Raw genomic sequence first — 72,089 nt, 5'->3', positions numbered from 1 at the left:
ATGTTACCGTCTACTTGAATTAAGCTAATTAATGAGGTGTGAAATTTTGATTTCATTTCTCTTTTTAACTTTATTATTAAAATTCAAGAATATTTGAGATCGAATTATTCAGACTCAGAGCGTATATGTGAATCTTAGTATGTTAGTATAGATTCCCTCAAAAAAAAATACTCCCTCCATCCGACGAACCTTAACACGTATTTCTTTTTGGGCCGTTTCACGAATCTTGACACATTTCCAAATAAGTTAATAATTGGTCCAAAAATAAGGGGTCTTAATTACATTCTCTCTTCTACTTTATCACTTTATTACATTCTCTCTCTTAATTTATCACTTTTATACTTTATTACCTACACACTTAAAACATTAATATATAATTTCTTAATTCTCGTGCTGAAACCAAACATGTCAAGATTCGTTGGGACATGGGAGTATGTTAGTATGGATGTGGATTTAAGTTATTGTCTACTTGAATTTATGTTAATTAATGAGATGTGGAATATTAAATCATTTTTCTCTTTTAATTTTATTATTAAAAATTATAAATATTTTAGATCGAACTATTCCGAGCGTACATGTGAATTTTAGTATATTAGAACATATGTGGATGTCTACTTAAATTAAGTTAATTAATGAGATATGGACTTTTAAATTCATTTCTCTTTTTAACTTTACTATTAAAATTCATGAATATCTTAGTAGTTAGCATACTAAACAAATTCGATAATAAGAATACAATTTTTTTTGTTAGCACACAAAGATCTGATTTCAAAATTTAAAATTTAAAAGAAGTTACTTAAGTGATCATATTCGAATTGCACCAAGTTGTTTTTTTTTTATTTTTAACTTCTTATCTGGGAGTGTAGGTGGGTCTATCTGGGAGTGTAGGTGGGTCTTTCAAAATTAACATAAATTCTTATCGAAGTATGTTCAGATTGTTTCGTCTAAGTTTGAATTAATTTAATGTTTGCATATCGATTTGTTTACTAAGTTTTATCGATTTCTTATCCCATTTTATAGTATTGTAATTTTTCCTGCACCCACCCTCTCAGATATATTGAATGTGTCAAAGGCGGTCCGGACTACAATTTGGTCTATTGACTCTATTCCAATCTTATGGAGTAATATATTCTATTGAGTCTGACATATTACCAAAATTAAATAGTCCATACAATTAGGATTATTAAAACATTTCGCCGGATTCCTACCCAAAGATGTCAAACAAGCGCTTTTAAGTTTTAACCCATGCATTTGGATCCAATATTCATCTTTGGACGGATAAAAACAATATAAATGATTGAACAATATACATAAATTATTAACACGGTGAATGTAGTTTTAAGTATTTGTGAATTAAATTTTAAGTTCAAATATTTGCATCCTAGGTTGAATTTTCATAAAGCTTCATTTGAATTTTTTCGTAAGTTTGGCAATTATTACCAAAAACAAGATTATAAGAGCATCCGCTGGCTAGCAGAGCGAGCGCGCGCCCGACTCGCGCAAGCCCCCTGCCATTGCCAAGTTGGATAGGAGCGAGCTTTGCACGGTTTTGCATGGCCGATGTGCCAGAGGAGAGAGAAAGATGCATATAAAAAAAATTACTATTTTTATAATCAATATTTTTTATAAAAAAAATCATTTAAAACTTAATATTTAATTTTAATTTTAAATAAATGTAGCTTCGCTATTTATAGTGTACTACACATTAAAAAAACCTACACTTTTTAATGTGGGATTCAATACAAAATCAACTTAATGTAGCTTCTCTTTTTATAGTGCACTACACATTGTAGAGAAACCTACACTTTTCAATGTGGGATTCAATACAAAATCAACTTAATGTAACTTTTTTTTATATTGCACTATACACATTGTAGATATTCATACACTTTTCAATGTGTGATTCAATACAAAATCAACATTATGTAGCTTCCAATTTTCAAATAGTTTTAATTCTAATTTTCTATTTAATTTTTAATTATTTTTATTATCATTTGTTGTTAAAATTCAATATTTATTTTAATCTAAAAATGCATTTAAATATAAGGATAAGATAAAAATAAAATTTATTGTAATATTTTTTAATTACATCTTAACTTTCAATTGATGTTGGATTTTTTAATGTAATTTTAGTTTTTAATTAATGTAAGATTGAATTTGAATTTTAAAATGCAATTTAATAAAGAAAATTTTAAAGAATATTTGATAATATGTCCTAAATGGGGGTGAAATGTTAAGTTATTTGTGAATTTAAAATAATTTGAATTTATTAAATATTAACACAACAATTCACAAAAGATGAATCCAGTATTAAATAAAGAAATCTTGAAAGGTTGCGCCACATAAGACTTGAAGTCAAGGCCTTTGGCCTTGGGCATTAATCCTTTACCGTTTGGCCAATACACGCACACACTAAAGTTGTGAACTTGATTTCTAAGAAAGTGAAGTCCTACCTTTAGTCGGTTTGGTTCTTCTGAATAATGAACTTATATTTTATTTATGTACTGTGTATGGTTCTTCTGAATAATAACTTATATTTTATTTATGTATTGAATATGTGTAATGTATGTATTTTTGACATGCCGCTAAACGTGTAGGTATCACCGACGAATGATTTTGAAGTTAGAGAAAGCGAACAAAGTTGGAACTTGGAACATAAGTTCTTAAGGATGCGTTTACTTTGATGGATAAATTTAGGGTTATTAGCATGTAAATACAAGACTTGGATTACGGAATATGCATTTGAATAGAGTAGTTGTATTCATTATTTGATTGGAGAGTGAATGACGTGGTATTACGGCATTCACGTCAACAATAAATTAGAGTTTTTTCTTGCTAGTGTCAAAAATCAGAAAACATGCTAAGGTCGTGTATTTATAGGCAGAAAATAAAAGTCATGTTAAATTTCAAAAAATGCGAAAAATTTGTGTATTTACAGGCTAGTAACCCATAAATTTATCATGAAAAAAAGAAAGAAATGATAACAAAAATTATGCCTTTAAATGTCATCTTTTTTTTCCACAAAAGAAAAATTCATCATTTTTCCTTTCTTATTTTCATTTCAATAGAGATAATTTTATCCCTCTAATTTTGGTGTGATAATATTATTTCTCCTTGAAGTTAAAATAAGGAAGGAAAAATGACGAACTTCTCTTCTGTGTAAAATGTGAGAAAAGAAAGGAGATATTTAAAGGCATAAGCTTTTGTTATCCCTCATTTTCTCATGATAAATTTATCCATCAAAGTAAACGCACCTTAAATGTTTAGCCTAGTTGTCTATAGGTTTTCCTTGCGTTACATTTGAGCCTGAATTAATTCTAACTCTCTTTTTATCAATTAGTAATAAATAATTTTAAATGATATGTGACAGTAAACTCAAATTTTAGATATTTGATCTAAATATTAACCAGTTTATTATTAAATCAACATATGCACACTCAACTTTTTCTATGGATTCATAATCTTATTAAATAAAGAGGCACAGAACAATACATTTGGATATACAATATGATGGTTACAAAATTTTAACTGAATATTACTAATCATGAATCAATACATTTAGGGGCAGATCCAAATTTTATTAATAGGATGAACTGCACTTATTGAGATATGAGATTTGAGGGTATTATTATATGTGGGTATTGGAGCATAACCCCCCAACCAATAATTTTGGGCAGTTCGTACAGTTTGTATTTTTGTGTCTAAATTAAATTTAAATGGACATAGGATTAGAACTCAGTCACTTACTATAATAAATGGTTAAATACCAAATAAAACTCGAAGGTTGTCAACTTTGGGGCACCCACCCTATGGCAATGTTCATCGAGTTTAATACCACAATCTCAATTAGTAGGGCGGCCGCGTTCAAATTAATCTATCTACCAAACGGACGTTAATATGTATATATATATATATGTGTGTGTGTGTGTTAATAGGAAAAAATGCCCTATTCCTTAAGTTGTATGTTAACAATGTCCTACTTTATAAACTTAAGCATTTTATGCCCAAATTATGTGAAGAACCTATTTTACACTTTGATGTTGATAGGTTTGCTTGATTTTTTGTGAAATTCTTACACATTTGACCGATTTGACAGCTATCAGTCAATAGTACATGTAACCGCCCAGGCGGTCAAATTATTTCACCGGGCGGTCACATGATTTTACCGACCGGTCAAATGATCCAGCCGATAAAATTATGTGACCGTCCGGTGATCTGACCGCCTAATCTAGTCACCCATCGGTCACATGTACTCTTGACTAATAACTGTCAAATCGGTCAAATGTATAAGACTTTTAGAAAAAACCAAGCAAACCCATCAACATCAAGGGTATTTAAAGAATATGGCATATGAAGCTTATGTTTATAAAAGAGAACATTTTTCATATATAACTTAAGGAATAGGGCACTTTAAATTTTCACTCGGTCTATATATATATATATATAATCTATAGGGCCATTCCAATGTTTATAAGCGAGATATGCAAATTTTATCTCATTTCTTCATCCTCCCCTTGGCCTGAATATACTCTGATTCGTACCAGAGCGACGATGAGGTGTTGTTGAAGAGGTGGAGTGTCATCCGCGATGCCTCCACATGCTCCACCAACATGTGTAGGTTCTTCTGTAGCTCGTTGATCACCGCCTGCCCCCCGACAATTAGAATGAAGAAGTAGAGGAGCATCTTCGACGCCGAGAGGATCGAGGGGCCGATTATCGTGATGTTTGACTTCAGCGCTTCGCAGGTAACCACCATAAGATCTTTCAATAGGTCTATGTTGACCTTTCCCCAGGGATCCTCTGGCTCGTACACGCACTTGTACGCCTCTAATCGCACCGCCCATACGAAAGAGGCAGTCTAGGATAAGTGTTGTGCGCTCTGAGCCCTTGTAATAATTAGGGATAATAATCTTAGTGTCGATGACAAACGCATTAGAATCCCTGTAGCAAATCCCTAGCTATGTCAATTGAAATCAATCTGGCGTTGCAGCCTGATGAGGAGTAAAATATGCGTAAGGCAAACCTGGCAGCACCGGAGTCATCAGCGCTGGGAATGGAAGGGAGTAAAAGAGCTTGAATAGTATTTTTGGAGGAAAGCGTGAAAGGCAGAAGCTTCAGGGCCATTTCAAGATAATTCTACCACTAAGGGTGTCAGGGCTGACGTGATCAGAGAAAAGGGGGCGGATCGAAGGACAGATCTGAAATAAAGCAGCAAAGAGGTAACCCGCGGATTTGAGCAGGGCTGATGTATCCAGGAAGAAAGCTTCAGTGCTGGAAAAAATTGAAGGTATACCGGTCACTGACAACCTCGAAGATTCCTCCTAACTACCGGGGTCGACATCGTGCGTGAAATTACCATTTTATCCCTATTGTAAACGCCTATAAATAGGAGATATGCTTGCCATTGTAAAGACACACTATTCTAAATACTTAATACAATTCTTTTCTCTTGCTTTAGTAGTGCCCATGCTAGAGAGGTTGTAATTGTATTTGTTAATGATCATGGCAGAGAGAGATGGTGTGAGGGAAAAGAGGGTGCAATTGATTATAAGAATATCGATGTCTTTAAGCTTGATGGCGATTTTGTGCATGAGGGAGTCGATGGTGGAGAAGATAACGATATGAGCCTCGCTGCGGGCGGCGTCCATGATAGGTGTGGGGGAGATGTAGTGGATGGCCAAAAGAAGGCTGGTCTCCTGGCCGAGGCTGGAGCGTTTGAGGATGTGCATTTGGAAGTCGACACTTTTAGGATTATCTTTGAGCCTCCACAAATTTAAGCAAAATAAAATTTATTTTCTGAATGACATTTAACGTATATGTTGGGTAGATAGATTAATTTGCATACTAATCGAGATCCTATGGTATTAAATGCAATGAATATTATCATAGGGTTATTTTTGCTCCAAAGTTGACAACCTTGGGGTTGTATTTGATATTTAACCCTATAATAAATAATTGTAATATTTCTATTAACTAAACGACAAATATATTGAAAGCACATAAAGAGCTATCTCTATGCATTTTTAAAAAAACTATTTAATGTTCTATGAAAAATAAACTAACAAATATTGTTAATAGTTCATAATCTTTACTTTAATTTGAGGATTAACTCAAACTTAATATTGAAAATTAACTAAGAAAGGGAAAGCGAATAAAAATAACTCAAATTTAATAAATTAATATAACAAACCAAAGTAAGTGTTAAACAATAAGCGTGGACAATTATGCTACAATTATTAAAATGATGTATTATGGTATTATTATTCTTATTATTATTATTATTATGAAAAAACTCAAAATTTGGGAGAAGTCCCCTGGATTCGCCAGTGAATACATTATAATCAATCAATTTTCATTTTGAGTTGATGAATAGTGGAATAGAAATTGTATCCCAGCCATTCATTTTTATCGAGACAAATAGTACAATTGAGATATAATATAACGCTCAGATAATCAAGTATAATTAAAGATTATTTAAGTTAATGCACGTAACACCAACAAGTAAGCAATAGTTGATGAATAATTAGCGACAATGGTCGCCCACACGCAAAGTATGAATAGGGACATGCACGTGAGCTCCAAGTACTAATTGCTCCATTAGGAATTGAACATGCGATTAATATCCATGTTAGCTCCAACTACTAATGGCTCCATATCGCCAAAGGTTAATACCTGGAGTTATTTTTTATTACTATTAAATTAAATTTAATGAGATAAAGGTACAATTTTAAGAGGTACTCTTACTAGAAATGCCCAATCAACACAGAATTCTCAGCGGTGCAGTTGGACCTTTTCTTCGTATATTAGTTGGCTGCTTTGTGTCGGTCGACCTTAAAATTTATTTTAATTTTAAAGGACACCTGCACTCGTTACTCAATCGAAATGTGCACTACATAAGTTGGCACTTGTGCAATACTCCATAAATTACGTAACACAATGCGAATCATACTACTAATGCATGCGGTATACTCCCTCTCTCTTCAAATAAGTATTATAGTATAATGTATAATTTTTTTTTCCCTTTTTATATTATGAAAATTTAGAGTAAAATTAAGCTAAACTTTCAATTTTACCAATATTTTAATATTATAATTAAATAAAATTTTGAAGTTAGAAAATATAATTAATGGTATGCATGTAAATTATACTCCTCCTTATTATATGTAATTTTGTGTCATATGACACTTATTTAAAAATGAAGGTAGTATTCCCACTATTTCATTAGTAATGTTTCACTTATTTTATTGGAACGTTTCACTAATTAATAATATTTAATTTTTTTAGCAAAAATTCACTAGCTAATTACTTATTAACAGTGGACTCAACCTACTAATTAAAAACCCTCTGTAGCCCCCTAAATAAGCTACTAATAGATTTATTGTGGCATTTTTGTGTTGGAATTATCGTATTGTATGAGTATAATGAACAATAACATAAATCTACTTTGCGTAAGAATAAATCTGGAGAGTTTTGACTATTTTTGCTCTTGTTTTGGCTGCAAATGGTACGTATGAACCCATTCGTTCCAACAACTGGTGTACAATACTAGTTACAAATTAACCTCATTCGTATTATTCGTGCCAGGGACTATGGCATCAACACTTACGAATGAATCTCATTCGCATATTTGTGCCAAAAAACTATTTCTTTTCACTTAATACAAATAAACCCCGCTTAAATCATTCGTTCCAACAATTAGCTAAACAAATTGAACTAGATTTGAAAACTTAAATAGTTGGTGGAAACTGAAGCTAGCTGTCTGGACAGGCTGCGACAACGATAATAGATGTGGTCAGAGCAACGATTGTAGCGACGTGCCAAAAAGAAGGTTCAAAAAGAATTTTGGTAGGGAGAATTTTCTAAAATGGTATGAACCCCATTCGTTCCAACAACTGGTGCACAATACTAGGTACAAATTAACCTCATTCGTATCATTCGTGCCAAGGACTATGGCATCAACACTTACGAATGAATCTCATTCGCATATTTGTGCCAAAAAACTATTGTGTTTCACTTAGTACAAATAAACCCCGCTTAAATCATGCGTTCCAACAATTAGCTAAACAAATTGAACTAGATTTGAAAACTTAAATAGTTGGTGAAAACTGAAGCTAGTTGTCTGGATAGGCTGCAGCGACAATAATAGATGTGGTCAGAGCAATGATTGTGGCGACGTGCCAAAAAAAAGGTCCAAAAAGAATTTTCTAAAATGCAGCATGGTAAAATTAAAAAATGGTAAATTTCAGTTAATGCGATAATAATGTTAAACAGACCGCATTTACTCTATAGATAGGTTTATCCATTTTGAAAAAAATTAAGTATAAATTATTTAAATTAAATGGGATAGTTACATGTAGATACAACAACTTAGTCAAAATTCATTTTTAACGCGTACTTAGAAAAGTTCAACAAAATATATGAACTTTATTAGTTGTTCAATTTTGACTTCGATTTTATCTTTCCCAAGTTAAAAATGACATGGCATCTACGTAGCTCACCGAAAATGACATGATATCTACGTGGATATATGATGTCCACATGGCATTTATCTGGTTTATCGGAGTCAAAATTGAACAACTAATAAGGTTCATATATTTTATTGAATTTTTCTAAGTAAACATAAAAAATAAATTTTAGCAAAAAATAATGTATTTACGTACAATTAAGTTAATTAGCCCAAATTAAATTGATAAACACTTTTCAATTTCTTTTATTTATGAGATCTATCTCAAACGTTTCCTCAACTAAGTTTGGACTATACTTTAAAATAATCCAAAATAAAAATAATTTATATGAGTAAAACCGTGAAATATAGGCGCATAGTAAATTCCTCCAAGTCGCGTCCCCCACTCGCTTGTGCGTCACGCGCCCCATCCCCAACCACGTGGGATGCACTTTTTCAACTTCTGTTCCGGAAGCTGGTACTGGCTTGTTTATGGGTTGAGATTTTTTTTTTCGAGGTCCGCTTTGAGATATTACTCACATCGTTCATTCGATCTGTTATTAATGTCCGAAATTTTTTAGTACGAAAATTAAAAATAAGATATAAATTAATTAAAAATAATAAGATTCACAACTTTTGAAGGTTAATTACGTTTTATGAAAAAGAGATAATAATAATAACACAACTCAAAATAGTAAGTGAGACAATAATAATAGGACAGGGGTCAGGGGATACTAGTTTAATGCTACATTTATTCATGCGATGTACGACGGATATGGATGAGTCGGACTCATCCGTTATTTTGTGCATGCATGTGCAATGCATGCGCCATTTTTTTTTAAAATCTAATGGATATGAGTCGATTGGATGAGTCTCCCCAATGCAGGACATCGACTAATAAATACTCCCTCCGTCCCAACTTTTAGTATCCAACTTTCCTTTTTTGGCCGTCCCACATTTTAGTATCCATTTCTATTTTTGGTCAAAGTAGGTGGGGCCCTTACTCCACTTTAATTATTTTTACCCTCACATAAAATATGGGACCCTTATTCCACTCACAACACATCAATCACTTTATTAAAACCCGTGCCGTTCTGAACTGAATACCAAAAACCGGGACGGAGGGAGTACAAGTCAATTGGATGAGTCTCTCCAATGCAAGACATTGACTCATAAGTAATCTTATCCATGAATGAGCCAACAACTAACTCAACGGATGTGGATGCTCTAATACTTGGTAAAAAAAGAGAAAAACTCGCCACCAACAGGATTCGAACCTGGGGCAAATTGTTGTTCATGCGGTACTTTGATTTGTTCATCAAATTTATACATTTATTCATTTTTGTTTCACGAATTCTCTATTATCTAAATATTTAGCATTATCTGTTTAACATTTCTCTCTATATATATATAGAGCATGGGATGTCATGCTATTTAGTATGGACCAATTGAGCTAGATTTTCTTTGGATAGAAAATTTTGGTCGAAGGTTTAGGGGTTAATTAGTTCGCTGGGAGCCTGGGACGGTAAATTTAGGAAAACAATATTTTGACGTATGGTGTAAATTGCTTATTGATGCACATAAAAGATGCTCATTTCTTCCTCTCTCTCTCTCTCTAATTATTATAATTAAATAAATAAATTTAAAAATCGAGTTACGATGAACTCAAATTCAAAATATTTAGATTTAATTAATCGATCTACTCCTTGACTAATAACACACACAACAAATCTCTTATTTTTTTTTATAAAAGAACGAATACATAATGAAAGGATTACAAAATAATGTTACTCATTCGTTATTCTTGAAGCCATAATTTCAATTTCATTATTAATCTATATCTATATATATAAAAGCTCAACCACTTGTATAAATAGTAAGTTATGTTTTCCCGCCAAAATCACTTTACTATTTTTAGAAATAATCTTTTTTTTATTTAATTTTAATTTCGTCTACTTCAGATTATATGAAATTTTTTATTGTAATTTTTCATGTTGCCCCAATTAAAGTATTAGTTCATTTTTTATCTTTTAAATATTTTATATTTACGAATAAAATGTAAACAAACAGTTCAATAAATAATTATAATATTATTAAAATATTTATATTGATAAGATTTATGATTAAAACTGTACTTTAAGATATTTATTTATTATTTCTTAAATATTTAATCAACATATGTAAAATATTTAAAATTTAAGATTAATCAAACATTATGATTGTGTATCAATTATAATTTTAAAAAATTAATTATAACATAATCATAGTTCTATAATTTATTGGATTAGTTATTTTTAATCTCTTAAATATGATATAGGTAATAGTTATATTATATATAATTTTTTAAAATGGAATATATAGTACATATTTTTGTATAAAATGGTCATAAAATGGTCACGCATGTTCAGCAAATGTAGGAATTAGAGATGTAACAAGTAGTGGTGATAATGATGATTATGCATCTACCCATCTCCTTGAGGATATATTACTTAAAGCATTTGATGTTCCAATACAAGACATCATTTTAAACACTTACTCGTCCTACTCTAACAACATCAACAATATATAATTTTTATTTGAAAGAACGAGCAATAAATGTTCCTACTCATATATTGTACAACATAAAATTTTTAACATTAATAAAAAATTAAAATTTTAAATCTACATAATACTTTAAAATAATATTTTATTATAAAAAAATAATATTTCTCGCACGGGAGCCAAACTACATATGTATATATTTTAGTACTGTATATATTTCAGTAGAAATTTTGTATAAGTTATTGAGGTGGTCACTTGTACACCCGGGTGGTATGTACACCGGGATGTAAATGACACTAACACTAACATTATTTGTTTTACAAATGGCACTATCATGTTATATGACACTAACACTATATTGAAATGACACTATCATATTATCGAAATGATACTAATACTCTGGGTGTACCGTACACCCGGGTGTACAGGAGATTTTGTGTAAGTTATTTTAATACAATGTGTATATATTATATCATCTTTAATTTTGTCATATATTTTTTAATTTGAACGAAATTATTCAGGGCAAATTTTGAAATGGGCTAAAGTTTATGTATTTATATTACAACTGTATATAGTTGAAAAAATACCAAAATTCACTAATTACATTGTGGATTTACAGTCAATTAATGCCTAAAAAAAACATGTTGTTAAATGCAAATTAGTAAAAAGTAATTAAAAGTTTCAAAAACTCTTTCAAGACTAATAGAAAATTTGAAAGAAAAATATCTAGAAATGTTGATGAAAATTTTAAATAAATAATAATAATCATTAGATAAAAAGTTTTTGTCAAAATCCTCATCATTCATTTGATTAGCCTCCAACTATAAGATGGTTTCATCTTCATTTAATGTTATTATCGTTATTAGAGCTATTTTATAAAATAATACAATAGAATTTTATAATCTAAACATAATATTTTAAAAAAATATTTTTTTTACTATTTTAATTAAGTAGGTATCACCGTGCATCGCACGGAAGTAATACTAGTTTTATTTATAATGTCATTCATCTATGGAAAATTGATAATTTTATATTATAACTGATAATACTCGTGTTTACATAGTTTTTAATGTTGATATGATGTCAATTTTATAGAAAAATAGGTGTGGGATAGTTATTTGTACTTATATTGCTCTATCTTGTGAAATATAATACTTGCTGAACTTTGATGGAATTTATGGAAATATTGAAGTCGAATCTAAAAGAATGATATGAAATAGAAGTTGTAGATCATCTCGATACGAGTTCGTGAATGCAAACGGATCGTATATTGAAATTTGGACGAGGGAGATATGCCGAAACAAGAAAGTCGCGCGCAGCAGCGGAATCGCCGGTGATCGCCGCATGAAGAAGGGATTTTGCACGGCAGCCGGTGACCGCCGGAGAGTCGGCGACGCCAACTGGGTCGCCAGAAAAAGGCTATTTTGCGTGATGAGTGCAGTGGTCGCCGCCGAGCGCCCGAGAAGTTGATTTTTAGGCCTTTTTTTAGTGTTTTACGAGCTCTAAACCGTATTTTTCCCTTGTGCTTGTATATTGGTCCTTTTTTGACCTATTAGACACCTTTCTTCACTTCTTTTCTCCTTATTTTCCTATTTTTTCAGTTTTACATTTAGAATTCTATAGCTTAGATTAATTTTTTTCCTGCAAGATTGAAGACTTCAACATTCAAGTTGTTATTCATATTTCATTCCGGGTTTAATCAATTTTAATCATTTCTATTGCTTTCGTTTTTATTATGCTTTTGATTTCTTTTGTGATGTCTGACTAATTTCTTTATCTGAACCTAAGGTTTGTACATAGTTAATTGAATATGTGTGTTTGATTTATTGATATCAATTTGCCTTCCAGCTTGTGATTCATGATTCATGGTGTTTTATTTCTTGTGAATTACCTGATCAATAATTTGCATGTCTAGTTGTTCAGTTTGAGTCTTGAATGTGATAATTGTTCAGCCGATTCAGGAATGCATGATTAGAGCTGGAGAAATCTACTGAAAATTCGGTATACCGGCCATATCGTACCGAAAAATACTGTAAAATACCAAACTTAAGGTATACCGATTTTGTTTGGTAAGGTATGATACCGTACCAAAGATTTACGATAAGGTAAAGGTATGAATTTTTCTGATACCGAAGTATACCGATACCGCGGTATATACTGAAAAAATCAATAAATACCTTATTAAAGATATATACCGGAATAAGGTATGATACCTTATTCCCGGTATACCGGTATATACTGGATATTACGATATACCAGAGTAAAGTATTATTATTTTTATTATTATAATAATACTAATTATTACTCCCTCCGTCCTTGAAATAAGTTCCTCTTTTTCATTTTTGGGACGTCCCCAAATAAGTTCCTCTTTCTTTCTTTCCATTTTTGGACAACTACCCCACCACTAATAATACTTTATTTATTCTTACTTTTCACTTTTTCACCAATACCAATACTAATTATAACATATTTTTCTTCACTATCAATACACTTTACCACTTTTCCTTAAAACTTGTGCCGTCCTTAAAGAGGAACTTATTTTGGGGACGGATGGAGTATTATTTTCTATACCATAATTTAAGGTATACCGAAGGTAAATGTAAGACATAAGGTATGAAGAATTTATTAAGGTATACCGTACCGTCCCACTTCTATTCATGATATAGTTATGCCTTGAGAATTGAATATGATAGGCGGGCTATAGGAAACTATTATTTGTGTGCTATTGAGAGTTAATTTATTCTCTTGAGACTTGAATGATATGGAGAATTTATTAATCTATTTTCATAGTTGTTCGTTAGAAAAAATTATGAATAGTATAGAGATCTTTCATCAAGGCTGAATTAAAATTGGTAATTGAATCAATGGTTGAATGCATGTGTTTGATTAACGATAATACATTTCTAGGGTCTGAGTCTTTTATTATTTGAGTTATTCTCCTATTTTATTTGCTTTGTTTTGATTTTAATTTTACTTCATTCATCTTATTTGAGTTTTCCAGAATATTGTTAGAGTTTTATTAGGATTACATAGAGTGATTTTGTTTATTAGTCCTCGTAGATATGATACTATGCTTACTATTTATACTACAATTACACTGTGTTAGTTGCAGGTTTTGTTGCTAAGAAAGTAGTGATCAATAACATAATTAGATATTTTTTAAATTAATTTAAGAGAAGATCGAATACAAATAATAAAGAAGAGAAAAATAACAAAAAAGAAAGTGTCAAATTCAACTTCCAAGTATCAAATATTACTATAATGTTTTAGGCTCTAATATTAATATAATGTTATTTTCAAACTTTAATGTTAAAGTGATAAAATATAGTAAAAAGTGATATGCTGATATTATTCTCAAACGTTATATTATTTTCAAATAGTACAAAGTGATAAATTTATTATTCTCATACTTATATATTAAATTATCAAATATATATTTAATGTATAGGTTTCTCTACATAATATATACTAATCATTTATAGGCATCAAAATTGATATTTTCATGAACGATTATAGCGAACGAGAAAATTAATATCCCTTTCCTATAGATGGCTTAAATACTCGCAAATGGGATTGAATTCAAGACTTTTCATAAATGAGAGTTTTTGGGTGCCTTCACTTTACCACTAGAACAAGGCCTCGTTTCGCTACTCTGACCATAATTTTAAACATTTCAACTCCAATACTTGGAACTTGAGAAGTGAGAACGCTTATATGTGATTCATTTACTCTTCTACACCAGACTATAATATATGACTAAATAAATGAGTTAGCTTATTGAGGTATCCAATGACTCGCGTGAGAAGTCTACACATACGATTATTTATAAATTACTTATTTAATTATCAAAAAATATAATATGTAATTCTAAAAAAAAAGTGAGTTAGCTTCCAATGCTTTTACCGTTCACGAATTGGAGTTCTGGACCACTAAACAATTTAATTAACTATTAAATTGTATGCACATGCATGTTGACTGAATAATATAATAATTAGTATTTTGTTGTAATATCAATATCCCCTTGAACAAGCAATTCCAAAGTAAAGAATGGAAGATTCAGAGAGATAAGTGAAGGAGAGGAAGAAGAGAGAAAAACAGATTCTGTATTCTCATTAACTGTCTCTCACCGGTTCCATCACACATATATATATATATATATATATATATATATATATATATGTGAATAAGTAATGTACAATATATAATAAATAATATTATTTACAATACTCCCCCTTGGACATTACTTGATTATGTACATGCCTCTCTTGCTGAAAAAACCCTGTGGGAAAAAACAGTCAAAGAAAAGAGCACATGTGATATATATAACTTTGTGTTGCATTTGTTGCCTCATTAAAAACCTTAACTAAGAAAACCCAATGGGAAAAAACTTAGTAAGGGAAAAAGAGTACAACAAAAATACACCTTCAAGGCATAATGAATTCGCTCCCCCTCAAATTAATAATCTACTAAGCCTACGCATTCCAATATTATGCACATGTTTTTCAAAAGTTGATGTAGGAAGGGATTTTGTGAATAAATCTGCCAGATTATCACAAGAGCGAATTTTATTTATTTTAATTTCGCCGCTCTTCTGGAGCTCATGCGGGTAAAAGAATTTAGGTAATATATGTTTTGTTAAATTTCCTTTAATGTACCCGCTATCCATTTGTGCAACACAAGCAGCATTGTCCTCATATAGGACAGTGGGAGATTTATCATCCGCAATACCACAAGATCCGCGAATGTGTTGTATCAATGATCTTAACCATGCACATTCTTTAGCGGTCTCATGTAAAGCGATAATCTCTGAGTGGTTTGAGGATGTAGTAACTAGAGTCTGTTTAACAGATCTCCAAGAAATAGCTGTACCACCACAGAGGAAAACATAACCGGTCTGAGATTTAGCGTTATGGGGATCAGATAAATAACCAGCATCCGCATAGCCTACCAATGTCATGTCTTGGTTTCTTGGATAGAACAAACCAAGATCTTTTGTACCTTGAAGATAACGAAGTATGTGTTTAACACCATTCCAATGTCTTCGTGTAGGAGAAGCACTGAATCTTGCTAGCAAATTAACCGCAAATGCTATGTCAGGCCTTGTGCAATTTGCGAGATAAAGTAGTGCTCCAATTGCACTCAAATAAGGAACTTCTGGTCCTAAAATATCCTCATCATCTTCTTTAGGTCTGAATGGGTCCTTATCTATTTCTAGTGATCGAACAACCATAGGTGTGCTAAGTGGATGTGATTTATCCATATAGAATTTCTCTAAAATCTTACTCACATAAGTTGACTGGTGTACAAGAATTCCTTCAGGGAGATGTTCGATCTGCAGGCCGAGACAAAACTTAGTTTTACCCAAGTCTTTCATTTCAAACTCCATCTTTAAGCATGAACGAGCTTCTTCGACCTCTTTGCGTGTTCCAATTATATTTATATCATCAACATAAACAGAAACGATACAAAAACCATTTTGTGATCTTTTAATGAACACACAAGGGCATATATCATTATTCACATATTCCTTCTTCAAGAGGAATTCACTAAGTCGGTTATACCACATCTTTCTTGACTGTTTTAAACCGTACAACGATTTTTCTAATTTCACACATACATGTCACGAGTTTCATTTTCCTTCATATGAGGAATTTTGAATCCTTCAGGGATTTTCATATAGATATCAGCGTCTAGTGACCCATATAAATATGCAGTCACGACGTCCATTAACTGCATTTCTAAATTCATTGATGATGCCAGATATATCAAATAGCGGAATGTTATGCCATCTAAAACAGGAGAATATGTTTGATCAAAATCAATTCCAGGTCTCTGCGAAAACCCTTGAGCTACTAATCTCGCTTTATATCTTGCCACCTCATTGTTCTCATCTCTCTTTCGTACAAATACCCATCTATATCCCAATGGTTCAACATTGTCGGGTATAAGTATTATAGTACCAAGAACTTTTCTTTTCTTTAGCGAGTTATACTCTGCCTCAATTGCTTCCTTCCATTTCAACCAATCAGAGCGCTTCCGGCACTGTGCTACTGTTTTTGGTTCTGGATCCAGATTATCATTTGAAATAGTACATGCAATTGTAGAGACAAATACATCATCTATTACAATAACATTTCTGTAAGTTTCTCCCGTATTTATAAAGTTCATAGCAACTTCAATGTTGACATCAACCAGATTTTTATCAATTCCCATTATATTATGATCTGGTTGTTCCGCAATCCCAGTATTAGTTAGTGCACTTTTAGAAGTACTGGGATTATCATCTCCAGGATGATCCTCTTCAAGAGGTTGTTGGAGTGATATCATATTCTTATTTGATTTTCCTTTGCGTAGCACCAATAGGTCTCCCACGCTTCTGGCGTTCGGGATTATCAGTTGATTTATTTTGTCCATATGGAACTTCAATCCTTTGTGGTGCATTCATAGCAGGAATATGAGATTTTGTCACTCCTTTATGATCAGTAAATGCATCTGGCAAATTACTTGCTAAATATTGCAAGTTAATTATCCTTTGAACTTCCAGTTCAGATTCATTAGTACGTGGATCTAAATAGTGAAGATTCTTTTCATTCCATGAAATTTGTCGACATTGTGTTGAAGTTGGGCTTTTGTCTCCCCCTAATGTCGGGAAATGATCTTCATCAAAAATACAGTCAGCGTACCGGGCAGTAAATTGATCCCCAGTCATGGGTTCAAGAAATTTAATTATAGATGGAGATTCATAACCCACGTATATACCTAGCTTACGCTGAGGGCCCATTGTGGTACGTTTTGGTGGCGCTATTGGAGTATAAACTCCACAACCAAATATTCGCAGATGAGAAATGTTTGGTTCTTTACCACGTACTAATTGTATTGGGGAATATTCATGATATGCAGTTGGTCGGATTTGGAGCAAATTTGCAGCATGCAAAATCGCATGACCCCAACAAGTAATAGGTAAGTTTGATTTTTGTAGCAATGGCCTAGCTACTAGTTTTAAACGTTTGATTAAGGATTCAGCTAGACCATTTTGTGTGTGGACATATGGAACAGGATGCTCCACTTTAATACCCAATGACATACAATATTCATCAAAAGATTTTGATGTGAATTCACCAGCGTTGTCCATTCGAATGGACTTTATTGGGTAATCAGGAAATTGAGCTCTTAATTCGATTATTTTGGCAATAAGCTTTGCAAATGCTTTATTGCGAGTAGATAATAAGCATACATAAGTCCATCGAGTAGAAGCATCAATCAGGACCATAAAATATTGGAATGGTCCGGACGCCGGGTGAATTGGTCCACATATATCTCCTTGAATTCGTTCAAGAAAAGAAGGAGATTCTAATTTAATTTTGGTACGAGAAGGTCGTACTATAAGCTTACCTTTTGCACATGCTTCACAAACAAATTCATTTGAATATGATAGATCTTTTGTTTGTATATTGTGCCCAATAGCATTATTAATAATCCGACGTATCATATTATGCCCAGGATGACCCAATCGTTCATGCCATAATATAAAAGATTTTGGGTCTTTAAATTTTATGCTTAACGCAACATGATTGTTAGATTTAATATGAGTATAATACAACCCAGAGGAGAAAGAAGGGAACTTCTCAAGAATTTGTTTCCTACATCCAACATTCTGAGTGATGAGAAGAAATTCACTATTGTTATCGGTTTCAGTTTCAATGTGAAAACCGTTTAGTCGGATGTCTTTAAAACTAAGAAGGGTACGTTTTGATTGTGGATACAAAAGTGCATCATTGATAATTAATTCTGTACCCATAGGGAGTATTAGAGAAGCTCTTCCAGAGCCGACAATAAGGATATTGTCATTTGCAATTGTAGTGACGCTCCCCCTTTTTTCAGTAAGAGTTTGAAAATATTTTCTATCAGTAAGTATAGTATGTGTTGTGGCACTATCCACTAGACACAATGTACTTTCATTCTCCATGGGTTGCAAGTTTGAGTTTGACATTCTAAAAGCAAAGAAGAAGAATATAAATCAAGAAAATAACAAATAAAGATAGCAAATAGGTCACAATAATAATAGAATTTGAAGTATTGCAAACACACAAAAAACAAACTAAATTACTAACAGTTTGCAAATAAAACATGAACCATAAATAAAATCCTAAAATGTCTGAATAGTCCAACAAATCAAATTACTTTTGATCTCCATAATCTTCAAGATCAAGTTGCATTAAATCATCATTATCGGCATTAAACTCCAAATTTGCTTCAGGCAAACTGGTATGATGTATTTCACTTCGAATTTTCTTGCCTTTCTTGTTCTTTTGCAACATTTGGTATGCTTCAACGAGGTGCTTGGCGGTGCGACATGTACGACTCCAATGACCATCGCACCCACACCTGTAACAGGTTTGTTGTATTTCTGGAGTTTGCTGAGATGTACTTGCTTCTTGTGGATGCAATGTCTTATGAAATCCTTTTCCATGACTTTGGAATCTAGCAATATGATTGTATCCACGACCTCGACCTCTACCTCGACCTCCTTTATAGGACCAACCTCGTCCACCACGTTGGGACCAATTCGCTTTTCCTCGGCCTCTCCCTCGACCACCTCTATAAGTGGTAGCATGTGCTTCAGGCACTGCTTGTGAACCAACTGGTCTTGCATTGTGGTTTCTCATCAAAAGCTGATTATGTTTTTCTGCTACAAGTAAAGCAGAAATGAGTTCAGAATGCCTAGTATAATTCTTGGCCCTGTACTGCTGCTGGGAGTACAAGGTTACTGGCATGAAAAGTAGATAGAGTCTTCTCTATCAAATCAATCTCTGTAACTTCTTGCTTACAGAGTTTCAGCTGTGACACAATACGATGTAAGGTAGAATTGTACTCAATCACGGACTTGAAATCCTGAAAGCGTAAATTCAGCCAATCATATTGTGCCTGAGGGAGAATAATGGCCTTTTGTTGATCAAAGCGATCCTTCAGGGATTGCCATAGGACAACAGGATCCTTTTCAGTAAGGTACTCATTTTTTAAGTCCTTATTCAGATGATGACGCAAGAAAATCAAAGCTTTCGCCTTCTGGGCGGAGCTACATGAAGAATCTGGAACTATAGCGTCGCTCAGATCACATGAGGCGAGGTATATTTCAACATCCAAAGCCCAAGTCAAATAGTTACCACCATCAAGAGCAAGCTCAGTGAATTCTCTTTTGTTGATATCAGACATATTCAAACTATAACAAATAATGAAAAGACAATAAATAACAAACTATAAATAGACAATTATTCACAATTATATTTTAATCAATTCATTTAATAAATAACAAATAATAAATACTAGAATTTGGGAGACGATCCTTAAGACGTAATAATTTCTATCCCATAGGGAGAAGATCCTTAAGAAAATTAATACGCCTATCCCAACATATTATATATATTATTAAAACTCAAATAAACAAAATTTACCGAAAAATAGACGTATTTAATAACGCAATATTTAACAATTGCTTAATTCCGCCGAAGCCGAAAACAAAGAAGAAAATATCTATCAAGAATTTTTTTATTCCGATCTGCAGAGTTATCCTGCATTCTAAATCTCCTAATGCTTCAAGGTAATTGTAATTATAGATTTAGTTCTACTCAAATAATTCGTTTCCCCATATTAGATAATTACCAAGATTCCCAGAATGCTTAGAAAATCAATACTTCAATGAAAATTCAAACCATTAATATAAAATACACATCATTAGTTTAAAACGGTCAACCCAGATTCCAATGTATGTTATTTTAATAATTACACACACACAAAATCCCACTCAACATGATTGAACAAAGCCGTGCTAAACAAATGATTTAGCGAAGCATCATGGAAAAAAAAAATTCCAATATCAAATAGATCTGTCAATCAACAATTTGAAACGGGCACGAGGGTTTGCAAATAAGGGGCGATGAAAATCACTTATTTTCCGTAAAAATTATTTTCGAATTCCATTCTAAAATTTATAGAAACATGATGTAAAATTACCTTTCAAGAAAAATACGATTTTTTCTTATGGTCTATCCTCGTGTCCACTCAGTTGGCTAGAGACTGGTGCTGATAACGTGTTGTAATATCAATATCCCCTTGAACAAGCAATTCCAAAGTAAAGAATGGAAGATTCAGAGAGATAAGTGAAGGAGAGGAAGAAGAGAGAAAAACAGATTCTGTATTCTCATTAACTGTCTCTCACCGGTTCCATCACATATATATATATATATATATAGGGAGAGGTTCAAATAAGAACCACTAAATAAAATTAGAACGGAGAACCATTTTAAGCCATTCGATCATCAAGATCTACGGTGGATGCATCATCTTGGTGGATGAATGCAGATCCTGGGTTCGAATCCTGAAGGGAGCAAAATTTTTATTATTTTCGGATGCATTAAATTTAATAGCGAATGCATTAATTTATATAGCAGATGCATTGATTTTAATGGTTCTTATGTTCTCACGATAAGTGTGGTTCTCATTATAACCACACCCTATATATATATATATATATATATATATATATGTGAATAAGTAATGTACAATATATAATAAATAATATTATTTACAATATATTTAAGGTTAAATCTTTTTAAGTTGAAGTCAATGATAATACAATTTATAAAAAGTAAAATTTTACTAAATAAAAAATATCTTAAAATAAGTGAAACTCCTCAAAAAAAAATTAATATAGATGGACGGGGGAAGTAATTTATTAGAAAAAAAACTATCCATTACGACTAGGGCTGATAATTTTCGACACGACACGAAAGCACGATACGAAATCGCACGAAATTAATGGATTAGTGACACGCACGATAAGGTTCGGGTCGACCTGATAAGGACCTGATAATTTCGTGTCGGGTTCGGGTAACCCGATAGAATTAATTTTTTTATTAAATATTTATTGTCAATTTTTTAATCATAATTTCTTTCTACACTTTAGTTTAGCCTTTATTAAATATTTATTGGTATTTATTATTATTATTATTATTATTATTATTATTATTATTATTATTATTATTATTATTATTATTATTATTATTATTATTATTGATGTGAATGAACTTGGGCAAATCAGATCAAGTTGTTATCAGATCAACTCCAAATTCATGTTGTTATCGGGTTCGTGTCAAGTTCGAGTTTAGATAAATCGTGTTGGATTCAGGCATTTCCTTAACCAATCATGTTCGAGTTTAGCCTTATCAGATCAGATTGATATCAAGTCGACCGATAACGATTCAATCCGCACGATTTGTCAGCCCTAATTACGACCGCATAATCTCAATATTATACAGTAACGTAGGGCATGGATTAGGGAGCAATCTCAAGCGGAAGAATGGCTGTAGAAAAATTAGTGGGACACGAAAATAGACAAATTTTAGACATAGAAATTGGTGGCCCCGGATATTGAATGCATGACGAGCCACCGCAATTTATCACGCCTACACAATTAAGTGGGGCCCCGTTTATGGGCTGGCTCCCTTTTTTGTTATCAATCCACCTTATGCCGCGGGCCTTGAGGCTAAGTTCGAGTTTTTTGTTGTATAATTTTTAATTAATTAATTTATTTATATAATTTATTAAAAATCATATACTATATAATAAATAAATCCTCCTCACGCCAAACTCTTTTTTCTTATACTTTTCCCAACGCAAGTTGGAGTTCATATATTAAGTGAATTGCTGATACATACCGATATGTATATTTAAGAGATAATTTTAATGCAAATCCTAAATTTTGGATATTATTGTAAGTTAGATAATATCTATAATCTATAATATATTAAAAAGATAATTTCTAATTTGAAATTAATTAAAAATCAAACAATAATTTTGTATTTATAATAAAATTGAAAGTTTATTTGTAAACTACTCCTATATTTTTTCCTTTAACTTCTTATTTTTTTTTGTTTAATTTCTTTCCATAATTGTAAAATTCGATTAATTATAAATACTTAATATGCATATCAAATTAAAGATCACGATAAAAACTTTAATTTAATACTATATTTTATGTAAATATTTGATTTAAAATGTAAAAACTATATTTGTTTAAATATTAAAATTTAAAAAAAAGTCTATCTCCTCTCTCATCGTTTTTTAATAAATTTATTTTTTTATTATTTTTTTGACTTTTCATTATATCAAATTTTATAATTATGAATTCTTCTTCACTTATGTTTTAATATTCAATTCAAATATATTTAGTTAAAATTATTTTTTTATTATAGTTATAACTTATAAGTATGATAATTGAATTAGTATTAATTTTATATAAATATAAAATTTAAAAATATTTTTCTGTGCATTGTATGGGGGTGCAAATGCTAATTTTATTAAAATATTACAATAATATTACAATTTTATAATTTGTTGCAAATTTGTTCCTTCAACTCTTTTACACAAAGAGACACTCTCTCGTGCAACTGGTTTCTGAATTACACTACTTCAACATACAAATGACACTTGAAGAATGTCATTCGAAAATATTCAAGTGTCATTTCCCTAATGAAGTAGTGTCATTCTGGAAACCAGTTACACGGTGCAATCGGTTGCACACGAGTATCTGTGTTACATAAATTTAAAGTTGAGATTTAGACATTCACTTAATATCGAAATTCAAATTTAATTAAGGGTGTTTGAATCCTATTTTGTGTTGTCCTCCCTTATTGTCAATATCCGCTCTGGACGTATGCCCAGTGAATGATTGAGTCATGAGTTGGCAGTGCTGGATCAAGAGAAATAAGGATATCAAGTGAAGGAAAAAGACAGTATATATAAAATAAATTTAATGAAATATCTTCGACGAACTTGTTTAAACATCTTTTCATGATTTATAACAAATTTATGAAGTGCTATTTGTTGAGATTACAAAAAAAAACAATTTTTTGTCTTTTCTTTAATTTTTCATAACCATTTTCGTATTTTCTATTAGATATAATTTTTTTAATATAATTTAACAAAAAATCCTACAATAAAAGACCACAACTACCCACTAAAACTAAAAACTAAGAATTACTTAATAATAAAATATAAATTAAGAAATATAATGATACTAATTGGCACGAAAGAAATTCAAATAATTGAGTAGGCGGCAACTTATTTCACAATATTAAAATGAGTGCGTTAAAAAAGAATTGAACCATACATACTGACATACACCTTTGAAGAATAGAGATCAATCCTTGCTATTGCACCACTTCAAATTATTATTTGAATAAACAAATAAATAATAGAGTTAATATATAGATATGGCCACTTTCAAATAGTAAAATTAAATTTTGGCCTATGAAATAAAACATTAAAAATTGGCCAGTTTTTGTGTAAAAGTACAAAACTACCCCTCACTTTAAAATTTTAAAAAATAGCCTATCGAGTCTCCTCTCATTCTCACAGTTTTCCTCTCTCTCTCTCTTCCCCTCTTTTTTTTTTTTTGATCAGTAAAGTAAAATTTTTATTGAAAGAAAATGAATCAAAGGCATCAGGAATGCCAATCAGAACAACAAAACAAGTTTGAAGTCTTTGGAACACCAAGAAGTAAAAGGAATTCCTAACTCCAAGATTTTGTAGGCCTCGTTCCAACTCCAAAGTCTCCCCTTAATCTGAAAGACAAGTCTATCAATATCCCAAGCCTTGTCCTGAAAACGACTACCAGTCCTGCTTTCCCAAAGCAACCACACTGTTCCCACCCACAAAGCGTTAAGCAGTCTTCTTTCTCTCTTCTTTTTTCCAGCCGCAATGAAAGAAATGAAGTGTTGAAAGATATCTCTCGGATTTGCCGTTTTGATGTCGAGCCATTGAAAGATCTGATCCCACACCGCCGCTGCTTTCGGGCAGTGGAGGAACAGGTGTTCCGTCGTTTCCTCGCTAGAAACACATGCATTGCACCATCTCTCCTCCACGCTGATCTGGACATTTCTTCTACTCAAATTATCACATGTTGCCAATCTGTTTCTAAGACATCTCCATGCCGTCACCTTGGCTTTATTTGGTGTAGGGGCCTTCCAAACCTTTGCCATCTCCAGAGGTACAACTTGTTGCTCCTCTCTTGTTTTTGCCACAATTTCATATGCCGACTTGATTGTGAAGCATCCATCTGGTGTCACCTTCCAGTTCCATTCGTCTTTTACTTCGACACAAGGAGCAAAATCAGCAATAACCAACCGAAGATCCTCCACAAGCCCTTTCTCCCTCTCCCTTAACTCCCTCCTCCACTCCACCCTCCACACCCACGACCCTTCCTCCCAAAACCCGCTTTCACCAACCAGCGTTTTCTTGTTCAGGCTCAAATTATACAATCTCGGAAACACAAACTTAAGGGGTTTGTCTACCGCCCACACATCCTCCCAGAAGCTGGTCTCAAGCCCATCCCCAATTCTTCGCCTCAAATTATTGATGAACCACCGTTCTCTCCTTCCTCCTCCCTTATCCACAATTTTTTGCCACCACCCTTTCTGTCCACCTCTTCCCGCCACCGAACATTCTCCCCCTTCCCCCCACACTAGCTCCCCATAAAGCGATTTGATCACCCTTACCCACAGAGCTTTCCCCTCCCCCAAAAACCTCCAGAGCCACTTACTTAACAGCACCTGATTAAACCAATCGATATTCCGAAACCCCAGACCTCCTGAATCCTTGTTGAGGCACAAGGCATTCCACTTATACCAGGTGATACCCCCCGTCTGTGTACCTCCTCCCCACAAAAATTTGGAGAACAGTGAATTAAGTTCCTTAATCACCGCTTTAGGTATGAAAGCGAGGGATAATTGATAGATCGGGATGGATTGCAACACAGACTTAACTAGAGTAATTCGTCCTGCCAACGAAAGGTGTCTCTTCTTACAGCTTGCCACTTTGTTTGAGACTTTTTCAACCAAAAACTTCCAATCTCCAACACCATTGCTGCGCCCCCCAACTTTAGTACCCAAGTATTTGCACGGAAAGGATCCGATCTTGCACATGAGGAGCGATGCCCATCTCCTCTCAACTGCATCATCCACTCCCACTGTCATAAGACTACTTTTGTCGAAATTTACAGCTAAACCCGAGACGAACTGGAAGAGAATCAGGAGTTTCTTGACGCTCTCCATATTTCTGTCATCTGCCTCCAACAAGAAGATAGTATCGTCCGCGTACTGTAGATGTGTAATGGGCACTTTATCCTTGCCAATCTTTACCGGAAGCAGGAGCTGCCTCTCCGCTGCTCTTTCAATGAACTCGTTGAGGCCTTCTGCCACAATAAGGAAAAGGAAAGGTGACAATGGGTCACCTTGTCTCAAACCTCTCTCCATTTTGAAGTCTCCCGTCGATGATCCGTTCACCAAAACACTTGCTGTTCCAGATTCCAGACTCCCTTTAATCCACTTCCTCCAAACTCCGTCAAAGTTAAGTTGCTCGAGAAGCAAATCCAAAAAATCCCATTGCACAGAGTCGTATGCTTTTGCGAAGTCAATCTTGAAAAAAATACGGCCCACTCTCTTCTTTTTTGCCTCAAAAATAGCTTCATTCAGGATAACCACCCCATCTAAGATGAATCGACCCTTGACAAACGCACTTTGATTATCGGAAATGATCGACCCCATAACCCTCTTCAATCTCTCAGCCAGGATTTTAGTCACAATTTTATACAAGCTGGTGATGAGAGAAATTGGGCGAAAATCATTGAGCGACCCAGCCCCTTCTTTCTTCGGAATCAGAACAATAAAAGAGGCGTTACCACCTTTCGGTATTTTCCCATTTTCGTGAAATTCCTTCAAAACCTGGAGTAAGTCCTCTTTAACCACGTGCCACGCCGCTCTCCAGAATGTGAAGTTAAATCCATCGGGTCCCGGACTCTTGTCTCCACAACAGCTCAAACTGCTTCTTTTATCTCGTCCAGATCAAAATCCCTGATCAGCCAATGCCTCTCGTCATTTGAAATTTTCCTCCTCATGAAATCCAGGGGGAAATCAGGCATCTGTCGTTCTTTCCTTTTGAAAAAAGCTTCAAAATGATTTCTCACTCTTTGCTTTAACCTCTTCCGGTTTAGATATCCACGAGTTTTCAAAGAGCATTCCTCCAATCTCGTTTTTAACCCGTCTCCCACGAATTGCCCTATGGAAAAAACCTGAATTAGTGTCTCCCTCTTTGAGCCATTTGAGTTTGGCTTTCTGTTGCACAGCATCATCTGTTTATTCTTGAATTGAAGGGAGAGCAAGGCTTGAATTTCATTTCTCCTGATCACCCTCTGATTCATCAAGACCTCTCTGCTCGTCCACCTTATCCTTCTCTTGAAGTTCCTTCTGAAGTTCTTGGATTTTGTAGTCAATCTCACCGAAAGAAGTCTGATTCCACTCCTTCAAGGCCTCTTTGAGTTTCTTCAATTTCTCCTTAACCACAAAAAAGCTCCATCCCCCCCCCACAATAGTCCCCGTCCAAACCTGCTTGACCATCTCCTCGAACTCCGAATGATTCACCCATGCATTGAGGAACCGAAAAGGTCTTGGTCCCAATCCTCCGATCTTGTAGTGAGAATAATCGGACAATGATCCGAAATTGAACGTTGAAGTCCTCGTGCCGACGTCCCTTCCCAAGCAGCCAGCCAATTCTCATTAACGAGGAAGCGATCAATCTTACTCTTGCACTTTCCATTTGGTTTGTACCAAGTAAACTTCCGGCCTTGAGTTTTAATTTCCTCCAGATCATTCTCCTGGATAAATTCTTCAAACTTCTTGCATCAGCCGCTCCAAACGTCTCCCCAGTGCCCACACGTTCATCCCTCCTCCTAACTGAGTTAAAGTCTCCCAAGATACAGACACTCCTATCCGTATTTTGTTCCACAATTGAGCTTAAGGCATCCCATAAGATTCGCTTATCCCCTGAGCCGACTGGTGCGTACACATTGATGATGCAACATAAGATATCACCCTCCTTATACCTACCATTTACCACACCACCGCCCCCGGTAAATCCCACGTACTAGAGGCTTCGAAAACCTCCCTATTCCACAAGCAAACAATTCCTCCAGCCCTTCCCTCTGAATTCCTAATCGCTACGTCTGTATAATTAGACCCCCACCAAGATTTACAGAACAAATCCCTGAACCACCTCCATCTTTGTCTCCTGTAAGCAACAGAAATCTATCTTCTGCCCTTTCACTAAATCAGTAACATCTCTCTGCTTCGCACACTCCCCAAGCCCCGAATATTATAAGATAATAAATTCATAAAACATTCCTCAAAATACTCCCAGCATTTTCGCAAGAAAAGAAATTACCTTGCGCCTCAATCTGTCGAGCAACATCTTCGTCTGGAATTCGACTTGACATCCCGATCTTCTTTCCAAAATCCCAGATCTGCTGACCTGAATTTGCTCCCAACTGTCGTCTCCTGCCCTTCTTCGTTATCCCCCTCTCTTTCTTCCTGCTCTGCACTTCCTCCCCCCTTCCATCAATTGGCTCTAAATCTGAAATGAAGTGTTCCCATTTCTCTTTCTCCCTGGCTGTATTCTTTTTCTTTTCTCTCCCTTTTTTTTCCTTTTGAATTTCGGTCACCACACTTTTTGCTTTGCTTTGAACGGATGAAAATCGGATGCTCGTTCCTTTCGATCCTTTGCCCTTCCTCTTCCCACGCCTTATCCTCCACAACATTTTTGACAAATTCGTCCGGTCAATCCTCTCTCCGCCGTCGATCTCCCTTAGGCATCGCCGCCTCCACAACATTTTTCTCTTCCCCTCTTTCTCTCTCTCACAAATTCGTCCGGTCAATCCTCTCTCCGCCGTCGATCTCCCTTAGGCATCGCCGCCTCTAATTCCGGCGAGTTGTTGTCATCATCCTCTTGGCGGAGCTACAAAAGCAGCAATGGTGTAGGATACCGCTCGAGTTTCTTCCGATTGAGAAGTTGCAGAAGCTATTAGGCGGCGACGCGGCGTCGTACTGCTACGCGTGCTTCTCTGGCGATTATCTTGTGCAGCCGACGAGAAAGGTGAAGAGAGTTGGAGATTTCGTTGATGATGGATTGAGCAGGAGCGTGGATGGCGGTTGGATAAAGGAGATTAGGAAGAGGCCGAAGTGGATGTGGCGAAATTGGAGTGGAAGAATGAGATCTTCACTTTCTGGTGTTGCCTTTGCCTAAGCCTTTATTGATTTGTTTTAGATTTGGACATATTTATGCGAGTCTTGAAAGATTTCACGAGGCTTTTGCTATTGGGAAGGAGATGGAGAGCATAAGGGTTAAGAAGGATTTTCACGTAGAATGTTGGATGGATTTGGAAAACAGGGGATGTATGATAAGGTTAAGGAGCTATTTGCAGAGATGAAACACGAGAATTTGTATCCTAACTTGCTAACATACTCAGCTTGATGAGTGTTTATTGTAAAGAGGGTTTGTACAAAGAGGCAACAGATGCTTACACAGAATTCAAACGACAAGGCATCAAGGCATCTTTGGAAAGTGATTTTTTTTGTATTTATTTTTAATTTATTTGAATTCACAGCCAGATATGTGAATTCACAATTTAATTTTCTTTGAATTCACGATCAGATATATGAATTCACAACTTAACATTCTTAAATTCACAACCAGATTTATGAATTCATAATTTAATATTCTTGAATTCACAACTAGCTCGATGAATTCACAACTTAATATTCTTGAATTTACAACCAAATCTATAAATTCACAATCAAAATAAATTACAGTTTTAATTGTGAATTCAAACTTTAAAAACTCAAATTCACAACTACTTGAATTCACAACCAAAATAAATTCTAGTTGTGAATTAAATTCTGATTGTGAATTTTACTGGTTGTGAATTCCCAACCAACATAAATCTGGTTGTGAATTAAATTTTGATTGTGAATTCGTTTGTTGTGAATTCACAACCAAAAAATTCTAGTTGTGAATTAAATTTTGGTTGTAAATTAAATTTTGATTGTGAATTCGACTGGTTGTGAATTCACAAACAAAAAATTCTGGTTGTGAATTCGACTGGTTGTGAATTCACAATTCACAACCAGTGTGAATTCACAACCAAAAAATTTTGGTTGTGAATTCACACTGGTTGTGAATTGCGGGATTTTTTAAAGGGGTGATGTAAAGTGGACATTTTTTTAATTTTTAATGTGGAAGGGTATTTTGGTAACAGTGGCCATTTTTTAATATTTTTATCCTAGTGGACAATTTTTAATTTTACAATATGAAAGTGGCCATTTTAAAATCCACTCTAAATAATATATATATATATATATATATATATATATATATATATAGGGGAGGGCTATTCAGAAAACTCATCTTAGACTATAAACTATAAACTAATTAAAATGTATGAATTATATGTAGAACACCCATGAATCCGCTGTGTAAATGTATGAATTACGAAAATTAAATTTTTTGCTGCCTATGGGATTCGAACTCAGGACCATGAATTATTCCAACAAGGTGATGAATTAACCGTAGATCTTGATGATCCAAGGGCTGAAAATGGTTCCTATTTTATAGTCTAACTTTGATTTTTATTTTAGCCTTCCCCTATATATATATATATATATATATATATATATAGGGTTAGGTTCAATGAAAAAGACCTAAATAAGAAAGAAGAGAGAAGTAATCTCATCCGTTGATCTTATCTAATCTAACGGACATGATTTATTCACGCCATGTTCAACGAATTTTTTCGTTGAACATTCGTGAACATATACAATATTTTTGGGGGTTCTGGGTTTCGACCCCCCATATGTTCAGCGAAAAAATCCGTTGAACATGGCGTGAATAAATCATGTTCGTTAGATTAGATAAGATCAACGGATTAGATTACTTCTCTTCTTTCTTACATTTAAGCCTTTTTTATTGAACTTTAGCCTATATATATATAATATATATATATATATATATATATATATATATAGGCCTTATTTTCGTAGAGGACCTGAGACGGCCATCTTGACTGCCTCATTGGCTTGCGAGTTGGTGCAGCAGAATTCGAGCATTTCAATAGTTCAAATTACAATTTCGGACGCTTGATGATGAAATTAACAAAAAAAGAAGACAATCCAAATATTTAAAATTAAAAAATATTCAATAAATTTTAAGATTCGACGTCAAATGAACTTCTAAATTTTAGCTATAAATTCGTGCAAAAATATAAAACAGAAATAGAAAAAATGTGATATTATCGAAACTCTTCAAAAGTTAGGTGTAATTTGCAAAAACATTCAAAGTTTGAGATTTAAATTGCAATGATGTTTTTTTAGAATAAAAATAAAAATAAAAATCATTCCGTTCCTAAACTGAAACTGGGAGACTTCTTTCTTATTTTTCTTGGATCTAAATGCACATAATATAGGCGGGTATGAAATACTCCCTCCGTCCCATTTGTATTGGTCCCTTCAGTGAGAGTAAAAGGACCAATACAAATGGGACGGAGGGAGTAATATATTAAAATATTTTTTTAGAATGATGAAATCTGAAAAGTCTGAAATTAGAGAGTGTAAATTAGATGTGTGTGGGCATGAGCTAGCATGGCATATGGGTTGTTTGTATTGACAAGGATAAGTCATACTCCCTCCGTCCGCCAAAAGTGTACCACTTTGGCTGGGCACGGGATTTAATAAAATTGGTGATGATTTTGATGTAGTGGAGAAATGGTCCCACCACTTTATTAGATGTGTGGTTGAGATTGAATTGGGGTGGGTTTTTTTGTAAATAAAGAGTGTTTGTAAGGATAAAGATTAAAGTGGGTGGTGGGACCATTTCCATAAAAGGAAAGTGGTATACTCTTTGCGGACGCCCAATATAGTAAAAATGGTATACTTTTGGCGGACAGAGGGAGTAATAATTTTGTTTGGTTTCATCAATTCTTTGTGGGGTAAATCGAGGTTGCTCACACATGTTCAAAACTCCAAATCGATTCATAGTCTACGCGCCGCCATTTTGGATTTTTGAGTGAATTTTTATTTTTAATTTTATCACTTCCTTCGTGCTATTAATTATATAGGTTGATTTTTATCTTTTTAGATGTCCCAGGTATATAATTTTTTTTTCTATAAAAGATACAATATTTTTTCACTTATTTATTAATATATCTTTATTTAATTTTTTTAATAGACTCTAATTTTAATTTATCATTTATATTAATATAGATATATTATAAAGTTTATTTGTATATTTTTATTTTCAATATTTTTATATTCTTATGTAAATTACAATTAGCATATATAATTGAGGCAAAATGAGTATAACTAATTTAGTTATAAGGTACTGGACTAGTGGACTGTACATTTAAAGTTTGAATTAAACTAATTTAACTAGATGTCCTAGGTACTGGAATAGGAAGATTGTGTGAGTGGCTCGGGATAAAGTCTGCAAATCGAAAGATGAAAGGGGATTAGGAGTTAAAAAAGTCAACTAATTTAATGAAGTACTCTTGGAAAAATGGGGATGACGAAGGATGGAAGCGTTGTGGTACAAAGTACTTAGGTCAAAGTATGGTGAGAGTAAAGGTGATGAGTGTAAAGCCAAGAAAAATGAGATTTGGAAGACGAATAGAGGTTCTATTTGGTGGAGAGACCTATGTAAATGGGCAGGGGATAAAAGTTTGGCAGCGTTGTTCAATAGGCTATTTATGGTTGCAACTGATAAAGATGTTCTCGTCCAAGATAAAGGAGTTTGGGACGGTAATGAATGGGAGTGGGAGTGGAGATGGAGAAAGAGAGCTTTTTGAGTGGAAAAAAGATTTGTTGTCTAGTATGATCCTTCACATTGACAGGTTTAAACCAATTCCGGATAAAAAGGATAAGTGGAGATGGAAGGCAGATAACAATGGAGCATACTCATCAAAATCCGCATACAACAAGTTTATTGAAAAGCAAGCTGACCAAGGAAGCACTGTTGATGAAATGTGTAAATACATTTGGTGCAAATCCGCCCCAAGTAAAGCATCGATGTTCTGTTGGAAATTTTTTCAGAATAAGATCCCGACTCGACACAACCTTTTGAAAAGAGGAGTTTTCAACAACAACAATGATGATAGGTGCCCTCTTTGTTTACTTGATTGTGAATCAACCGAACATCTCTTTTTTTCATGTACGTTTGCTCACAGGATTTGGGTTTTTTGTTATAATTGGTTTGAGCTCCATTGTGTTGGCCATTGCAACCCCAGCTGCCACTTTCAAAATCATATGGGTTTAGTAAAGAAGAAAAGTTCCTCTAAGATGTGGAAGGCTCTTTAAATTTGTGTTGTGTGGAATTTGTGGATCCATAGAAACGGGGTTATTTTCAAGAACTTGTCTGGCAGTAGCGAGGAATTGCTCGAGATTATTAAAGTTAGATTTTGGTTTTGAATTTCTAATCCTTTTCCTAGTATTTCTTGTTATCGTTTGGGCGATTAGATTTGCAATCCTTCTACTTTCCTAGACGTGCTAGGATAGTGTGCTTCCTTTTGTTTGCCTTCTTTTCTTATGTATTGTTGATGAGTTGCACCCCTCGTGCGTGGTTTTATGAATTTTACTTACTAAAAAAAAAACTTTTGAACTTTCTAAGCCTATTTTTTGCATTTATTATTCCACACAAAAAATCACTAATTTACTTGATACAATACTTTTTTATGTAAATAAAATTAATTTAAAAAAACACACGCCGGGATACAATCCAAAAATGAGATATAAAATTTTCTCAAAAAAAAAAAAAAGAGATAAAAAAAAAGACAATGAGATGATTACAGATTTAAACTCCCACACTAAAAGTCAGACTTGCTAGGAGCTAAATTTGAGATCCAATATCAAGACCTTCCTTTAATAATCTCCGTCGAATCTACATCACTTGTCAACAAGTTCTTAAACACCATTCTATTTTTATGATTCCAATTATACCAAACGACAAGAAATCCAAACAATTTTCTAAATCTTAGAAGTTATTTTCTTCTTTGCGAGATTTATGTGTTGTTCAAAGTAATAAATAGAACAATCATGACCAACGTAAATGAGTCCAAATCAATTGTAGCAACTAATCCAAATTCAATCTTCAAACATGCATGAGAAAAATCAATACTCAACGGACAAAAAAAAAATTCCTCCCACACAAATAAGTCCCACCTTCAACTCCATATACACTCCCAAAATCCTCCCAAATTTTGAGTTTTTTTGTTTTTGTTTTTGTATATATATGTTTATATCTATTATAAAAGAACTGTCTTATAAAAGTTGATTTACTTGTTATTTACCCTCATATATATATTTAATTAATGTTAATTATGTTAACTAAAACTATATAATTTATGAAAATGTTATTATTATTATTATTATTATATTATTATTATTATTATTATTATTATTATTATTTTCTTTTAATAAAAAATGCATAAAATATACGGAATGCCCCCAAAAAATTGTACTCCCCTCCGTCCCGGCCAAGACGCTACATTTACTTTTCGACACGGGATTTAAGGAGTTGTAGATTAATGTTTTAAGTGTGTAATAATAAAGTGATAAAGTAATAGAGAGAAAGTAATAAAGTGATAAAGTAAGAAAGAGAATGTAATAAAGTGATAAAGTAGGAGAGAGAAGATAATAAATAAATACTTAATTAGTGTTAGTTAAGTGTTTAAAATTACTTATTTTTGCCAAATATAGAAATGTAGCATCTTCGTTGGGACGGCCCGAAAATGAATATATAGCATCTTGGGTGGGACGGAGGGAGTAATATATTGAAACTATATAATTTATGAAAATATTGTTTGTTATTATTACTATTATAGTTGTCTTTTAATAAAAAAAATGCCTAAAATATACGAAATGCCCAAAAAAAATCAAGGCCTACCGCTCCTGAACCCGTATAAATTCAGCCCCCCTCAACTAAATCCCAAGCTGCCCAAGCCCCCCACCTCCTCATCCAGATAAAGTCTCTTTGAAGTGTAATAATTTTCAGAATCATTCTTGACAACGCCCAGAAGGAGAGGTAGGAATGGCAATTTACCCGTGGGTAACGGATATCCGCGACTACCCAACCCTAATAGGTGCGGATTTGAGAGACATTTGATATCCACGAATAGTTTTGTGGTTACAATCCACTATCCATTTAGTTCGCGGGTATGAGTATGGATAGTCACTTTCCATGCCCGTCGTACCCGATTGTCATCCCTAAGAAGAGATAATAAATGTGTAAATTTGACAACCAGAATAATAATAATTCTCCCACCAATTAAAAAGTAGGTGTTTATTTTTCCAGCGATTCAATCTTCTGCGGATGGTGTCAATAACAAGCAGCTAACAAACTTCTTTCCTCGAGTTTGCACCTATCGAAATATAAAGATACTTCTTTTTTTCAGGTTTCTCAACAAACTTCTTTTCCCGGGCTCATAATCTTTGGTTTACTGGTTTCTTCCTTGCTGATTTTATAAAATAAAAAGCAAGCTTCCTAACAAGTGAGCTGTTGTTTACGTTACATCAGCTGACCATCTTCTTCAACAAGGGATTTTGGTATCTAATTAAAACTTAGGAATTTTCCCAACTGATGAGGATTTTGGTATTTAACTGAAATTTATTAGAAAATTTCCCAATTGATAGAAAAGAGCTCTGGTGTCTAGCGTAATTTGGAAGAAAAAAGAGACGTGGTAGACGAGAGACAGTGTGAGGAGAAGATAGAAGTGGGCTGATATGATTGGAAACTCTAACAAACGGAGTTTTGATGATGGGCTTGCAATGGAGGTGTGTTGGGCCTTTCTAATAAATATAAATTGAATATTTTTATGAATATTTTATTCATAGTCACTATTTTACTTTTTATAGTCTTTATATAAAATAAAAATAATAAATAATTATAAATTTACTATGTTACTTGGGTGGGACAGTACGGTATACCTTACTAAATTCTCCATATCTTATACCTTACCTTTATCTCCGGTATGGAGAAATCGCATACCTTGATCTTACCTTTACCTACGGTATACCTTACGGTATGGAAAAATCTCATACCTTTATCTTACCTTTGTTTTGGTACGTATACCGTACCGTATTTCGGTATATCGTCGTTTCAATATACCGTATCATATTTCAGTATACCGCACTTTCACGGTACACTGTCCGTCTCAAATTCTGTCGAAAAATTACATGGCGACAAGTAGCTTACTTTCCGTCGTAAATGTTGTTATAAGAGATGACCGTTGAGAAATCTGTTGTTAATTTCTTCATAAATTTAAGCTTTTTTGTAGTGTGAATGGAGCGTAGCATAACTTGTTTAAGCCATTCGAAGATCCGTCACAAATGATATGATAAAATCTATTAGTATCATTCGTGCTAAGTGCACGGGCGAATATTTATTGGGTTGTGAAGAAATCAATCTATAGCCTTATAGTTGGATGTTGAAGAAATTGAAGATTTAGATCATACATTTAGTTAGATTTGTGAAATTTCGTGTTATTTGTGAGATAAGTACTTGAATTTGTTCGAAAATGTTGATTTAAATTTTGTTTATGAATTTTACATCAATTTTTTGAAACAAACTATAAGGTTTTGATTTTTTAGGGGGACAAATGGTACGAATAGAACTTTTCGTACCATCATTTTAAGTACTAATGCGACAAATCTTCGAACGAATTGTATGAATATGACATTTGGTATCATTTGTTTCAAATATTGGAGCGACAAATTTTGAAACAAATAGCTCAAGATTAGGGCTGGGAATCGGGTCGGGTTCGGGTACCCTACCCGAAAAAATCGGGTACCCGAACCCGAAAATTGACCAAAACCCACACCCGATCCCGAACCCGATTCTGAAATCGGGTACCCTAATACCCGAGTCGGGTATCCGATTCGGGTATTCGGGTACCCGAAATACCCGATAGTTTTTACAAAAGCAGCAGCAAATTCAGTCGAAAAGCTGACCAAATTCGATGACCAAATTCATACACCAAATCAGACCAAATTCATACACCAAATCGGATATTTCGATGACCAAATTCATACAGAAAAGATGACCAAATTCGATGACCAAATTCATACACAAAATCAGACCAAATTCATACACCAAATCAGACCAAATTCGATGACCAAATTCGATAACACATACAGATCTGTATTTAAAAAAAAAAAAAAAAGAAGAAGAAGAAGAGGAAGAAGAAGAAGACGGGCGGCGAGGGGCGCCGCTGGGTCGGGGCGGGGCGGCGAGGGCTCACGTTATGCTCGTAGTTGGAGAAGGCTCGCGGCGGTCCGGCGGGTAGGTGGAGAAGGCTCGCGGCGACTCCAGAGGGACCGAGGGATTGAAAGAGAGAGAATTGAGAATCTGAATTTGAGTCGGTGGACTCAATCACTCAATACAGATGTTAGAGAATAGAGAGAGAGAGAGAGAGTTGAATAGTCAATTAACTTTAAATAATATAATTGATTAAATAAAATATATATATATAATAATAAAAAATTCGGGTATTCGGGTATACCCGATACCCGATTTTTAGACCACCCTAATACCCGAACCCGACCCGATACCCTAATTTTTCGGGTATCGGGTACCCTATACCCGATTTTTTCGGGTCGGGTAGTCGGGTACCCGATACCCGATACCCTATCTTCCCACCCCTACTCAAGATCGATAGATGTTGGAACGAAAAGTAGTGCATGTGGTCAGCAATTGGCTTCCTCAATTACGAAAATTTCAATCACACATGATCAAAAGTTTTTGAGTATTTGAAGGTCGTCGTTTTCATAACACAGAAAATAAAACACAGATAGACCTGGGCTATGCTTGCAAATAATGAGCATCATGGCATAATCTATACTAATATAAAACGTATATTAGGCACAAAATATAAATTTCCCATTATATCCATATTACATACTTCATTTTCTACAAAATAGAATTTTTGGTGTGATAATATTATCCATTTTCTGTAGTGAAAATGAGGAATTAGTAAGGATCAAATTCTATTTTGTAGGAAATGAGAGAAAAGAAATGAAGGATTTAAAGAATGAAATTTTAATTACCCATCTTTTTTCGTGATAAATTTACAACTAAAGAGAATGCACCATCTTTCTCGCGTCAAAAGATTTTATTCATATATTTAGAGCATCGAGTGAGTATTAACCAAATTCTTGTTGCATCCATACAAACATATTATACTCTTTTGCATCTTAACAAAAAATGTAATCAATTTGGTATTTTCGTCTGTTCATAATAGATATACTTAATTTATTTTTGATTAATTTTTCACTCACAATAAAATGGGATCCTTACTTCATTCACAATATATTCAATCATTTTATTAAAACTCCTATTATTTAAAAGTGGGTACATAAATGAATAAGAAAAGTAGGTACATCAACCAAATCCTTATCTGATATTAAAGTTACGAAAAAAAACAAATGAATAATAAGAACTTTTTTTTTAGGGAATGAATAATAAGAACTTAACATTCTTAGTTTTCCCTCTTCAAAAAAAAAAACATCCTTATTCGTGGCGTTCTATTTGTTGGGGAAAAGACCTCATTGTTGACGGTTTAAAATGGAAGATTGGAGGTGGAAGTTCGGTGAGAGCTCATGTTGATGCCTGGACTCCAGGCTACGGCAGGGGGGAGGCGGCGGAGAACGCTATCATTGACACCACCACCCTCGTGGCGGATCTCATTCTCCCGTCTGGTGGATGGGATGTGCAGCGGATTAGGGCTTTTTTCCTTGATTATGAAAAGGATGCTATCCTTTCTATTGACTTAGCTAATGGTCCTTCTCATGATACTAGGTACTGGAGGTTTGACGAGAAAGGGAGGTATAGCGTGAAGTCAGGATACTTGGCTGGTGCGGGTTTTTATCATCCCGATCCTCATTCGGCGTCGGGGGAGAAGCAACGTCAGTGGAAAGTTGCTTGGAGCAGAAATCTCCCCCCAAATATTAGGATTTTTCATGAATGGATTGCTACTGATTTGAATCTGAGAAGGCATCATATTCCTATATCCGGTGTGTGTTCGTGGTGTCATGCAGATTGGGGTTCATCTCCACATTGCATGATTTTCACCTCTGAGGTTAGACGGTTTTGGAAGTTTTCCCCATGGTGGAAGTGGCTTAAACCGTGCTCTTATTTGTCTATAAGGGAGATTTTTTTTCAGAATTGCTGAGGTGGTGGTGGATGATGATGAGATTGATCTTTTCTGTGTTTGCCTTTGGTGGGTTTGGAGGAGGCTTTGCGATTTGAAGCATGGTAACCCCGTGGGTGGAGAGGTGGATATGGTGGATGCTTGTTCGATTTTCTTGCTTAATTTCCAGGAGTCGCGCCGTAAGTGTGATGCGGTGTCTCATCTTCTTCCCCGGGAAGGAGATCGTAGGCGGACCTTCCTTCGCCTTGATGTTGATGTGGCGCGACGCGAAGGGGGTTGAGTGGCTGGTGTGGGCTGTATGGTTCGAAACTGGAAGGGTGATCCTATTATAGCAGTTGCACAGCAGATTGGGTGCACTTCCTCCGCTCTCATGGGGGAGCTTCAAGCTATGTGAATTGGTATTGGACATTGCCTTCAAAGAGATCTTGGTCCTATTATGGTTTTCTCCGACTCTCTCTTGGCTGTTCACTTCGTCCATGATGAGCGAGTGAGCGCCGACTCCTTATGCGCTGATTTCTGCGAGGCTTTTGGTTTTGCTCGTGAGGCTTGCCTGGTTGATTTCCACCATGTTCGTAGAGAGGCTAATTGTGTAGCCCTTTCTTTAGCGAATTTCGCTATTTCTTGTGCCGATGTAATGATTTGGGAGTCAGCCTTCCCGAGTTGGCTTCTCAACCTGATTCATCGGAATCTTATTTAATATACTCAGTCATCTTTCCCTCAAAAAAAAAAAAAAAACATCCTTAGTATATTTTGTGGCTACCGTTTTTTATCTTACCAAAATCACGTAACAAAGGGTTCATTTTCTTGCCCCTTTGTAATATTTAAATGCTTTTAAAAAGGATTAATTACATATAAATTGCTGAATTTTTGACAAATTCTCTTTTTACAGATGAACTTTAAAATCTTTGAGTTTATTTAATTATTTTTTTTCTTCTCGTTTTGCATATTCGCTCATTTCGTCGTAATAACATGGTATAAATATACTCGCTTGGCATAATTAAATACGCTCGCACTGCATAAATATATCTGTGTGAAAAATAGAACCGACATCGTTAATTGAATAATTTTAATAAATATTTTAAAGTTCGTGTGCAAAATAAGAATATATTGAAAGCTTAGTAATTTATATGCAACTAATATGTCTTCTTTAGTTCACACTGCATATATATGTCTTATTTAGTTTTTTGTTTTACTTTCGAGTTTCGTGCCCTTAATTAGTCTGCGTCTTTGTGCCTTCAAGAGATGCTATTTTTTCTTTATCTTTTATAATAAACCTGAATTTCATTCAGTAATTTATATTCAATTAACCTATTTTTAATATATTACTCCCTCCATAATTTGTTAAGTGTCTCATGCAATCAAAAGATTCAAAACACATATACTGAGAAAATGAATAATTTTTTTCTTTCCGTAATTATTGCATGGATAATTGAAAAGCTTAAGAATTTATCATTAATAGATGAGTAAAATGGAAAGCTATGCATCATTTTATCATAAAATTCTGAAATAAGAGACTCAATTAATTAGAAACAAAATTAATTTCTTAATAGAACATTTACCCAAAACAAAAATAAAAAAACAGGAGGGAGTACTTTATATTAATTCGTGAGTCCTGACCAATTTTGGTCTGCGAGGCATTACTACAAATTGATTCCTAAGGTTCCTGCAAAAACTAAGGAGCGACTACCTAGATTAATTGGTGAGGTTGTTTCTCTGATCGATCAAACTTCATCAAATTCTACAATTTATAATTAGATATAGAGTACTAGATTTTCATGCATGTGAACATAACACAATTTATACTCGCAACATCAACAGCGAAAGCATAAATCGATTCTCATTTTTCTAACATTCTATAGGTCCAAGAATCTCTGCAATTAACCAATCATGCACAAGAAAAAGTAAACCTCATTTCACCTAATATTGATACAACATTATTGGACATGAAGCAGTGAGAAAACATCATCTGTTTATCCTCTGCTTATATGCTCTGCTACGAAGTCTGGTGTTGAGGGAGTTCCTCATGAGTTTTGGTTATATAAATAACTCAAATTTGTGGTCACCAAACTGAAACAAAAGCTGGGAATAAAAAGTTATAATAAAACATGGGGAAAAAATCTCTTGTTTTACTCCCAAACAAGAAAAGAGACATTCGAGTAGTATTTTGGTTTCAACTTGAAGTGATGAAGAAAGAGATAAAACAAGACCTCGCAAGGCATCACCATTTCAATACAGTTTCACTGCTTCTTCAAGAGCAACGGCCCGACATTATCTCCGCTGGCCTTGTTGTGCTTCATATGACTCCCATCACACAAAGGAAACGTCCCAGACCTCCAACACCTGCACCATGTACGTCGCTTATCTGCTTAAACTCGAACCAAAACCATGTTCTTCAGTTAATTAGAACAGGTTGAGTTGAGGTGAAGAAGGAACAGCTTATCCCACTTTAACTACAGACTTGAATAATACAATCCTTAAATTGTGTGGGATGGAAATGGACTGCAATTCTTTTGTCATATAGAGTAACTGGTATCTGCTTACACTACAAAACAACAAGCCCACATTATGAAAAAGGTATACAAGTGCTGCAGCATCTTTGGTCCTAACATTGATGGTGATGGACTTCATTTCTCCCTATTTCAATAGGAAAATAAATGTTTGCAAAGAAAGGAGAAACAATCTCAGCCATTGATCATGATCCATCGAAAGGTCTATAATTAAGATTAAATTTCGCATCCAGATTTTTGATGAACGTATCGGTAATTGTTTTGAATGTATCCAGATTCCAGATTTCGAACCTAAAAAATCTCAAATGTTCAATAAAATTATTGATATGTTCAACTGCATTACTGACATGTTCAATGTTTCTCATTTTCTTGTATAAGCTCATTTTCTTGTAGAACTCAACCCTATATATGATATATATATATATATATATATATATAGGGGTGGGCTACCGTGAGAGCACATCTTAAAATAAGAAATAAGAGCAATTTTTAATGTATGAATTTTATGTGGAACACGTATGAATTCGCAATATAAAGGTAAGAATTGTGAAAAATAAATTTTTGCTACCTTTAACTCAGGACCATAAATCCATCAAACAGAATTACGAATTAACCGTAGATCTTGATGATCTAAGGGCTGAAAATGATTTTTATTTTATATCTTAAGAAATGCTCTTATTATATATATATATATATATATATAAGGGATCGATTCTATGGAGACTAAGAACTATTGAACGTTCATCAAATTATATTGAACATGTCAAAAATTTCGTTGAACGTTCATCAAATTATATTGAATATTTGGGAATTCTGGGTTTCGATCTGGTATATGTTCAACATAAAAATCCGTTGAACATTGCGTGAATAAATGCTGACTGTTAGATTAGATAAGATCAACGGCTGAGATTTGATCTCTATTTTTTGAATATTTAGAGGTCTCCATAGTTTGTCCTGGCATATCAACCTATCCAATGTATTGTTTAATTTTCCTTTTGGAAATGGATATTTATATTAATACTATTTCTTAGCAAGAAAGGTTTATGAGAAGCGCTCATTGCCCCAACAATTTTAATCTTGTGGGATTTTTAATGATTCAGAGTCTGTGGTTCAGTCCACATTGCTCTCCCCTCCCACAACTTACTGAAGGAAAAAAAAAAAAAAAACAAAGACAACTGCCCCCAAAAGTTTGAGCTCGTTTTCATTGATTTATAATCCACTATATATTTCCTTAAAAAAAAAAATCCACTACATATTCTACTAAATCTATAGAAGAAATACCGATTTTGGTTAGAATTATGACCTGAATTCTCTCAAAAAGTCTTAACTATGAAACTCAAATAAAAAAGAAGTTGATCATTACACTATTATTTCGAAGTCCCTTTACATGCTGAATAGAAATTACCAAAATATATACTCCATATAATTTCAGAGCTCAAAACAACCGAAGAAAACTTTATGACAACGCATGCATAGATAATAACGAAATGATAAAATCCAGTATGAAATGAAAATGACTTGACAGAGTATAATTACATTAAATCGATATAATATATATGGTATGGATGATATTAAACCTGCAGTAAGCAGTGACAGGCTTGGCGATTTCGGTGAGAAGCACCGAATCCACCACTTTCTCCTCCGTCTTACGGATGTCCGGGTTGATCGCGTCCGCCCTTACCGCCACCATCCGCCGCCGTGGCTTCGAGGCGGCGGTAGATGGTGCCGGTCCGCCGTAAGAAAGGCTGGCATAAGTGCTAGAGAAGAGAGACGCCATGGATAATGGAAATTGGTTGTGTGTGGTTGTAGGTGATAAACTTGTGGACGACACGCTCCATTTATGAGGGTGGGCCTACCTCCTTTCTCCATCACAAAAACTAAACTACATTTCCCCATTAAATTTTTATTTAAAGATTTTAAATTATATTTAAATGTAAATAGTTTTAGTTGCGTTCATAGTGCTGCAGAATGAACTTTTTCAAATCAAATGTTAAACACTAATCTTAAGGGGTTTTGGCCTATTTCGAATTTACAATTTTAATGTCGTGACATTTGATCAAGTGTTGTAAAACTAAATCATTATTTTAATTTTCAGTAATATATATTGATCATTACTGTTATTTTGAAAATAGAGTATAACCAACATGAAAAAAGTAAATATACAAGTAATAAATGAAAACAGATAAAGGATGGTTTTGGGATGGCGCAGTTATAGTTATTTTCCAAATATTTATCTGAAAAGTTTGTAGTGAGCCGCATGGGCATTACGATATGCAAAGTTTAGTATATCAAACATTGAATCTACACCCAATTACCACCATCATGAATGTTTGCACCACCACCCTTGTATAGAGATTTAGGATCCTTGAAAGCATTATCCATAGATAGCTGCATTGTATTCAGCAGACATCAGCATTATACGTCTCCCACTGGATACGTTACAAAACCACCAACAGTTGCTAGGGCACCAAAGAAACTATCCTGAAATACACAATCCAACTCAAATGCATAATAATAATACTAATAAATATATTTGCATGTTACCAGCATCGTGTCTGTGTGAACAACTGGCTTCAAGGAATCGTACATTCCAAAGTAGAAACCCCAGAAATCCACGATACAGCCATCAGATACCAAAGCCTTCTTCCACGCATCTTGAACTGCCTCTCTCCTCCCTTGTTCACATCCAGTGCCAATCTAGTACGACCATACTCTATTGGGTAAACAATTGAGCGAGACAAAGCACATGCGCAAGAAGCTGCTCCCATGTTCCATATTGGTTCATTTTTACCAAAAAACATGCATGTTGACTTCACATCATAAATTGCAAAATTCATGGCCTGCAAATGATTTTATGCATATTAACACAGGGGGTGGGGGTCTATTCATTTATAACTTGCCTGGAATGGTACATAACGGATCACACCCTCTCCACAAAGAGCCAAATCCTTGACCTAATGGTAAAAACAACACTGTAACTTTCAATATTTTCAGAAAGATGACTATATATATGTTACGAAATTTGAAAATGTGGATTATAACTTTCATTTTTTATAATTACACTCTTATTTAACACATCAAAATAAGGACTATACCTTTCATCACGGCCCGAAATAGGAGTATAAATATAAAAAATGAAAGTTATAGTCCTCATTTTCAAATTCAGTAACATATAGTCCTTATTTTCAAATTTCGTAATATATAGTCCTCTTTCTGAAAATATTGAAAGTTACAGTCCTGTTTTTACCATTAGTTCCAAATCCTTCATCCTTTGTATGTTGAACCCTCGTTTTGCATCAAAAGTTTCACACGATCAATAGGAGCGATAGCGGTTTTACAGTCATATAGCTCAGCCATACTCATTTTTTCTTGCAAATACAAAATTTACCCATAAATAAAAACAGTAAAAATCATTGCATGCAGACTCCACAACCTAAAAACAACAAATTCATGCAATCTTCTTTGTAGATCTGATAGAACAAAGTGGAACACGAAGAATGATAGAACGGAAACGTAGAACAACTCCTCAAACGAGGCCCTCAGCAAAAGCTGCTTAACAATATTTTTCTGTAGAATATATCTTACGTAAAAGACTTTACTTAAATACTGAAATAGACCAAACCCTAATAAAGCCCATGCAAGGGCCCTTATACGAAACTGACCCACTAAAGAATAATAACTAAATAACAACTCTTAAACTAAATAACAACTTATAAAATTAATAATGTTCAGTTCCAATCAACCACAGTTCGTGGTCCTCTCTTATACGTGCGCATGCTAACAATAGCCTCCCCCGGCGAAACCGCCTTGTCCTCAAGGCGGAAATGAGGAAACTGCCCTTTGACATCCGACACATCCATCCAAGTAGCCTCGTCAGTCGACAGTCCTTCCCATTTGAGCAGCACCTGATCAATTAATTGTCCCTCGCGATCAATGGAGCGATGCTGTAAAACCAACTCCGGAAGAAAGGGGGGATCCACGGACAAAAGGTCTTGGGGTAAGGTCGGAGTAGCTTGGAAAGAGCCAATCGCCTTCTTAAGAAGAGAGACATGAAAAACCGGGTGAACTCGAGAGTCCGGTGGTAATTTAAGACGATAGGCCACTGATCCAATCCTTGCTTCGATTTGGAAGGGTCCAAAAAATCTCGGGGCAAGCTTCCGGTTAGCTGCGGAGTATAAAGTGGACTGTCGATAAGGACGGAACTTCAAAAACACAAAATCGCCCACCTCCAACTCTACCGCCCGACAGTGCTTATTTGCTTCCTGAATCATGCGTTGTTGAGCGCGCTGCAAATGAAACGACAGATGAGAGAGCACCTCATCCCGAGCACGTAGGGTCTCCGCCAAGGCCTGAACTCGAATTTCTCCTGGGAGGAACCGGGCGATGGTTGGCGGTGGCCTACCATAAACAACTTCAAATGGAGTCGTGCCAGCCGCAGAGTGGAAACCAGTATTGTAGCAGAACTCTGCCCATGACAACCATTTGCTCCATTGCTTGGGCCTTTCACAAGAAAAACAACGCAGATACGTCTCTAGACAACGGTTAAGGACCTCTGTTTGTCCATCAGATTCAGGGTGATAAGCAGAGCTCATCCGTAAGGTGGTGCCGGTCGTTTTAAACAGTTCACGCCAAAATGAGCTCAAAAAGATTGGGTCTCGATCGGATACGATGGAACCTGGGATGCCGTGGAGACGAACAATCTCTTTAGTGAAAACCTCTGCGACGCTTTTAGCTGTGAAGGGGTGGCGTAAGGGCAAGAAGTGACCATACTTGGAAAAACGGTCAACCACTACCAGTATGCAATCAACGCCTCCTGATCGGGGCAACCCTGTAATGAAATCCAAACTGATATCCTCCCAAACAGCAGTCGGGATCGGCAAGGGGTTGAGAAGGCCTGATGGGGACTTGGTCTCATACTTATTGCGCTGGCAAACCTCGCAAGCGGCGACAAATTGGGTAACACAGCGCATCATACCCGGCCAATAGACATTAGCTGCTAATCGTCGGTAAGTCCGAAAGGCACCAGAATGACCACCCGAAGGTGTGGAATGAAACTCAAGCAATAATTTTGGGATCCAGTCCGAAGTTGGGGCGACCACAAGACGTCCTTTATAAAACAACACCCCACGATTCAGTGTATAGTGTTTAGGGGCCGGCTGCCCGTTTCCCAAATCATTTACAATTTTCGATAGCTTCGGATCCGCTTGGATTTGCTGCTGTAATGTAGACCAATCAATCCACCGAGGGATGGAAATTGCTGACAGCTCACCATTCGCATCCCGACGAGATAGAGCATCAGCAGCACGGTTGAGATTTCCTTCCTTATACACAATAGTAAAATCGAAACCCAATAGCTTTGCTGGGCTGGAGTAGTCAAGGCTTGGGATGATAGATGCCGCAAGCTCCGCTGATCAGTACGCACTATGAAATGTCTCCCGAGGAGGTATGGACGCCAATGTTGTACTGCAAGTACTAGGGCCATCAACTCCTTCTCGTAGGCTGATTTAGATAGCAATTTACCCGACAAACTCTTGCTGAAATAGGCGAGGGGCTGCTTATTCTGCATGAGTACTGCGCCCAACCCACGACCTGATGCATCACATTCAATAACAAATTCTTGGGAAAAATCTGGCATACGCAACACGGGCGCAGATGTGAGAGCTTGCTTAAGCTCGTGAAAAGCAGCGTCAGCCACTTCATGCCATCGGAAATTAGCCTGGATGTCCTTCTTCAGTAGGGTAGTTAATGGAGCGGCAATCTTTCCGTAATCCCGAATAAAACGCCTGTAATATCCAGTGAGTCCTAGGAATCCTCGCAAACCTCTCAAAGAGGAGGGAGTTGGCCACTGTACAACAGCTGATATTTTGGTGGGATCCATACGAACACCATGGCTGGAGACGATATGGCCCAAATATTCGACCTCTGATTTACCCAAGTGGCACTTTTTTGGGTTAATAACCAATGAATGAGAACTAAGAATCTGAAGTACCTGATGTAGATGATTCAAATGGTCAGGCCAAGAACGGCTATAGATGAGGATATCATCAAAGAAGACGAGGACAAACTTCCGAAGGTGGGGCCGAAAAATCTCGTTCATTAAACTCTGGAAGGTAGCTGGGGCGTTGGTAAGGCCGAAAGGCATCACGAGGAACTCGTAGTGGCCCGAGTGGGTTCGAAAAGCGGTTTTAGGAACATCTGCAGATGCAACTCGGATTTGATGATACCCAGCTCGCAGATCCAGCTTGCTGTACCACTGGGCACCATGTAGCTCATCTAACAGCTCCTGAATAACCGGAATGGGGTACTTGTCTGGAACAGTAAGCTTATTGAGTTGGCGATAATCCACACAAAAACGCCACGAGCCATCTTTCTTGCGAACTAAAAGAACGGGGCTGGAATAAGGGCTATGGCTAGGCTGTATAATGCCCGCAGCAAGCATTTCAGCAACAAGGCGTTCCATCTCATCTTTTTGGGCATGGTTATAGCGGTAAGGCCGTACTGACACAGGTTGGGTACCTTCTTGGAGAGTAATGCGGTGATCTGTGTCACGCAATGGAGGAAGTCCCGTGGGAGGCTGACTGATTGTGGGAAAGGCAGCCAATACGGCGGCTAACTCACGTTGTGCCTCCTCTGATAGGTCGGTGGATACCCCAAAATGTGCGATCCCGTCCAGAAGCCACAACACCCAACATTGGTCGTCACATGTCAGACCACGCAGCTCACGGTGGTCACCTTGGCGCCGAGTAAGAGACAAGTCCCCGCGCAAACATATTCGACGGTCCTTGAAGGAGAACTCCATTGTGAGGGCGGCCCAATTAGCCTCAACAGTCCCCAAGGTAGCCAGCCAAGAAATGCCCAAAATCAAATCCACACCAGTGAGAGGAAACACATAACAAGGAACATGGAATAATGTAGCGTCGAGTAAAAGAGGAACAGCCTTACAGATACCGCCAGTGTGAACGCGAGAACCGTCTCCCAATACGACGGATAAACGAGTGGTGGGTACCACCTCCAATTGTAAGGTACGTGCCATCTTATCGGAGATGAAGCAATGGCTTGCGCCACTGTCGACCATGATCAGAAGCCGAGTCTGGTCTACGCGGCCAAAAAATTTCATGGTTTGGGGGCCATCGAACCCACAAGAGGAAAGCTCAGACAGCTGCAGTTGGTGGAGGGTGGAGTCGGTCACAACGTCGGTGTTGGGGACGCAGAGAGGTTGGTCTGATTCCGGTAGACCCGTGTCGATCTCAGTATCCTCTATTTCCTCACAAACGAGTACATTCAGGGTTCGGGGTGGGCACTTGTGAAGGGGTCCGAAAGTCAGACCGCAACGGAAACATGTACCGGCAGCCAAGTGTTTCTGAATCTCAGATTGAGGAAGGTGGCGAAAATTCTTGTTGGTGCGAAAACTAGGTGGATTTGTAGTTGCTTGGGAGCGCGCTGCTGAAGAGACGGTGGAGGCGGCAGGGGCTGTCGCTTGGGAGTATGATGTGCTGCGAGCTGCGTAGGATGGACGCAACGCAGGCACAGTAGAGCTAGTATGGCGCGGTGGGCAACTATCTGGGCGGGCGGAGCGATCAGCACGCCGGGCTGCACGGACCGCAGAATTGTAATCTGTGAAAGAGTTGTCGTTGATTTGGTCACGAATCGAGGGCTTCAATTGGCCGAGAAAAAATCCCATGTACAATTCTTCAGAGAGGTTGGGTAACTGGGCTACTCGACTCTCGAAATCAGCAATAAAATCTTCCAAAGAGCCAGTTTGTCGCGACAGGGCCAAGGCTTCATAGGTGTTCAGCGTAGACGCATCGCCAAAACGCTCCACGAGGGCTTGCGTGAATTGCGGCCAGGCGGGGTTAGGATTACGACGAAGTAGAAGTTGTATCCAGGACATGGCAGCGCCGGACATAGAGATGAGAGCCAGTGGCAGCTTTTGAGCGTCGGGCGTGGTATGAACCAAGAAATATTGGTTGGCTCGAGCGATCCAACCGAGGGGATTAGAGCCATCAAAAGAGGGAAGATCCATCTTCTGGAGGGGCAAAGCAGTCCCGTTGGACTGTTCAACAGTGTGTTTGGGTACTTCACCGGACTGTTTGCTCTGGATAGCGGCTAGAATAGCCTCAAACTTGGCGTCGACGGCGTTGCGATCAGCCGCAACTGCGGTGCGAAATTCTTCAAAGGATTGTTGCATGTCGTGAACCACCTTCTCCAAGGACTCGATGCGGTTCTCTCCCCTCGTCATCCTAACGAGAGCGGCAGTTCGGACCAATTTGATAGAACAAAGTGGAACACGAAGAATGATAGAACGGAAACGTAGAACAACTCCTCAAACGAGGCCCTCAGCAAAAGCTGCTTAACAATATTTTTCTGTAGAATATATCTTACGTAAAAGACTTTACTTAAATACTGAAATAGACCAAACCCTAATAAAGCCCATGCAAGGGCCCTTATACGAAACTGACCCACTAAAGAATAATAACTAAATAACAACTCTTAAACTAAATAACAACTTATAAAATTAATAATGTTCAGTTCCAATCAACCACAGTTCGTGGTCCTCTCTTATACGTGCGCATGCTAACAAGATCTTACTTAACCAAAATTAAGGCTTTCGAAATTACTTTAAAATTAACTAACCGATGCAGCTCATAGTTTCTTTCAAATTTCAATGTTGTGAAAGTTTACTTTAAAATTAACTAGCCGATGCAGCTCATATAGTTTCTTTCAATTTTCAATGTTGTGAAAGTTACTTTAAAATTAACTAGCCGATGCAGCTCATATTAGTTAGTTTCGCTTTCTACTGCGTGTGGAAGATGGAGACAGAAAGAGGCGGAATCGAGAGGAAGGTTTAGGCAGCGCACAATAATTTTGAGAGGATTTTTACTCTCCTAATCAAGTATTCCTAAAGTATCGGGTATTACTGTTTCTCCCATCTTTTCTTCAGTTTATTACGGTAGTGTCTGTGTACTAGTGTTTATACATCAATTTATTTATTTTCAAAATCCATAAGAATTCTAGATAAATTTAACTACACACATATTTTGAAATTATGATTATGCTTATTATATAGAGAGGGATTTTGGAGAATAAAATCAACGAACTATTTTGAAATTTACAATTTTAACGTGATTTTTCAAATGTGACGTATTAATTACCATATTTTCAATTAATATTTGTAATTTCGTCTCTCCAATTTTTTTCGATCACCGAAGTACTGGCTTGGGACTTATATAGATTACATTAGTAAAGAAAACGTCATTTTTGTGAGGTCTAAAATGATGTTTGTTGTCTATTTTATATTGTCTCTGTGTCCCATTCTTGTAGTACTAATTTCCAATATTCAACAATTTATTGCAAACGACGTCGTAACATGAATATTATGCAGTGAACTAATTCACATAAGCTCCAATTCAACAATTCGGGCTTTCAAGGGTGACAAAAACTTAAATGAGCGCCGTGCAATTTGTTCGCTCACCATGCGCGCTCCTTTCACACTATTATAGATTGAAACTTTGATGATATACAAATGAAACTTTGATGTTGTACAAATGAAACTTTAAAATTTCAAATGTAACTTTAAATTTTTGAATGACACTATGACACTTTTGAACATTTTAAATGATACTATAACATTTTAAAATAACACTATAATATTTCGAATGACACTATAACATTTCAAAATGACACTTTAAGATTCCGAATGACACTACATGAAATCTTAAAAATGACACTATAACATTTCGAATGACACTATAACATTTTTAAATGACACTTTAAGATTTCGAATGATACTACATGAAATCTTCCAGTGTCATTTGAAATCTTGTAGTGTCATTTGAAATCTTGTAGTTTCATTTGAAATTTTATAGTGTCGTTTGAAATGTTGTAGTATTATTCGAAATGTTGAAGTGTCATTTGAAATCTTCCAGTATCATTTGAAATCTTGTAGTTTCATTTGATTTTTATAGTGTCTTTTCGAATTGTTGAATTGTGATTAGAAATCTTCCGGTGTCATTTGAAATCTTCTAGTTTCATTTAATTTTTATAGTTTCATTTGTATATCATCAAAGTTTCAAAGATTCATTTTTATAATTTCATTTGAAATCAAAGTTTCATTTGTATAGAGTGCTCACTGTGAGCGCTACTTTTAAGCGGCGCTCACATAAGTGTGCCTCTTCAAGGGTTCCATAGGCTTTTTTATTTTTCTTTCTTAATAAAATTTTTTTATAGTATATGAATTTTGAAAATAAATAAATTGATGTATAACCACTAGTACAGCAGTAGTTACCGTAAGAAACTGAGCAAAATTTAGGAGAAACAGTAAAACCCTATAGTTTAGGAATACTTCATTTAGAGAGTAAAAATCATCTCAAAATTATTGTGCGCTGCCTTCCTCTGTATTCCGTCTCTCTTTATGTCTTTATCTTCCACACGCAATAGAAAGCGATACTACCAAACTTCAGCTGTTTTATCGGTGAGAATCGATCAAAGGTTAGTATACATAATACATGTATGTATTTTAGCATATATATATATATTGTATGTTTTATAGTATGATTTAGTATATATTATTGAGATTCACAACACCAAAACCCATGATTTCCCCTCTCATTTGTGTAAATGAGATTTACAGTCTTCATTTTGTGTGGATCTTGTTGTTTTAGAATATTGTACGTATGTTTTATAGTATGATTTAGGAAATTGAAAAAAACTCAAAACCTTATGGAAATAAAACGAGTTCTCGCACTGTAGCACTCTTTGTTTCTAACGCTGACACCCATCATTCTTTTATCCTTCTTGAGCCTAATTCCCTTTCTCCCTCATCTGCATCTTCAATTCTAGAGTTTGGGGACACACCAGCAGATTCAAGAAAAAGGTATTTATGGAAGATGAGTTCACCTTACATTTCTTTTTTATGGTAAAGATATTGATTGAATTTTGTTGGTGTGATTACTGAAATCCATGTTTATGCGTAAATTGCTGAAATCACGTCTGAAATTTTGAAATTGTTGCCGAAATCACATCGCCTTGCCTTGAGTCGTGCCTCAAGGCGTCCGCCTCCAGAGATTTTCACTCTTTAGGCCGAATTGTGCAAATCTTTTTACTGTTTTTATTTATAGTAATAATAGATGGGTAAATTTTGTATTTGCAGAGAAAAAAATAAGTATGTATGAGCTGCATGACTATCCCATCACAAAACATGTCACAGCATTTGAAAGGAAGGCTGCATTGGCATATCCATCCTTGGTGAAGTCTGGTGTTTTTGTGCAAGCCCCTGCAGAGAAAGGATTTCTGGGCTTGTCTTTTCTCACGGGTATGGCAATCTGTAAAACCGCTATTGCTCCAATTGAACGTGTGAAACTTTTGATGCAAAACGAGGGTGCAATGATAAAGACTGAGCCGTACAAAGGCATCCGTAACTGTTTCTGGAGAACAGTAATGGATGAAGGATTTGGCTCTTTGTGGAGAGGGAGCACTGCTAATGTGATCCGTTACGTACCATACCAGGCAAGTTATAAACGAATAGACCCCCTGTTGTAATATGTTTATGCTGAATAAAATCATTTGCAGGCCATGAATTTTGCAATTCATGATGTGCTCAAGCATCGACTCAACGTAGAAGGATCTGGGTACTGGTGGTGGTCAGCTGGGAATCTTGCAGCAGGGTTTTACGCGGGTGGTTTGTCTCACTTAATTGTTTACCCAGTGGAGTATGCTCGTACTAGATTGGCACTGGATGTGAACAAGGGAGGAGAGAGGCAGTTCAAGGGCGTTGTCGATGTGTGGAAGAAGACTTTGGCATCTCATGGCAATGTTGGACTGAAACATGGATTTATGGCATCGTTGATAGGCGCCTCTGGTTACCGCAGTTTCTACTTTGGAATGTACGATTCCTTGAAGCCGGTTGTTCTCACAGGCACGATGCAGGTAACTTGCAAATATATTTATTATTATGATTATGCATTTGATTTGGCTTGTACATAGGTGGTATGTGTGTTTCAGGATAGTTTCTATGGCAGCTTTGCCCTGGCCTGGGCAGCGGCAACTGTTGCTGGTTTTATAACGTATCCAGTGGATACTATTGGGAGACGTATAATGATGAAATCTGGTGAATACAATAGCATTTACTTGAATGCCTTCAAGGATCCTAGGTCTTTATTCAAGGGCGGTGGAGCAAACATTCTGAGGGCCGCTGCCGGTGCTGCTGTGCTTGCTGCCTATGATAAATTGAAGCCATTCGGTCATTATGGTGCTGTGCATACAAATTTTGATGAATGTAAGGACTCTGATGGTGAGTTGGAGGCAGCGAGTAATCCCGTCTTCAATCCTGAGGTTATATGAACCTGATTTTGAATTGGGTATCAAGAATGATTATGTTGCTAGTAAAAAGCAACAATTTGCATTTTGAGAACATGAGAGAAAATTGGAGATGAATTTGAAATCTACCATAACTAGTTACATTTACTACAGCCAAAATGTAAGAAAACTACATAGGAGGCAGAGATTTTTCTTCAAATTCTAAATCGGATCAGTTTTTGTTTACCGATACTCTTTGTCTTCTCCAGTCAACTCCTCACTTACTGTTTTCCTAAATTTATCACACACACACAGAATCAAGAGAGAGGAGGGACAAACGTTTCTTGGCGGCAATGTCGGAGGAGGCAATGAATCTGGCGACGGCGGAAGACGAGAACGTGGGCTAGGTGGCATGGCCCGAGCGATGCTTCTGGACAGGCGAAGGATTCGACGACGGCGTGTAGGTGGCAATTGGAGGAGTAGTAGAAGAAATCGACAGGGCGCCATTGAGAGCGGTGGCGCGAGGTGGCCGCGCGGCGGAGCTTCGATGCGGTGGCAGGCGGAGAGTCCGACGACGGCGTGTGGGTCCGTGGGAAGTAATGAGGGTTTGTTGGATAATCTATCTATACTATATTAAAATCAATTTCAAATTAAATTGAATGGCAATTTTGTGAATATTGAAAAATATATGGCTAATTGAAAATTTATGTATATTTATTTTTATTTTTTTTAAATTGTTACAACCAAAGAAAGAAAAAAACTCACTCACACTCTAGCTCCTAGGGTGACTCGAACCCCGGACCTATTGGTTGGAGGGGAAGCGTCTTACCAACAGACTGCGCTTCATCGTCAATTTATGTATATTTATAAGAACACGTTTTGACAATTTCTTTTAAATTTTAGTTCAAGATGACGTGGGTCTTCTAATCCACAAATCATGTTAATTTTTTTTTTTTTAAAAAAAAGAACAGATCATGTGCAAAATTGTACTATTAGTTTTAAAAGTATAATTTGTATATTAATTTTAATATAATTTTTTAGATGAATAAAATTAGTTATATATATATAAATAGAATTTCTTATAGAGTAAATATATGAAACTATCCACTTTCATATAGTAAAAATAAATTTTAGCCACTAAAATAAAAACATTAAATTTTATCCACTTTTTGCGCAAAAAGACTAAAATACCCCTCCTTAAATATTTGCAATTTTCCAAAAAAAATTCACAATCTTTCTCCTCTCATTTTTTTCGTACCAGTCTCTCTCTCTCTCTCACCAGAGCTCTCTCTCTCTCTCCCCACCTCTTTCTCTTCTCTCTCACTCCTCTTTTTCTCTCTCTCCGTTAGGAACATCAACTCGCTGATCTCCGCCGGGCTCATCGTTCTCCTGCTCTGGAAAATTTCCTCCACTTGCTTGAATAATTTGTGCTCTTTTACCCCTAAATAATTGCTAGCTAGGTTTTTGAATGAATTGAAATCGCACAATTGGAATTTGGACAATCCGTCCATGAAATTGAGCAAAGCCGATGTGGAAACCTTAGGCGCCGGATTCTCGGAGACGTAGCGGTCGAGATCCTCGACGACGACGAGGGATTTGGAGGAGCTCTGCAGCAATAGGGCGTTGAGGTTGGCGCAGATGAGGAAATTGGCGACGGCGACGATGAAGCTGGATTTCCCGGTGCCGGAGGGGCATAGAGGAGGTAGCTCCGCTTCCAAATGCGCCATAATTTGTGGAGGTACTGTATGGAGCGGGCGAACCAGCCACCACCACCGCGACGCACAGCGAACCACCACCACCGCGACGCACAGCGGCAGCGCCGCACAGCGAACCACCGCCTATTTTTCCTCTCTTCGTGGTCCGGCGACTCTATAGCCAGGAGCCACCGTCGTCGCCCTTCCCTTTACTAGACTCCGGCGACCAGATCTTGGCTGCGAAAACCCTAGATCTGAAGCGGCGTTGTCCTCACTACTTCTTCAGGGCGGCGGCGAGCCACCGTGGCTATAATAGCCACCAGAGCTAGGGTTTTGTCGAATCTCTGTGGGGCTGTGCGGTGGTGATGGTAGTAGCAGTGATGAGAGGCGGCGACGGTGGAGAGGACGATTCATCTCTCGACAGATCTCCCCCAGATTTCTTTGGTTTTGTTCTTCAACTAACTTGAATTTCGTCTTTGATTTTCAGATTACTGAAATAAAGCCTCTTGAACTTCGAGTAAAATTTGGTTCTGGTTTCAACGGAAGAATACATATAACTGAGGTTGGAAATCCTTATTGTTGTCAAGACTAGGATTTGTCCTCTTTATGTGCGATTTTCTATTGGAAAGTCCGGAAATCATGATTTTTTCTATGGATTCTGGCAGGCAACTGATGATAATTCTGCTGATAGTCCCTTTAGTAACTATAGAGTTGGGCAGTCACTGACTGCAAGGATTGTTTCAAAGGGTAATAAGACAGCGAGTAGTAGGGGATATAATGGATGGGAATTATCAATCAAGCCATCCTTGCTTAAAGGTAAGGATTATCAAAGTTGTTCATCTGATTTAATGTTCACATTTAGCATGGTTAGAATAGGAGAATGACAATTACTAGTATCCATCAAAGCTGCAAGGCCTAGTGTCTTTGTTTTTTATGGGAGTGCCTTTACATTTCAGAACGTCTGACTTGCTGTTCATATGCAGACTTGCCTTTCCATTTACTGAGCATTAATGTTTTCTTCATGATGCCTAAAATTATATTACATTTTTTATTTTCTTTTATTGGTAAACACCATCACTCTGTCCAGGTCTACATCTTCTTCCAAGTTCTGATGTCTGCCTTTCCTTCTATGCCATCCATTAAGCTGACAACCTATTATTTGTCAAGTTCGAGCTGTATTTCATCTCTGTTACTGTAATCAATCCATGTTAGATTCTGTAATCTGATCCTCTGTGGAGGCCGTGTTCCTATATCCAAGTGACTTCTGATTCCATGCATAAATTACAGGGAACCGGCAGAAAAACTTCCTAATAATGTCATTAAATGTTTATCTATGGTAGTTCTGTGCCCAAGTTATAACCAGGCTATCTGAATGTCTTTTCTTTTCCTTAGTGGTCAATAAATTCCCAATCTTTACCCTTAGTTCCCTTATTTTTCTAAATCTAATTTGTCATGAATTCTCAGCCAGATTATCTCCATTTGTTATCATTTTTTGCCATCTCATTGCTATTTTTTCCAGGAAAGTTGAGATCACTTGTTTTTGTCCATATTACTCCAAGGCTCTTTGATCTAGTTGCTATACTTATTGAGAGAACTCAGATAGATTAATATAAATAGTATTGAGAGTACTGAGATTGATTATTTTTTTCAATTGAGTAAATTGCATTCTGTATACAGGATATACTGAAACAAGTAAATCATTATCTTCAGAAGACATCAACTATTCTTATGGACAGTGTGTTTCTGGTTTTGTGTATAAGATCGACCCTGAGTGGGCCTGGCTGACTGTTTCTCGAGAGTTTATGGCTCAGCTGTATATTCTTGACTCCTCGTGCGAACCTTGTGAACTTGCGGATTTCCAGAAGAGATTTTATGTGGGCAAAGCTATTTCAGGATTTTCTAGTTTCTCTTCCCTAGAAATTGAAGGCGGCGGCGGCCACCCTTCATCTCCAGCGGCGACGGAAAATAGAGAAGAAGGAGAGGAAGAAGATCCCGTGTGATTGAAGGAGTTTCTAGAGAAATCCGAGCTCAAAGTGAAGGATGAATTCACGTCCAAATGCTTCGAAGTCAATAATAGTTTGTTGTATTTTGATTGTAGATTGAATTGATCCGGATAATATTTTATTGTATTTTGATTGTTGATTTAGAGGAATTGATGTATTTTGATGGTAGATTGAGTTGTTGTATTTTGGTGTTGTACAACAATTTGATTCAGCTGTATAATTATTTTTTTTAATGTTCTTAAATTCACAACCAAATTTATGAATTCACAGCATGTTTTTGAATTCACAACCACATCTATGAATTCACAACTTAATATTCTTAAATTCACAATCAGATCTATTAATTCACAACTAAAACTCGAATTCACAATCAAAATAAATTATAGTTATAGTTGTGAATTCAAACTTTAAAAACTCAAATTCACAACTACTTGAATTCACAACCAAAATAAATTCTAGTTGTGAATTCGACTGATTGTGAATTCACAACCAACATAAATCTGGTTGTGAATTAAATTTTGGTTGTGAATTCGAATTCACAACCAAAAAATTCTAGTTGTGAATTAAATTTTTGTTGTGAATTCAACTGGTTGTGAATTAAATTTTGGCTGTGAATTCAACTAGTTGTGAATTCACAAACAAAAAATTCTGGTTGTGAATTCGACTGGTTGTGAATTCTCAATTCACAACCAGTGTGAATTCACAACCAAAAAATTTTGGTTGTGAATTCACACTGGTTGTGAATTGCGGGATTTTTTAAAGGGGTGATGTAAAGTGGACATTTTTTTAATTTTTAATGTGAAGGGTATTTTGGTAACAGTGGACATTTTTTATGTTTTTTATTTTAGTGGACATTTTTTATCTTTACAATATGAAAGTGGCCATTTTAAAAATTCACTCTTTCTTATATGATTTAAATTTATTTAATTTGTGGTAATGTTTTCGAACTAATACTTTAATTATTTATATAAACATATTTGATATTTATATAGATTAAAAATGAAACTTTAAATATGGTTTACATTTATTTATTTTAAAATTTCAAATTCTTCACTATATATCAAATTTTTTTAATACTATAAAATTGAAATAATTATATGGTATAATAACTATTTTACTTTTAGATACATACAAAATATACCGATTATTGTAAGAGTGGATTTTGAAAGGGTAAATATCATATTAAACCTTAAACTATACCCGCTTTATCAAAAATACCCTGAAACTTTTGAAATGCTCTCTAAACCCTCAAACTATCAGGATTTTATCAAATATATCCCGCATCTCTTTTCCGGCCACCAGAAATGTGACGTGGCTCGCCGGATGCCACAGTGTAATTTAAAACCTATTTTTTTTAATACATGTCATTTTTTTATTCTTTTTTTTTTAGTCAAAATCGGGCCAATCAAGGAAATAAGTCTCCTCACTTCAAATCAGCGTCGCCTCCCTCTTGGAAATCCGGCGATCCGACGCCTCCGTCCCATCGGTGGCTCTTCGCCCCCTCCCTTCTCGCCAGACTCTCGCCCTCTCTTCCTTTCTCTCTCCATCTTCATCTTCTTTATAGATCTCTTATAATTCAGCGGTGCACCAAATCGAGCCCTAGCTTTCCCCTTAAATCACAGGCCGTAGCCGCCCTGAAATTGGCAGGGTAGTGCTCGACGTTCCACCTTAAACGAGCCCTAGCTCTCCGCCGACTCAGGCGGAAATCGCCGATCCTCATCCTCCTTCTCCAGTGGTATAGGCCGCAATCTCTGCAACTTCCCATCAGCTCTGCTCTCTCTCCCTGTGTTCTTCCGGCGGACAACAAGCCTGAGGCTGCCACTTTCTTGCCGTCTTGGTGCCATCGTCGGAGGCTTCTTTGCCTCGAAGACCAGGGCAGACGACGGCGGGGGTTCGCTGCTGCTCGCCGGAAATCGTGGCCACAATTTGGGGCCTAGGGTTTCAGGCGGCGCTGCTGCTTGATATACAAGCGGCGGCGACTGAAATTGTGGGCTCGCCTGCTGCAGTCACCGAGAATTGAGGGCGAGGCGACAGCGGCGGCCAGTCGCTGCTGTCAGCCGGACGTTTGAGAAGGCGGTGGCTGTGCGCGTGTAGGGTGAAAAAGGGAAGATGGAGATAGATAGAGGGTGAGAGGTGAGAGTAGTGGGTGGCCGGAGAGGCGGCAACCTTCACGGGGGAGTGAGGAGGCGCCGCCGCCAGTTTGTGTCGGCAAGTGTGTGTGTATGTTGTTGTGTTTATCGCGTGTGTATGTGGTTGTTTGTGGAAGAAGTATATTACCAAGAACAAGAACAAAGAGAGAGAGACGGTAGAGACTAGTAGATGACATGGATTAAAAAAAATGACATGGATTAAAAAAAAATAGAATTTAAATTACACAGTGTCATCCGGCGAGCCACGTCATATTTCTGGTGACCGGAAAATAGATGCGGGATATATTTGATAAAACCCTGATACTTTGAGGGTTTAGAGAGCATTTCAAAACTTTCAGGGTATTTTTGATAAAGCGAGAATAGTTCAAGGTTTAATATGATATTTACCCATTTTGAAAATAGCCACTTTTATATAGTAAAAATAAATTTTACCCACTAATATAAAAACTTAAAAAAATACCCACATTTACCATTTTACCCTTGCATATAAAATTTTTACAAATACCCACGAATTCACAACCAGTGAATTCACAACTAAATAACAAGTATTGGTTGTGAATTCAAGTTTTAAAGTTTGAATTCACAACTATAAATAGTGTTAGTTGTGAATTCGCGTGAATTCACAACCCACACTATTTCAAGTTGTGAATTCACAACCGATAAAATTTGAATTCACAACCAACATTTTTTTAAGTTGTGAATTCACAACCAATAAAACTTAAATTCACAATCAACACTATTTCAATTGTGAATTCACAACCAACGCCGATAATTCAGTTGTGAATTCATAAACTTGGTTGTGAATTCAAGAACATTTGTACAAAATTATGCGATTTTCATCAATTTCTTCAATCTGTGATCCAATATACTTAGTATTCAATCAAAGCAAAGCTTATGCAGAAAATTTATTACATTTCCTTTCTTGAAACGAAATACATCGCTTGTAAACATCGAAAATCCCCAAAATAAGAAAAATTTAAAAAAGCCCCAAGTTCATCTCAAATTAGGGCACGATTTCCCCTAATCAGAAAACTAAATCAAAAACTAAATCAAAAACCAAATCAGGAAACTAAATTAGGCCCGGCTCCTTTCACGCCGAAAATCATCGAATCAAGAGTGAAGAAATACAAAAAATCCAGCGACACCTGCACCAGATTCGGCAAGATGACGGAGGACGATTTGCTGTTCATCCACTCCGTCCGGCGCATCTCCAAATTGACGAACGCGTTGAGCGAGTTCCCGGCGGATTCGAACGTGAACCCGTCGATGAATCAGACGAGCGCGGCGCTGCAGCACGCCATGGTGTTTCTGGAGGAGGAATTCCGTGCCTTGTTGGAGGATTCGAGAGAGAGAAATCGGCGCTGAGGCGGCGGCGTGGTGAAGGACGGAGTTGGCGGTGACCGTGCTGAGGCAGCGATGTGGTGAAGAGCATGCGGCGGCGCCACTTGGAAGAGAAAGATCGAGAGAAAGAGAGAGAGAGAGACAGGGCGTGTGTAGAGAGAGAGAGGAGAGAGCGGGTAGAGAGAGAGAGAGAAATGAGAGAATGAAAGGAAATTAGGGTTTGCCATTTATATAGAAGGGTAATTTAGTCATTTAACATAAAAAGTGGATATTTTTTTATGTTTTTATTTGAGTGGGTAAAATTTATTTTTACTATATGAAAGTGGGTACTCTTATATATTAACACTTATTGTAATATGCAACAATTGGTTTGTACATAAAAAAAATCTTGAATTGAGTTACGTTATCGTAATTCTATTTTTTTTCTTTATAATGTAATTATAATTTTACGGTACTTATTAAATTTAATATTATACTCATTGAGTTAATAATATTGTTGTTATAGACTACTTCGATTAAAATAATATAGTTAACAAATATTATTTTTAGTTGTCAATTAATCTAATTATAAAATATTTAATATGCATACCAAATTAAAGATCAGGATAAGAGCTTTAATTTGATTTATTTTATGTAAATATTCAATTTAAAATGTAAAAGCTGTATTTATTAAAAGATTAAAATTAACAAATTCTCTCTCATTTCTCATCTTTTTTCAAATAAATTTATTTTTGAAAAAATTTATTTTCAATTGAACTTTTTTTTTTGGCTTTTTCATCATACCAATTTTTATTCTTTTGAATTTTTCATTATTTTTTTAATAGTAAGCTCAAATATATTTAGTTAAAGTTAATTTTTTTTTATATTCATAAATATGATAATTGAGTTGGTATCAACTTTATATAAATATAAAAATATAAAAATATTTCCCGTGCATCGCACGGGGTGCAAATACTAGTACTATATTAAAAAGGCAGTTTTCAATTTCAAATTGATTTCAAATCAATTTAAAATTGATTTGAGTGACAATTTTGAAGATATATGAAATATAATGGTTATAAATAAATTACACATTCACACCCCACTAATTCACCGCATGAACTAATTCAACATATCTTTTAATTAATAAATTATAGAACTCAAATTAATACAATTATAAAATTAACCGTTAATGTCATATATAGTTATGCCACAAAATTGTTCATCAACTTCTATTAGTTCTTTTACATTCTATTTACGTGCTTCCATTTAAGTGTAGTACAATAAGACAAAAATTATTAAATTAAAAATAGGTAAATTATCAATAGATTTAAAGGGTGATTTCAAACTAAAAAAATAATCTATAATTACTATCAAAATTCAAAAGTTTTATAAATTCAGGTTCTCTACACGATTACACTATTTATATAATTCTAGGTTCTTTACATACATCATCTATATAATTTTATAAATAATTTAAAATTTTAAAAATATCAAATATTTCCATGTATTAACTGAGGGCAAATGTAGTTTTATTTAAAATGCAAAAAAAAAAATATTTATTTAAAAATAAAAAAATATCTCTCCTTTCTCATCTTTTTTTTTTCTGAATAAATATATTTTTAATTAATTTATTTTTTTAATTATTTTTTTCCCTTTAAATATCAATTTTTATTATTGTGAAATTCTTCTTTATTTTTTCTTTTTTATTTTTTCAATATTCAACTAGAATATATTTATTTAAAATTAATTTTTTATTATATTTATAAATATGATAATTGAATTGGTATCCATTTCATACAAAGATTATAAATATAAATACGTTTTCCGTGCAGTGCACGGGGTGCAAATGCTAGTTAAATGAATAAGCCAGAGCGAAGGGTGAAGAGAGTCTGTGCGATTCGATAGAGAGATAGAGAGATTTGGTGGGTCCAATTTTAAAAAAATACTATCAAATTAAGATTTTAGTTTTTCTTTTTTTTAGAATGTGTTGTTTTATTCTTTGTGGGACCCATGAAGGATAAAATTGTCTTTTAACACAAAATTGGCTACTTTTGTTATAGTTTTATAATCATGGCTTTATATCTACTACTTATTTTATGGGCTACTTTTGCATTTCCCCATCTATATTTATATTAGTTTTATTTTTTTTCGCATATTTAATGTTTCATTATTAACCGATTAGAATCCCTTTCCTGCGAGATTTGACTTTCAAACATGTTAATTTCGGTTAATCGTTTAATTGAATCGCTAACTAGTTCGGTTAGCGGTTAGTGATTTCAGATATTTTCAATTACGGTTAACTGAAAATTTGGTTCGATTAACCCGTAACCGAATAGATTACCGCCCTTATTAACAAGAGGCTTTTGGAATGGTGAATTTGTGTTCAAAACTCTTAACAACAATTTATTTATTTTATTATGCTTTTGGGGACGAGTCCAATATATTACGCGAATTGCTTATCTAAAGTCCGATGGTCCAGTTGAATTCTTTTATTTCGTCAATTTTAGTATACTTACTTCTTCCATCCTTAAAATTATGGTCTTATTATCATATCTGTACGTTCCTCCACACCCACTATTTACAAAAAAAATGTGAGATTTAATTTCCACTCAAAATACAATTATACATTTTTGGGTTAATTGCATATAATGTTACAAACTTTGCCCGAAATTCATTTTCCCCACGAACTTTAAATGTTTTATTTTTTATCAAATACTTTGACATTTGTTCAATTTCTCCACGATTTTTTTTTTCGAGACCGAAAAATGATATAGCAGTGACGTGGATTTAATTTTACACGTAACATTGACGTGGAATACATATGAATTTTAAATTACACATATAATATTAAATGATAATAAAAAAGTCCTAATTTCTTTTAATTTTTCATTTTTTTCAGGCAAAAGAAAATCAAAGATTTCTTTTGGCGCTAGAAAAAAAACGATTGCTTTACTTTCCACCACCTCTGTCGCAGGGTTCCTCTCTAGACCAAAGTCCGATTGTTGGCGCCGGTGGTTCGCCCATTGGTGGGGCTGATTGTTGGCCGGTGCTTCGTCGAAAATAAGTTGATTGTTGGTGGTGTGACAGAATCGCATATTTGGAGTTTCAAATTTTACTACTTGTTTACACATACAAACGATGAAATTAGAGGGGGAACCAAAAGAGAAGGAAGAAGAAGACATCTTTTAGATTGAAGAAGAAGACATCTTTTAGATTGAAGAAGAAGAATAGGGAAAATGGAAGAAGAGGAACACTGCTTTTCTTTTTTCTGATATGGACGATGCTTTTAATTTAGGAACTAGGGTTTTAATGTTTACACTGAACGTAGCGTTTCATTTACAGGAATGGCGTGTGATGTGTGTGAATTAGTTGTCTACATTTATGTTTATTATCGTGTGTTTTTATTTGATTTTGCCCAAGTTCGTTGGCATTTTGCGCAGGAATTGCGTGGATGGAGAATGAAGATGGAAGATGTCGGTGAAAGTCGAGAATTGATGAAGATTAGCATGGATTTTTGGAAGAGTTTTGAGATTGGGCTTGGATTAATTATTCTAGATTTAATTAGGCCCAAAATTCATGTTTTAATTATTTTTTGAGGCTTTAAGTTTTTAAAGGGGGCGAACATTACCAATTTTGTGGGCTAGGGTCGGCTATTTAAGGGGTGGAAAATCCCTTAGCTTATTTAATCCCTATTAGCCGCCACTTTAGGAGAGAGTTAGAAGTTAGGATTTGTTTTTACTCCTTTTAAGCACTACACGTTTTTAATACTTTTGTTGTTAGTTAGGTTTTATTTTTTTTTTCTTTCTTGCATTCCAGATGTTGCATCACTTGGAGATCAAAGCTTTAATTAGTTTTCCTTTGTTTTCCACAATTCAATTAGTTTAGATAATTAATTAAATTACGTACTTTTCTTGCTTTGGAAGTTATGAGACTTTGCAGCTGAATCAAGAAATTGGGACAGCCGAGTTTTTCTTGTTTTCAAGTGGTGATTTATTTTATTGCAATTTTATTATTTTGTTTTATATTTGCTTTAATTTATTTGATTGTTTATAGTTTAATTATGAATAGCTAAATCTTTAATTCGGCGAGAATAATGAAGTATTGATTTAATAATCTGTGAGACCTAATTGAGCCTATAATTGATTCCTATTGATTTTGATTTGTTCCTTGTGTTTAAAGATAGTTCTGATTTAATTTAAGCCTGATCAACTTAGGTTAAATTGGATTACAGTCAATTGGTTCCCCCAATCCGTAATTGTTGGAATATGGCTGATTAGTGATAAAGCTACCATGTTCGTAGTAGGAATAAATTGGTGGATTAATTATTACTAGCGTATCTAGGATAATTTATCTAAACTGGGTTTCTTCATCTTAATGCTATTAGAATATTAAATCTAGGTCTGACGTCTCCAGCTAGGTTATATTTTGATAAGGGAAATAAGCAGGTCTGGCGTCTCCAGCTGTTTATCGACACAATAAGTAGGAATTGGGGTACGTCCGTTGCGTTTCACGGTATCCTATAACTGGTTGGTTGATAGGGATTAATTAATCATTGCGTCGATGATCAGAGTCATTAAATTAATATGGATTTATTCGAGCCGAGTTATCTTTTTATTGATTTGTTTCAAGAGTTATTTTATTTGATTTTATTTATTTTCTTAGTTGATTAATATTTTCTCCAATTTAAGGCGTGGTGGCATCACCAAAATCTAGGTCTTTAGGGATTTGAATTTGTTACCCGTTTTCTGTGGGATCGACCCTGCTTATTGCTATACTAGTTCTTGCAGGAATTATTTTGGTGGAAAACGACGTCCACCAAATTGGCGCCGTTGCCGGGGAACGGTGTTAATTATTTTCTTCTTCCTATTGATTTATTTTCATTGTTTTTATTTGTTTTCTTTTGTTGTTTATGAGCAAGATTTACAAAAAAAAAAAAAAAAAAAACTCCAGGTTGAGGAAAGAAGCAAAGGAGAGGAAGCTGCAAGGTCTGTTGGATTCGGAGATTGCTCTGTCTGCCCGGACGGAACCGTTTTTCATGGCTAAACCCAGTGCCTCTACTGCGGAAGAGGATCTGTTTGCCCAAACGGATCCTGATTCAGAGGCAGAAACAAAAATCGAAGAGGATTCTGAATCTATTTTCATGACTTTGATTAGGGCTGGGAATTTCGGGATCGGGTATAGGGTACTCGATTACCCGACCCGAAAAAATCGGGTATCGGGTACCCTATACCCGAAAAACTCGGGTTCGGGTATTTAGGGGTTAAAAAAATCGGGTTTCGGGTATACCCGAAAATACCCGAATTTTATGTAGGTGAATAAATTACTTACTAGCTTTGACTTTGAGAATCCAGCCCAGCGGCCCCAGGCCCCCAACCCTAATTTCAGTACTCCCGCCGCCCCCCCCCACGCCTCCCACAGTCCCATGACTCTCATCCCACTCCCTCCTCCGACCTACCATCCAGCGACCCAGAGGCGCGCCGGCGCCAGCCCACCGTCGCCCTCCCGCGCCTCCACTCGGCTGACGGCTCCCCCCTGTGCGGCTGTCCCTCCGCGCGCCTCGAAGCTCCGAGCTCCGACAGCGCAGAAACACTCCAGGCCTCCACCGGCCACCGCGCGGCCGCGCGCCTCCAAGCTCCGAGCTCCGACAACACAGAAACACGCCGTGCCGCTCCCCCGCGCAGTTCCCAGCAAGATCTGCGCCAAGATCCGCCGCCCTGAGGCCCCTACCGGCCCCGTCCACCGGGCCGTGCCACTCTCCGCCGCGCCGAGCCCCTCCTCGATCCGCGCACTGCGCCCAGGTCTCATCTGCCATCTCCGCCCAGATCCGCCGCTCTGACGTCTCCACCTCTCCAGATCGGAGTCCTCTCTTCCATTTCTTCCATTTCAGTACTCCCGCCGGCCCCTCCCCCACCCGAAATCCCTCTCAGCCCCTCCCCCAAAATCGAGCTCCAAAATTGACCGGGTAATTTCGGGTACCCGAATACCCGACTCGGACCCGAGTCGGGTATTCGGGTACCCGATTTCAAATTCGGGGTCGGGGTCGGGTAGTGGATTTAGGGTATTTTCGGGTTCGGGTACCCGATTTTTTCGGGTAGGGTACCCGAACCCGACCCGATTCCCAGCCCTAACTTTGATTGATCATTTGGTTGATGATTTTGTTGAGAATTTCAGGGAAGAGGAGCTCGAGCAAGTTATTTTCAGTGCGCTAAATGACGAGGATGCCAAAACAGAGGAGAATGACGCTATTCGAGAGATTATCATGCAGCTGTACTCCACGGACGAAATTCCAATTCGGCACCTATCGAGCAGGATGCCCAAATTGACCAGCACAGAACCGATTTTGCCATCTGTTATGAAGCCATCGGAGCTAGACTTGAAAGAGGTAGGGTTTGGGTGTCATTTTGAAGATTCTGGAGAATTTGGGGTCAAATCGGACACTTTGCGAAGTGTGGTGGAGTCAACTGAAATTCTGGAAATTGATGTAGGATTTGACCTAGTCAAAATTTCCCCCATCGTTTCTCTCTCAATTCCACCTCCTCCAAAACCCACTCCAGCCATCTCCACTCGCATCTCTCATCCTGAAACACCGCCGCCACCGCGACCCCCTCCAGAACCGCCGCCGCAGCCACACACCTCCAGCCTCCATCTCCAACCTGCACCCACTGCTGCTCTCCAATTCCACAATCCAACACCTCTCTGTTCCAGCCATCATATCTTTTCGTCTGCATCTGGAAATCACCACCGCCAGCCTCCACTACCGCCCTCCATCTCCACTCGCATCTCTCCTCCTGAAACACCGCCGCCACCGCGACCCCCTCCAGAACCGCCGCCCTCCGCTCTCTGCCGGCATCTCCACAAGGCAGCGTGCACGGTGATGTCTTTCCCTTGTGTTTGATTTTTCTTTTTGTTTCTCTTTGTCTTGTGTTTTTGTTAGTATTTTGTGTGTTTCCCTTTTTTATGCTTTTTCTTGTTTGCTTGAGGGCAAGCAACATCTAAGTGTGAGGAGGGGGATGTGTCTTTGTTTTTGTGTGTCTATGTTGTGTCGTTGTGTTGTCTTGCATGTTAGTCAAGTGAGTGTTGGTTTGTTAGTTTTGTGTATGCATGCTGCCAAGTTGCACTTTGTGATGAAGTAGATGACTTGATACTTTTGGAATTGAAGAATTGTGATTTTTTGGATGAATCTTTATTAGATGAAAATTGGGATGACGAAGAAAGGCAATAAGTGAGTAAAAACCACACATAAGTGAGATTTGAGCTTAATAGAGTAGAGCACTCTCTACTGCATTTCTTTTTTGAGTGATTTTATGTTCATGAGGTCGTGATATTAAGTGTGTCATATGTGACAAATGATAGAAGGCACTAGGAAAGCCCATTTGGCCTGCGTTTCATTGCCTACCCATACATTAACTCCTAGTGAGCCATTTTTGAAGCCTTGACCATTTTTGTTCTTACTAGTCACTAAATAATTAGTCAAGGCCTGTTTTGGACTCTCTCTTTGGCCCAGTGATGCATGTCTAATTTTGAACTTCATTCCATTAATTGCTAGAGAAAGTTAAGTTGTGTTATATGTGTCGTTTGCCCAAACTGTTGTCTTGTGCTAGATGATAAGGGTCTGTGATCTGTTTGGCCAAACAGTGGCAGTGAATTCAGATGGGTTTGGGAAATGATTTGTGGGGATATTTTGTAGATGATGATTGCATGTTGATTGGAGATATAAAAAAAAATAAGGGTGCTGCTGAAAAAAAAAAGAAAAAAAAGAAAAAAAGAAATTGAAAGAAAAAAAAAGAAAAAAAAAAGAAAAAAAAATCGAAAAAAAAAGAAAAGAAAGAAAAGAGAAAAGATGTTGCACCAGTATGAGTTGAGCATGTAATATCATTGTTATTGTTGGAGTTTTCCCCCGAGTTTAGTTGCTTGCTTTCTTTCTCTATGAACTTGAAATTGTGGATGATGGTTTGGATTAGATGTGCACACTTTGATCTTCATTGCTTGAGCCTAGGAACCCCTTTAGATCCTTCCAATCTTATGAATGGTCCCTAGATCCATTACGCCAAATGAACAAAGTCATTTTTGAGTCACTATTTGACCGCGATATATCTTGATCGAGTGGATCTTTTCTTGTGTGTGTGTGAATTACCTCATATCTTATGGAGAAAATTGAGCGAATGAGTGAAACCGTGAGCTGTACTTGCTATTGCCTGATTTTGACTAATTTGATGATAGAGATGCGTTCTTGAGATTCTAAATTTTTCATTTTAAAGGTTGAGAGTTATTTATGAATTACTTAGTTCATCTTGGCAGTATAAGTTACAAGCTAGCAGTTGGCATTTACTTGACTGTTGTGTATTCGTGTCTCACTTCTTATCTTCCATATTTCTTTTTCCTTTTCGTGTGTTAGTGGGTTGAGTCGGGAGAAAGTTGTGTCTGGATAATTATTTTGTACTATTGAGTCTTTTCTTCACTTCATACTTGAGGGCAAGTATGATTCAAGTGTGAGGAGATTTGATGTGTGTGAATTAGTTGTCTAGATTTATGTTTATTATCGTGTGTTTTTATTTGATTTTGCCCAAGTTCGTTGGCATTTTGCGCAGGAATTGCGTGGATGGAGAATGAAGATGGAAGATTTCGGTGAAAGTCGAGAATTGATGAAGATTAGCATGGATTTTTGGAAGAGTTTTGAGATCGGGCTTGGATTAATTATTCTAGATTTAATTAGGCCCAAAACTCATGTTTTAATTATTTTTTGAGGCTTTAAGTTTTTAAAGGGGCCGAACATTACCAATTTTGTGGGCTAGGGTCGGCTATTTAAGGGGTGGAAAATCCCTTAGCTTATTTAATCCCTATTAGCCGCCACTTTAGGAGAGAGTTAGAAGTTAGGATTTGTTTTTACTCCTTTTAAGCACTACACGTTTTTAATACTTTTGTTGTTAGTTAGGTTTTATTTTTTTTTCTTTCTTGCATTCCAGACGTTGCATCACTTGGAGATCAAAGCTTTAATTAGTTTTCCTTTGTTTTCCACAATTCAATTAGTTTAGATAATTAAATTACGTACTTTTCTTGCTTTGGAAGTTAGGAGACTTTGCAGCTGAATCAAGAAATTGGGACAGCCGAGTTTTTCTTGTTTTCAAGTGGTGATTTATTTTATTGCAATTTTATTATTTTGTTTTATGTTTGCTTTAATTTATTTGATTGTTTATAGTTTAATTATGAATAGCTAAATCTTTAATTCGGCGAGAATAATGAAGTATTGATTTAATAATCTGTGAGACCTAATTGAGCCTATAATTGATTCCTATTGATTTTGATTTGTTCCTTGTGTTTAAAGATAGTTCTAATTTAATTTAAGCCTGATCAACTTAGGTTAAATTGGATTACAGTCAATTGGTTCCCCCAATCCGTAATTGTTGGAATAGGGCTGATTAGTGATAAAGCTACCATGTTCGTAGTAGGAATAAATTGGTGGATTAATTATTACTAGCGTATCTAGGATAATTTATCTAAACTGAGTTCCTTCATCTTAATGCTATTAGAATATTAAATCTAGGTCTGGCGTCTCCAGCTAGGTTATATTTTGATAAGGGAAATAAGCAGGTCTGGCGTCTCCAGCTGTTTATCGACACAGTAAGTAGGAATTGGGGTACGTCCGTTGCGTTTCACGGTATCCTATAACTGGTTGGTTGATAGGGATTAATTAATCATTGCGTCGATGATCAGAGTCATTAAATTAATATGGATTTATTCGAGCCGAGTTACCTTTTTATTGATTTGTTTCAAGAGTTATTTTATTTGATTTTATTTATTTTCTTAGTTGATTAATATTTTCTCCAATTTAAGGCGTGGTGGCATCACCAAAATCTAGGTCTTTAGGGATTTGAATTTGTTACCCGTTCTCTGTGGGATCGACCCTGCTTATTGCTATACTAGTTCTTGCAGGAATTATTTTTGTGGAAAACGACGTCCACCAGCGTGTGCCGACGAGCCACATCAGTGCCATGTCGATTCCGATTTGAGGGAAAAAAATCGTGGAAAAATTGAACAAATGTCAAGTATTTGATAAAAAATAAAATTTTATAAAATCGTGGAGAAAATAAATTTCAAACAAAATTTGTGATATTATATGCAATTAACCCTACATTTAAAAAAAATCAGTGTCGTCTCCTTTGGACCATAAACTTTTAAGAACGAAGGAATATCAATTAAAAATGGACCCAAAAATCAAAATTTAGGATTTGTTATAAACTAGAGTGAAACGAGAGATTAGAGAAGAGAATATGTATTGAGCGTATCCAATATGAGGGCCAAAGGCCTCTATTTATACAAGTAGGAAGCTAGGGTTTTAGGGATATTTCTTGGTCAACACACATAAGATATATCTAGAAGATATATTTACAACACTTCCCCTTGATTGACCAATACCTAAAACAAAAATATTGTCTCATTAAAACCTTGCTAGGAAAACCCAATGGGACAAAACCTAATCGAAGGAAAAAGAGTACAACTGCTTGCCCTGAACTTAATATCATTGAAGATCTTTGAGCCGACGCATGTCGATCTCGTGTACCAACTTTCTGAATGTCTATGTTGGTAATGTCTTGGTGAATAAGTCCACCAGATTATCACTTGAGCGAATTTGTTGAACGTCGATATCGCCATCCTTTTGAAGGTAGTGTGTGTAGAAGAGTTTGAGAGAAATATGTTTCGTTCTATCGCCTTTGATGTATCCTTACTTGAGTTGCGCGATGTAAGCAACATTGTCTTCAGATAAAACAGTTGGTTTGGCCTTCGATGAAGCTAATCCACACGACTCTTGGATATGACTCGTCACATTTTTCAACCATACACATTCTCGACTTATTTTGTGGATTGCTATGATTTCAGAATGATTTGAGGATGTTGCAGTCAAGGTTTGCTTCACAGACTTCCATGATATAGCAGTTCCACCACATGTGAAAACGTATCTAGTTTGTGACTTAGCTTCATGTGGATCGGATAAAAATCCTGCATCCGAGTACCCCACTAGAGTATTATCAGATTTTTCTTGATAATATAATTCAATGTC

At 36.0% G+C, this 72,089-nt stretch overlaps 4 protein-coding genes and 1 pseudogene across 7 annotated transcripts; 3 read left to right on the top strand and 2 right to left on the bottom strand.

Moving 5' to 3' along the window:
• Positions 1-4,495: 4,495 nt before the first annotated feature.
• Positions 4,496-8,278, bottom strand: LOC131019008 (3-ketoacyl-CoA synthase 5-like; annotated as a pseudogene).
• A 32,597-nt stretch (positions 8,279-40,875) lies between these two features.
• On the bottom strand, positions 40,876-43,369 carry LOC131014466 (CDGSH iron-sulfur domain-containing protein NEET). Of its 2 annotated transcripts, XM_057942460.1 has the most exons (3): positions 43,147-43,369; positions 41,285-41,402; positions 40,876-41,129 (listed from the first exon to the last, which is right to left on the bottom strand). In XM_057942460.1, exons 1-2 carry the CDS (start codon positions 43,344-43,346, stop codon positions 41,300-41,302), a joined length of 303 nt encoding a protein of 100 aa, XP_057798443.1. In that variant the 5' UTR covers positions 43,347-43,369; the 3' UTR covers positions 40,876-41,129; positions 41,285-41,299. The 2 variants fall into 2 exon arrangements, with proteins under 2 accessions (XP_057798443.1, XP_057798442.1); XM_057942459.1 differs by having other exon boundaries at positions 40,876-41,402.
• Positions 43,370-51,953: 8,584 nt separating this feature from the next.
• LOC131014464 (ADP,ATP carrier protein-like) lies at positions 51,954-54,109 on the top strand. Of its 3 annotated transcripts, XM_057942454.1 has the most exons (5): positions 52,040-52,057; positions 52,409-52,442; positions 52,719-53,074; positions 53,138-53,494; positions 53,552-54,109. In XM_057942454.1, the coding sequence occupies exons 3-5, from the start codon at positions 52,733-52,735 to the stop codon at positions 53,906-53,908; spliced, it is 1,056 nt and encodes a 351-aa protein (XP_057798437.1). In that variant the 5' UTR covers positions 52,040-52,057; positions 52,409-52,442; positions 52,719-52,732; the 3' UTR covers positions 53,909-54,109. The 3 variants fall into 3 exon arrangements, with proteins under 3 accessions (XP_057798438.1, XP_057798437.1, XP_057798439.1); XM_057942455.1 differs by lacking the exon at positions 52,409-52,442 and having other exon boundaries at positions 51,954-52,057; XM_057942456.1 differs by lacking the exon at positions 52,040-52,057 and having other exon boundaries at positions 52,164-52,442; positions 53,570-54,109.
• Positions 54,110-55,608: 1,499 nt separating this feature from the next.
• LOC131019006 (rRNA biogenesis protein RRP5-like) lies at positions 55,609-57,728 on the top strand. Its single transcript, XM_057947693.1, has 4 exons — positions 55,609-55,689; positions 55,874-56,119; positions 56,223-56,373; positions 57,235-57,728. Exons 1-4 carry the CDS (start codon positions 55,609-55,611, stop codon positions 57,555-57,557), a joined length of 801 nt encoding a protein of 266 aa, XP_057803676.1. The 3' UTR covers positions 57,558-57,728.
• An 8,727-nt stretch (positions 57,729-66,455) lies between these two features.
• LOC131019005 (formin-like protein 5) lies at positions 66,456-67,928 on the top strand. Its single transcript, XM_057947692.1, has 2 exons — positions 66,456-66,831; positions 67,156-67,928. The coding sequence occupies exons 1-2, from the start codon at positions 66,456-66,458 to the stop codon at positions 67,926-67,928; spliced, it is 1,149 nt and encodes a 382-aa protein (XP_057803675.1).
• Positions 67,929-72,089: the final 4,161 nt, after the last annotated feature.

This window comes from Salvia miltiorrhiza, chromosome 3 (assembly GCF_028751815.1).
Source record: "Salvia miltiorrhiza cultivar Shanhuang (shh) chromosome 3, IMPLAD_Smil_shh, whole genome shotgun sequence".
In the NCBI taxonomy this organism is placed as follows: Eukaryota; Viridiplantae; Streptophyta; class Magnoliopsida; order Lamiales; family Lamiaceae; genus Salvia; species Salvia miltiorrhiza.
The sequence above is the reverse complement of the archived record's forward strand: the minus strand, read 5'-3'. Positions and strand labels throughout refer to the sequence as shown.

Coding starts and splice junctions, on each gene's coding strand:
- LOC131014466 (XM_057942459.1), bottom strand. CDS start 43,346: ATGGCGTCTCTCTTCTCTAGCACTTATGCCAGCCTTTCTTACGGCGGA. Junction 41,403..43,146: donor CCTGTCACTGCTTACTGCAG/GTTTAATATCAT, acceptor TACATGGTGCAG/GTGTTGGAGGTCTGGGACGT.
- LOC131014464 (XM_057942455.1), top strand. CDS start 52,733: ATGTATGAGCTGCATGACTATCCCATCACAAAACATGTCACAGCATTT. Junction 53,075..53,137: donor TCCGTTACGTACCATACCAG/GCAAGTTATAAA, acceptor AATCATTTGCAG/GCCATGAATTTTGCAATTCA. Junction 53,495..53,551: donor TTCTCACAGGCACGATGCAG/GTAACTTGCAAA, acceptor GCTTGTACATAG/GTGGTATGTGTGTTTCAGGA.
- LOC131019006 (XM_057947693.1), top strand. CDS start 55,609: ATGGAGCGGGCGAACCAGCCACCACCACCGCGACGCACAGCGAACCAC. Junction 56,120..56,222: donor GAAGAATACATATAACTGAG/GTTGGAAATCCT, acceptor GGATTCTGGCAG/GCAACTGATGATAATTCTGC. Junction 56,374..57,234: donor CAAGCCATCCTTGCTTAAAG/GTAAGGATTATC, acceptor TTCTGTATACAG/GATATACTGAAACAAGTAAA.
- LOC131019005 (XM_057947692.1), top strand. CDS start 66,456: ATGACTCTCATCCCACTCCCTCCTCCGACCTACCATCCAGCGACCCAG. Junction 66,832..67,155: donor GATCCGCGCACTGCGCCCAG/GTCTCATCTGCC, acceptor CCCGATTCCCAG/CCCTAACTTTGATTGATCAT.